The 60,743-nt window shown below is 40.3% G+C and overlaps 2 protein-coding genes across 5 annotated transcripts; one reads left to right on the plus strand and one right to left on the minus strand.

Annotated features, from left to right (window-relative positions):
- Positions 1-1,024: 1,024 nt before the first annotated feature.
- On the plus strand, positions 1,025-13,694 carry LOC145436122 (uncharacterized). 3 transcript variants are annotated; one of them, XM_080313405.1, is made up of 7 exons: positions 1,025-6,116; positions 6,653-6,780; positions 8,185-8,302; positions 9,046-9,367; positions 10,733-10,849; positions 11,060-11,166; positions 13,452-13,694. In XM_080313405.1, the coding sequence occupies exon 1, from the start codon at positions 1,117-1,119 to the stop codon at positions 3,139-3,141; it is 2,025 nt and encodes a 674-aa protein (XP_080169531.1). In that variant the 5' UTR covers positions 1,025-1,116; the 3' UTR covers positions 3,142-6,116; positions 6,653-6,780; positions 8,185-8,302; positions 9,046-9,367; positions 10,733-10,849; positions 11,060-11,166; positions 13,452-13,694. The 3 variants fall into 3 exon arrangements, with proteins under 3 accessions (XP_080169531.1, XP_080169530.1, XP_080169532.1); XM_080313404.1 differs by having other exon boundaries at positions 9,046-9,140; XM_080313406.1 differs by lacking the exons at positions 10,733-10,849; positions 11,060-11,166 and having other exon boundaries at positions 9,046-9,140.
- A 4,724-nt stretch (positions 13,695-18,418) lies between these two features.
- LOC145436116 (uncharacterized) lies at positions 18,419-52,413 on the minus strand. Of its 2 annotated transcripts, XM_080313395.1 has the most exons (14): positions 51,879-52,413; positions 45,806-45,987; positions 39,537-39,646; positions 37,909-38,006; positions 36,485-36,614; positions 34,902-34,983; positions 34,170-34,252; positions 34,038-34,089; positions 32,784-33,209; positions 24,176-24,442; positions 21,829-22,234; positions 20,680-20,808; positions 19,607-19,826; positions 18,419-18,918 (listed from the first exon to the last, which is right to left on the minus strand). In XM_080313395.1, exons 1-14 carry the CDS (start codon positions 52,352-52,354, stop codon positions 18,706-18,708), a joined length of 2,874 nt encoding a protein of 957 aa, XP_080169521.1. In that variant the 5' UTR covers positions 52,355-52,413; the 3' UTR covers positions 18,419-18,705. The 2 variants fall into 2 exon arrangements, with proteins under 2 accessions (XP_080169521.1, XP_080169522.1); XM_080313396.1 differs by lacking the exons at positions 45,806-45,987; positions 51,879-52,413 and adding an exon at positions 41,738-41,778.
- Positions 52,414-60,743: the final 8,330 nt, after the last annotated feature.

The raw sequence follows: 60,743 nt of genomic DNA on the forward strand, positions 1-60,743 counted from the left end.
TTCCTACTTCAAGTAGATTTTGACTACTCACACTTGCTCCTCAGGGGGTTATGATTTTAGACTTCTTCTAGTTCTAGTTGACAGTTTTTAGATTTCAGGTCAAAATTAGTCATAGAATACTTGCTTTGTTACGTAAGTGTAAATGGACACTTCTATTTCTGCTTGAGTACCGAAGGTGACTATCTTTGACCACTAGGGCTGTTCAAAAATAACTTTTTTCCCGGATTCCAGCCCTTCGCTGATTAAATTGTCAGGTTACCCTAAAACGCGGAACACCAAATTTGGTTCAATTCCAACAAGTATAAGACTCCGCAGATCCAATTGAAAATTTTAAGTTATTGGGGAAAATTAAAAAAAAAATTACGTGGTCGCTCGTGAAGGGCCGGGCCTTCGATTTGATGTGAAGAAGAGCCTAAAATCCGCTTCCGATGTCACTTTTGTTTGTAATCGCAACATATATGACACGAAAATTGAGAAACCGTTTTTTCATTGAACATATCACGCCCAGTCTAAACATTTTTATCGAGCTGCTTATCTTGAAGTTCTTCTGGAATAGTGGATAAGTATACCACATAAAATAGATTACGTGGTGAGATTACAATCCATATGGGACAGATTAGGAAACAATTTCGGTATTTTCTGTTTCAAACGACTGTTCACTAATTTTCAGAGACTGGAAACTGCAAATCCAAAATGTTTTGCAAACATAACGAAGTTACCCAGGTTTTCTACAAACCCCAATAAAACATTTCTAAACAGCAATATGTTGTATCAGTAGACGTTCCTGATAACAACTAAAATGAGTTTGCACAGAATGATGTTTCATCGTAGACGGCGAAACTGCCTCTTGATTTTCTACGAAGTAGGTTCTCTATCATGTTGCAAATATAGAGGTTTCGCGGATTATGCGAAAATGCCTCGCGGACCCCCGGTTGTGAGCCACTGTACTAGATCACAGGTCTCTAAGCTTTAATTACTGTTCTCAGGTCATTTGCAGAACAAGTTAGACGGTACATTACCAATAGCAACGCGATTGGGGAGATACGCCGGACATCAATCATAAGTGAAAGAAACCAATCTGCAACTGAATGAAATTTACGTCAGACCACTGACGACATGAATCCAAGCCAACATATATCGGACAGGGATCCACATATATGTCGTACTGGACATCGCGGCTGTGTCTTCATATTAAGCAACCAAATGGAAAATAACTTGAGAATTCATGAGCAATATGCGGAAGAAATGCGTGAACTGTGGAGAGATGAAATCGGCTGTCGTCTCTTCCAGGACAGGATTCATCTAAATTTGAGTAAAGATGAAATGAAACAGGCGTTCGAAGAACTTTTGACTATGGAGGACTCGTCTCAGTTTGATTACTTAGTAGTCGTTATCAATGCGAAGGGTAGTTTACTAAACGAGCAAAATCAAATGTGGGCAAATCGGATTATAGGGATCTCTTATCGCCCTATGAAGTTGGTGTATGAACGGATCGATCAGGGAATAGCATATTTTCAACATATAATGGCCAGTGACAGAAAATGGTATTCGAAATCGAAAATGCTGGCTTGGATATTATTAAGCCCTATTAACTGGCTGTGTGAGGGGTACAAATGGGCAATGGCATGGTATCGACAGATAATGGGCATTTACATAAATTTGTACGCTTGGATTCTTCATCGCCCTATTAATTGGCTGTATGGGCTGTTCAATTGGTCAATGACATCTGTTCCACATATATTGGGCAGTGAGAGACAATGGTATTCGGAATCGGAAATGGTTGCATCGTTCTTCAATTATAATGACAAATGGAAGGGAAAACCGAAATTATTCATTTTGAATTACTGTCGCTTCGCACAAACGAGCGACGTCGATGGCATGAATATTACCAGCCAACTGATTTCTGAAGGAAGAAATCAAACATGCCCTTTCAGCCGTGGGACAAATAGGTATACAAGCCAAAGAATGCCTCCGGTCAGTAATTTGACGCTGGTGTATGGTTCATCGTCCTGTTTACTTACAGAGATAAAAGAAGTCTTCTCTGAACAGTGGAAATCGAAATCTCTATTGCAAATGCTTACGACGGTGAATGTGAGAATAAAGAATCGTGGGTGCTGGAGTGTCTTTGAATCAAGTCAAGAATCAACATTTATGTTTGCCGCAGATCGCACACCCGATGCAGCTGATCACGAAGTCAACACGTCAGCGGCTAATGCTGATGATACCATTGAACGGTTAGTGAATGAGGCAGCCCTAGGGATACAAAGTTATCCGACTGATCACATTCCTGCGCCAATTAGAAATATTTTCGCCCGGAAACACCAACATCCGACGAGATACGTGTCTAAATCATCACCGACACTTTCAAAAGGATGCGCGTTGTTAATTAGCAGTGCTCAGAAAAAGGACAATATGGTACACCAAGATAATGTAAGAATGATGGAAAATCTATGGGTGAGGAACGGTCTTTGCGAACTTTTCGATGGTAAATCGTATCTCAATCAAAGTGGTGCCGAATTGCAAGATCTATGCGAAAGGTTTTCGACATTGCCAAACATGTGTTACGATTACGCTGTTATCTCCATAAGCTCTCATGTTGCTCTCAAAACAGTTCAATCGGAATCCGAAGGAGCCCTATCTGATCCAATGGAACGTTCATACATACTTAGATACGAGGAAGGTTTTCTAAGCGTGCATGAGCTTCTCAACCTTTTTAATCGACCCGAGTCAACATGGAACAACAAAGCTAAGATCTTCATTCTGGATTATTGTCGCAGACATATTGAAGACAAGGGACGAGCAAAAGCGACTGGATATACAGACCCGTCCGCACAACAGCTGAGTCATTTGAAGTACCAATATAATACAAACGAGTTGCCTCCCAGCATATCAACTGTCGTCGACGATAGCATCATTGTATATGCGACGCATTCACCGTGCATGACTTACCCTTACGGGATTATCACTGCTATTAGTGAAGTGTTTGGAAGAAATTTTGCGCGAAAATCTATTTTGGAAATGCTCACCATGGTGAATGCCCAAATGAAGCAGAAAGGGGGGTTGATGAGCCTAAGCCTGTTCAAGTCGACGTTGACTGACGATTACCATCTCCATCCGTTCTCAGATATTCATGAACAATGAACAATCATTATTCGATGCTATGAAATCATGTTTTCTGCGTCTGCGAGCAAGGATATTCGTAATCATCTGCTACGTGTAGGCCTATATGACTATTGACAGCATATATTGCAATCTAAATATCTTTAAAAGTGACTTCATGCATTAGATGACGAAGCCCAGATACACTACGATAAGCGAAATTATCAAGTAAATAGAACTAAAATAGTACGACAATAACTTCTTATATATGACATATATAGCGGCCGATTAAGCGTCCGGCTTCTTGACCGGTAGGTCGTGGGTTCGATTCCCGGCCGGGTCAGACCACAGACCTGATTAGTAACACTGGTATCCATGGCTTCCCTGCTTGGCGCTCATGCATTCTTGGGATAGCATGGAGGGGTGGTGCATGACTTAGAAAGCCGTAAAGGCTATATCTGCACTTCCTTGCCCAGCGGCATATGCACATCATGCACTCATGGTATGCATATGCGCAGATCGTGTGTATGTGTATCATGAGTCGGTGTATATGCCGCAAAAACATCAAGGACAAAAATAAACTACGTTCTTTCCTTTCCTTAGCCTAAATAACTATTTATTATACTATCAATACCTTGAATATATATATTGCGGTACAGTGACGTGCGGTGAGGTTCATGTCTGGTGAGGCACGTACCCCCCCCCCCACACACACACACACACGCACGGACGTAGAGTAGGATACCTGATAAAGAGACCCAAAATGTGAATAACAACAGCAGCGGGTATAGAGAGCATTTTCTTTGCACACTGATAGCCGTAGCAATTCCATATTCTACAATACATGTAGGACTGGTCGCTATTGTGCTATATGGGCAACTTTAGACGGATAATAGTTACTATCTCTTCAAATACCGGTATAAATTTTTCGAAGGTCATGAAAGTAGCCTCCTCATTTACAAATATTTTTCAGTAAAAAAACACTAGATTTGCCGGATTTCGAAAGAAAATACACAGGACACTAGGTCAAGTCAGAATACACTAGATCTATCGTAAAAACACTAGAAATGGCACCACTGACCACAGACAACGACAACGCAGGCTACGTAAGTATAGCTATCACATACTACAATTATGGGTTATAGGTATTACAGTTGAACACAGCGTAGGCCACAATTTAACGGAAAATACATAACAGCTACATAAGTAAGGGAATGTATTTGCTCCGCATTACGTAGGGCAGTGGTTCCCAACCGGGGAGGAATTCCCCCCTTGGGGGGAATTTTGTAATTTTTAGGGAGGAATTCCACTTTAAAATTGTAACGGATTTCCCAAAATGTTCATGTCCGAACTGTCATGTTGGCAACCAGTTATATCAGAGCGTACACTGTAAACGAAAATGGTGTGTTTTCGCAATTCACACCCTAGCGTAGGGTGTGTTTTGAGTCATCACACTTATTGGGTACTAAATTTGTCATTTACACCTAAGCTATTGGTGGAAATAAGCTAAATACACCCCTACACACACATACCATAAAATATACACCCGAAGCATTGGCATTTGGGGTGAATTGTTAGAGATTACACCTTTTGTCAGACAAATATGAAGTTTAGGATTCAATCCGCGCTAACCGCTTCCACAAGCTTCCACAAAACTGTTGAAGTTTTAAGTCTGTGTCGGTCAGAAGCCTGGTTAAGCCTGTTGTGTCTAACTGTAGGTCGTGTAGGACATATTCTCTTTGGGTTTTAATTATCCACCGAAAATGCGTGTTTTCGCCCACTTTATTGTTGTCCGTGTCTTTAAGGCTTCTTGGGTAGGCTTAGACAATGTTGCATTGTTCAGTTTTTATGGATTTAACCCGGTTCGATCAAGTAAATTCGCCTACGCATATAGCTTCAGCTTCAGTGACAAATAAGCATTCGTTGTATTAGTTCGTGGTGTGCTACATCGACATGAATAGCTTCTTGGAGGTACAGAACTTCAATATACAATTAAATAGTATATTCATATTGAAATGAACCCGAAAATATTCGGGTTCATTTCAATATGAATATACTATTTAATCGACATGAATGAATAATAGCTAAGTCCACAATATCATATTGTAATTCACATTTATCGTGCACTGCGGTACTCGTACTTTGGCTGAAATTTCACCCTGGCTACTGTAGTGTGACCGATGTATCTCAAGTGTGTGGCAAAAATACGACACATTATGAAGTTGCCACGATATTGGTTTAGAATTTCTTTCACGCCACGTCAAATGCACAGTTGTACGAATGTACGTAGGCTATATCTATGTACAAAATATATCGGGCCTATGCCGCACGGCATTAGTGTATAACCACAGTATAATGCAGGTTACGGGTATTTAAAGCTGGGAATACTAGAAGGAGTCAAATTTTAGCCACAAACTTACGTGAGCAGTACGCAATATGGGCGTAGCAAGAATTCAAATTAAAATGGGACACGAGGTTACGTCACGGAACAATCATTGAAGTGGGCGAAAGAGGGACTAAATTGGGGCAAAGTTTCCTGGTTATTTTCATATCTATATTGTTGTGTTATTCACCATTTGGTAGCTTTATGGATTGCACACTAAGCCTAACCGACAACGACAATTCGCTTACAGCTTTCGGATCGTATCAATGGTTCGATCTATGAAGATGAATCTAGTACTGCAAGACTTTTTTAAGCTTATTATGATGTAATCTGCAGCTTCACATCTATCAAATCCACATTTCTGATAAATCAATTATAGTATACATACAAATATTCCGGAGATCCTTAACTTCAATATAGTTATTGCATCAGTTAGTCAATTGTGACATCATAATCGAACATACAAACCGTCATCACCAGAACAGCTGCTGCTATGTTTCGCTACAGCTATGTAAAATGTTTCGTTATATGCCGTATTTCCGCGCTTACGAGACCAGACTGGCTATCGACTGACCGTATTAGTTGTCGTGAATCTGTGAAGAAAGCCTCATTCGAGATTGAAAATATCTGAATGGTGAGTTACATTTCGTATCGGTACTATAGTAGTAGAGAACATTTGTTCCGTTGCGTTTCCGGTACAGATCCGATTCCTGTTACTCAGTGTTGCAGCTGTACTGGACAGAATTATATGTAGCAAGCTGGAATTTTAAACGTACCGGTAGTGACGATACATTGAATTCACATACATTGTTGTATCACCAGTACCGATACCAATATCCAAGACACAGTAGCTCAATGGCTCTGATGGAGATACTGTTGACAGGTGCAGCATCAGCTTTGATTATAAACTACGGTAATTTGGGCTTGATCAACATCGTTTGTAAGTGCATTGAAAAAAAATCGATTGTCGTTATATAGGCCTAGGTAAGTATTATGATTACCAAAGCACATCACGACCTGTTTAAGTGTAAAGGTAGCCTACCACTGACTATGCAGAGTTATGTTATCAGCCTATCACCCTGTCATTTTCACTGAGCTATATAGGCCTACACATTATATGTTATGTTATGTTATGGCAGGAAGGTAAACATATTATCTATTCTACTTCAGACTTGCATGGGCATAGATCGCAAATTTGGGGCTCTTGAAGAATGAAATCATCGATTTCTGCTCATGAGAAAACAAGTGTAACATACAAACAGCAAAGGGCTGAAGAATATGAAGCAATGGTATCTGAGGTGAGCAATGGACATTTGATGAAAGCTTTCGATCCCCGTAAATTGGGGCCAGTAAATGTTAATGATATTGTGACATGGGTGAAAATATGACGATGCTATATTGCTATCACTATGAATATGAGAGACTTGACTAGGAACAGGCTTGCCTTAGTATTGAACATATTTTGCCGGCCCCCCCTCAGACTATCTGCTAAGAGTATGTGACCCATCAACTAGACTACTTCTTTTGAAACTACTTCTCTGAGTTCTGTTCATATATTTATTTTAATTTGAAGCAGCTTGACATGGATTTGACATAGCCACTTCTATATGCTTGTCATTGAGTAGAAATTTACATCTATTGCTTGAGTAGCAATGCGCACTACTGCGGTCAACTGGGTGTGCAACAATGCACGGATTAGCTGGGTCTTCAACGTTTTGACCAATATGAAGAGGCAAACATAGCCTTGCCAAAGTTGATCAAACTATAGAAATTAAACATGGAACGGCAACGACCGATTTTGCAGCTTCGTTCCGCTTCGCAGAGGCTGGAGAGGAGAGTGGTTTTGCGTAAGCGACTGTAGGATTTCTGGCAATCCAAAAGCTATCTTCCCGAGTCCAGAAATTATTGAATCTGGTCTTGATCGAAAGCTACTGTTGCACCGATTCCGAAAATATAAATTTAAATAGTGATCAGGCACTGATCCACCTAGAATCTGTCCTCCAAGTCTGAAATATCGGCATTGTTCAGAACAATCGGCTAACCGCAACACAATGACCCGTTGCGACTCTCCGATTGTTCGAACAATGCCGATATTTCGACTTTGAGGACGGATTCTAGGTGGATCAGTGCCTGATCATTATTTTAATTTATATTTTCGGAATCAGTGCAACAGTGGCTTTCGATCAAGACCAGATTCAACAATTTCTGCGCTCGGGAAGATAGCTTTTGGATTGCCAGAAATCCTACAGTCGCTTACGCAAAACCACTCTCCACTCCAGCCTCGGCGGAGCGGAACGAAGCTGCAAAATCGGTCGTTGCCGTTCCATGTTTAATTTCTATAATCAAACTGTCCTTTTGATCAATATAAACAAATCATAATATATGCACTTCTTGATTCATGATATGACATACACAAATGACATGACATGCACAAATCTGCTTTTTGTTAGATTCGAGGACTGATTGCTATTAGTAGCAGACTCTTACTCTGTGAATGTGAAATCAAATATGTTGTAGGTGAGTAATATACTATGCGTAGGAGAGTTGCAAAATTGTATTTTAACTTGCTTATTAACAAGCGTTAAAGCAAGTCAAGGCTACAACATCAGTACACATTTTGGATGTCTTGGGCGTTTCGAATCCAACCCAAATTATCAACTGAATGTTTACCGTATGCCTCATGGTTATTTTTTCAATTTTAGGATGCTGCTTTACAAGCAAAATATCGGGGAATTTCAACCAAATCGACGTCGCATTTAACGGTAGAAGCGTATGATGCGAAACAGTAAAGGATCGTTATCAAACAGCTTATATTCCAAGGTAATCATTATCATCCAGATAATTTGCTAATTTATAAGTATAAGACAAGTCAACGTTTTCAAATCAAGACACAGTTAGACATGTATCTGTGGCGGGGTTGTAACCAAGTCACGAGGCTCCGAGTCAAAAGTCAATCTCACTAATATAGTTTTGACTCGAGTCAGGTCGAGTCATTTTTCTTCGACCACTGAGTCATGGTATTATGACTCGAATCCGAGTCCAAGTCATTGTGTTGACTGATCAGCTTCCAGTTGAAATCTTGTTCAATCCACTTTTTATAACTCTGTTTGGTGATATCGAATGGTTCGCATTTATAAATATACGAATTTCCCTCACTGGTCGAAATTTTAAGTACCAGTACCAATAGGCGTAATCTAAATAGTGAGGTTACTTTACTGCTCTCCGAAATTTCAATGAAATGTAGGTCTTGGCCGTCTGAATCTTGAGTCATATGACTAGGTTCGAGTCATGCGCAATGACTCAAGTCCAAGTCGAGTCAATACACTGATTGACTCGAGTCGAGTCATTTCCATATTTTGAGAAAATGACTCAAGTCAAGTCGAGTCATCAGAAAATCGTGACTCGAGTCAATTCATGACTCGAGTCAGTACAATCCTGATCTGTGGTCCCTTTGAATCCATTCTGAAAGTCAATATTGCCTGAGGAGGAAACGTTTCAAACGTGTTTTGAATCAATATTAAATTCATATCAAAGTCCTATATCTGATATTCTCTAAATTTTAGAGACCGCATGCAGCAAGAGCCAGATTACATTAGAGGAATTAACCAATCTTGGGACTATGCTGCGAAAACTGAAAGAATTGTTATCAAGCCAGCAGGTATTACAACTTTGTTAACGACACCTGATGTCAACTTTCGTAGTCGCATGTATGAAGTAAACCAAAGCAGAGATGGTCAAAGTTACTAGCGTTGCTACTCAAGTCGATGTAGAAATGCTGCCGTCAATTTATACTCGATTACAAGTAGATACAACAGTTCCCAATACAAGTCAAAACTATGTCAAGTGGAATCAGAATACAAAATGTCGGAAGAATAGTTAAGTATGGTAAGCAGTTTTTCGGAAGTTTCTGTTTTGAAAATTGCGATATGAATGTTCGCGATTATTGTAAAGTTACTAATAGCATATGACACTACTAACAGAAAGAATCTTCAAAAATATATTCAGTTATCCTGATATAGGGGGTGTTGCCAGACTTGGACAACTCTCTATTCTAGCGAGATAGTGTAATGGTTGTGCGTCCGGCTTCTCGATCGGTAGGTCGCGTGTTCAATCCCCGGCCGGGTCAGACCAAAGACTCAAAAACTGGTATTCGCGGCTATCCTGCTAGGCGCTCAGCAATCACGGATAGCATTGAGGAGAAAAAAAAACGGGGGTGCAGATTAGATGACCTTACTATAAAGGCCGTATCGCATGTCCGTCGTCAAAAAGCATCTCGATGGTGCAGGCGAAAAAGAATACCATATCTCTCTCTCTCTAAATATACTAATTGAGGCCATTGTAATTTGTGAAATGCTTCTATGCTCTAATTCTAATTCTAATTGAATTTATGAAATCTTGCTATGGTCTAATTTTAATTTTAATCCAACGTCTCATTTTCCTGATAATGCTACAGTAGTACTGTATAGTGCGAAACGTGCCCAGCTTGCTGTACAGCAGGGGTGTTCAAAAATGACTTTTTATTCTCAAATTCTTGTGGCTACTTCATGAAATTGTTAGGTTACCTAATTGAAGCTTGCACACTAAATTTGGTTTGGTTCCAACCAGCAGCCGCATTGCTACAGGAGACGAAAGTTTTTTTTTATTTATTATATAAAAATGAGTCAAAAAAAGTTAAAATTTTCTGTGCACCCATGCAATTGTTAGGTTGTCTATAAACAATGCCCACCAAATTTGCCTCAATTCAAACCATCCGAAGCGGAGTTATTGATGTCGAAAACTTTGGATTTGAATAAAATAGTATTTACGGTGGGCAGAACTGTAATAAATGATTTAAAAAATCGGTCACCGTAAATACTATTTTACTGAAATCCAAAATTTTTCGACGCCAATAACTCCGCTTCCACTGGTTGAAATTGAGCCCAATCGGTTGAGCATTGTTTCTATAGAAAACCTAACAATATAATGGGTCAACAGAAGATTTTAAATTTTTTTTACTCATTTTCATATAGGCCTGATAAGTAAAAAACTTTGTTCTCCTGTAGCAATGCGGCTACTGGTTGGAATCAAACCAAGTTTGGTGTGCAGGCTTCCATTAGGTAACCTAACAATTTTATCAAGTAGCCAGTACGATTTGAGAAAAAGTCATTTTTGAAGACCCCTAGCGCACATATCAGATGACTTGGGAGTTTGGAATCCAATCCAAATTGTCAACTAAATGTTTATACTTCGTGGTTATTTTTTCAATTTTAGGATGTTATGATACACGATCATGTCAGGGCATATCAACCAAGTCGACGTCGCATTGAACCGTAAAACCGTATGCTTCGAAACAGTGATGGACCTTTATCAAACAGCACATATTGCAAGGTAATCATTAGCTTCCAGCTAATATGCTAATTTCTATGTATGAGGCAAGTCAAGGTTTCTATAATCAGACTAGTATCTGTGGTCGCTTTGAATCCACTCTGGAAGTTAATATTGCCCAACCAGGAAACGTTTCGTGTTTTGTATTAATACCAAGTAGTCAGATTTAAATCAAGTCCATGCATGTCTTTCTCTGATTTTCTTCAAATTTAGGATGCTGCTTAAAGACTGCATGCTGCAAGAGCAAGATTCTATCACAGGAACTAACGGAGTTTGAGAGTATGATGCGAAAACTGAAAGACTCGTTATCAAGCCAGCAGGTATGACAACTTTGTTAGCGACACCTGATGTCAACTTTCGTAGTCGCATATATGAGGTAAACCAAAGCAGAGATGGTCAAAGTTACCAGCGTTGCTACTCAAGTCGATGTAGAAATACCGTCGTCAATTTATACTCGATTACAAGTAGATGCAACAGTCCCCAGTACAAGTCAAATCTACGTCAAGTAGAAGTAGAATACGAAATGTCGGAAAAATAGACAAGTATGGTAAGCAGTTTTTCGGAGGTTTCTACTTGGAAAATTACGATATGAATCTTTGCGACTAATATAAAATTACTAATGGCATATGACACTACTAATAGAAAGAATCTTCAAAATATATTCAGTTATTTCTGATACAAGCGGTGTTGCCGAACTTGGACAACTATAGATATTCTAGTTGGCTAATTATACTAAATGAAGCTATTCTAATTTGTGAAATGTTTCTAAGCTCTAATTCCAATTCTAATCGAATGTATGAAATCTTTCTATAGCCTAGTTTCATTTCTAATCTAATGTCTGGTTTTCCTGGAAATGCTACAGCAGAACTGTATAGTGCGAAACAGCCAAGCTTGCTGTACAATAAGGGTGTTAAAATGATTTTATTCTCAAATTCTACTGGCTACTTGATAAAATTATTAGATTAGCGAATCGACGGCTACACACCAAATATGGTTCAATTCCAACCAGAAGCCGCATTGCTGCAGAAGGAAGTTTTTTATTTATTATTTAAAAATGAGTGAAAAAAATTCAAAATTTTCTGTTTACCCAGGAAATTGTTAGGTTGTCTATAGAAACGATGCCCACCAAATTTGGTTCAATTCAAACCAGCCGAAGCGGAGTTATTGATGTCGAAAAATTTGGAATTGAATAAAATAGTATTTACGGTAGCCACAATTGTAATAAATGATTATAGACTCGGTCCCCGTAAATGCTATTTTATTCAAATCTAACCGCATCCAGTGGTTGGAATTGAGCCAAATCGGTTGAGCATTGTTTCTATAGACAACCTAACCATTTAATTGGGTGAACAGAAAATTTCAAGTCTTTTTTTATTCATTTTCATATAATAAACAAAAAACTTTCTTCTCCTGTAGCAATGCGGCTACTGGTTGGAATCGAACCAAATTTGGTGTGCAGGCGTCAATTAGGTAACCTAACAATTTTATCATGTAGCCGGTAGAATTTGAACAAGTAATTTTTGAACACACCTATTCTACAGTAGGGTTGTTCAAGAAAAAACTTTTTTCCAAATCTCACTCGCTTACTGACTAAATTATCAGGTTGTCTAAGAAAACGTTGCACACCAAATATGACTCAATTCCGACCAGTAAAGGCAGTGCAATCTTGAATGGAAAGTAGAAGCAGAGCTATTTGAGTTTTTCGTTGATAATCCCCAATCCAATGAGGATTCCAACTAGTAGAAGCAGAGCTATTTGAGTTTTTCGTTGATAATCCCTAATTCAATGGGAATTATCAACGAAAAACTCAAATAGCTCTGCTTCTACTAGTTGGAATATAGTCAAATTTGTTTTGCATCGTCTTTGAAGACAACCCAACAATTTCATGAGGTTGACAGAAAAATTTGAAATTTTTTTCATTTTTTTCCTAATAAATTAAAAATTTCAATTCAAGATTGCACGGGCAGCACGGCCTTTACTGGTTGGAATAGAGTCAAATTTGGTGTGCATCGTCTTCTTAGACAACCTGATAATTTAAACACTAAGCGAGTGAGATTTGGAAAAAAAAGTTTTTATTGAACAACCCTACTGTACAGTGTACAGACATTTGCTATTCTCATGCTCATAAGATGAACTATGATTTGATATTAACGGAGTTAGATTCAACTTTTCGCGATTCAGTAATGCTAATTCTAATCTAATATGTTAGCTAGAATTATAATTTTAATCTAATTTCAAACTGTGTAGCTATAATTTTAATTCTACTTTAATTCGAAAAAAAAAATCTAATTTGGAAAAAGGGAACGTTTTCTAGTTGTCCAAGTCTGCCTGGTACATGCGGTTTATCCATAAATTTCCATCTTGTCGATGCCTAATTGCCCACAAATCAGTGATCGTGTGTGAATATGTTTCCTATAGCAGTAAGTTCACCGTATCGGGCCACATTCTGTACTGCAATGCCTTAGCGAGTGAAACATCTGATTTTTTGTAAGTACTCTGTGAAAATATATATACTTGGTAACGGCTTCTATTTTTGTGGACTTCGTTAAGTTATCATAGCATATGTGCCTGTTAATTGGGTTGTGAGTATGCATTTTGATTTCAGGATGATGCCACAAGTTCTTGCTGAAGATAGTGACTCAACCTTCGCTGTACAAAGAGTGTTTTGTGGAAACCTGGAGGAGGCGGCTTCCCAATATTACAAGGGCAATATTCTTCGAGCAGTATTTTCAGTGAATTTTTTTCTCCGTCGCTGGGATCTCTGTTTTTGTTATTTCACGAACTATTTTTCCATTTTATGTTAATATGGTTCAATTTATATCGAATATATGCATTGCAGTCAAGAATGTTTATTTGCGATAGTGTGTCATTTGGCAGAAGATACAGGATTTCAATTAGGGTGTATATATTGAAATTCCACCCCTATCAATTCTAATGGCTAGGGTGAAATATGCGATATACACCGCAAGGAATGGGGTGGATTCTGGTCATATACACCCGCAGGGTTACGTAAGTTCTGTTTTCGTGTACCACCTTTTGGGGTGAGTATACCCACTCTTTTTGCTAAGAGTGTATGCTCCATATAGCTGTTTTTTTGCTGAAAGTATGTTCAAATGCTATTTGAAATCTCTTTCTCCCATACAATTTCGCCCTTGTTTTTTTTTTAACTAGTTCAGATTTGCTGCAGTTCGCAAGACAATTTTGCAGGCCAGCGATGGCCCCTCAAACAAATATATTCTAAGCGAGTAAATGTCGTGCCGAATCTATCACAACAAAGCCTCTAACGAGAGTATTTATCTTATATTTTCATGTCAACATTTTCATAAAGAGACAAAATATTCCAACGTCATCGATTCAAGTCAAAGAGATCGCTAGCCTTGCTTTATTTTTAGTGAACAGCTACTCGATCGAAAAAATGCATGTTAAACTTGGTGCAATATTGCCGAAACCAAATGAGTGCCCTAAATTTCAATGAGCTCAAGCAGGAAATCTGATCACGTTTATGTTATATATCAGGGTATATATCAGGGCTGTAACCAAGTCACGAGGCTCCGAGTCACAAGTCAATTTCACTTTCATAGTTTTGACTCGAGTCAAGTCGAGTCATTTTCAATTCACCATTGAGTCAAGTCCGACGATCCAAGTCACCGAGCATAGGGTCGAGTCCGAGTTATGGTATTATGACTCGAGTCCGAGTCCAATTCCTTGTGTTGACTGCTCAGTTTCCAGTTAAAGTCTTGTTAAACTCACTTTTTATAACTCTGTTTGGTGATATTGAATTATTTTGATATATAATATACTAATTTTCCTCACTTTGAGCAGTTTATTGTCGCATTCTCAAGTACCAGGACCAATAGACGAAATTCCAATAGGAAGGCCACTTTACTGTTCTTCGAAATTACAATGAAATGTCGGTCTTGGCCGTCTTATAGTCACGAGTCATATGGCTTGGTTCGAGTCATGTACAATGACTCCAAGTCGAGTCAATAAACAGATTGTCTCTAGTCGAGTCGAGTCGTTTCCCTATATCCTTCTATATATGAAAATACCAATATTATTGGCCAAATGCATACGCACACTTGAGAAAAAAATCGCGAGACCAGCAAATTTATGCATACTGATTTTTCACAGCAGTTATATTAGCGATTGGTGCATGATAAGCCGAAAACACAAATGGAAGTATGGGGGTCTGTTGAGTCAAGCCTTCCAGAATTTGTTTGATTGGGACCAAGACCATTGTTTTTGGAGGTCTACAAAGTGTTGTTACAGCCCTGCTAGAAACATACACTCCGTACCCCCCGTCTTATTCTTCGGTCAACAGGGGATTGCGCGGTAAAAAATGACCTTTTTTTAATCATCGGGCAGATTTCTCCTAAGGGGGGAATTTTGGCTCAAATTTCGGCCAAGGGAGGCACGAGATGAAAAAGGTTGGGAACCACTGACGTAGGGTATTGGCCGTCGCTAATACTATATAATTCCTACAGAACTGTTGTATTCCGAAATCGATAGCGCGTTTCACTGTGCTGCGATTGTCCAATTGTTAGCGAATAGTGCATGAGGCAGATTCGTTTGTGTCTCACCTATTGTTTCTCTGCGATGGCATTTTCTGTAATAAAGCCGCATGTCACCTTCCCTGGTAATTTGGTGGGGTTCTGGTGCTCTGACACTGGTAATATTTGGATTTTCGGAATCAGTGTGACGCTAGCATTTGATTGATACCAGTTGTTATGAATTTCGAGCTATTTATGATGAATTGCATTGTCGCAGGTGAGGCACGACCCACCCGTGCCTCACCTGTGCCTCAACTCTCCTTTCGCGCTGTATTTTGAATAATAATTATGCAAATTGATGATGTCGGGTGAAAAAATGTTCAAATTTAGTTATTTATGAACATCGTTGTAAAATATCAATAATCATCGATTCATGGAGGGTTTTCACAATTTTCACTTACTCACCTGCCTCATTGGACCGCACGTCACTGTTGCGGTAACTTATTCTTGAATTTCTGTGTCGTTTCAAACCAATGCTATGCCATTTGTGTGCAATGCGCAATGCGAATCGTCACAACAGCTCATAACTACATTGAATGACTTGCATTCAAAACATAGAGCAGGGGTTCTCAACACGCGGCCCGAGGGCGTAAGCGGCCCGCAGCATCTTTCATCACAAATGTAACTACTACTGATATGGTGTTGTAACATATTAATTAAACTACTTAGCTCTTTTATCGCAACGTCTCTGTTTTGTTTATTGGTGACTTATTCTTTGAGTGTTGCCATCACGACTCACCAAGACTGGCTTGTATAGATCGCGACAAGGAAAGGAAAATTACCGACGAAAACTGAGTTTTTAGCTCTGCGTGGAACAATGAATTTGCTTTCGCAGGGATATGCAGTTTAAAACGACACCACCGACTGTTCCACCTGGAGTATCAAAAATAAATATTCACCTGGTCCACCTGATCTCAGAAAAAAAAATTTGCTAGTGTCAAGCCCAGCGATCCATATTTCGGGGCGTTAACGTTGCAGAGGCATTGTTCAAAATTGCTTGGAATATCGCTAAAGCCAAGAAGTGAGTTAGACAAGGTGTGTTTTTGAGAAAAACTGTGTGAATTCGCTGTTTCCGGAATTTAGCAACAAGAACAACATTACCTGGCAAATGTGGGGAAGCGAGCTGCGCAGTTGGTAATGCACCAGTGTCACGACACCGATGGCGGTGGTTCGAATCCCGGTTCGGACCTGCTTCTATGTGTCGGAAGTTTATCTGGGCTCCTCATCGCTGACCTCACTGTGTCGTACGAAAAGCCCAGATGAAGCAAGTAATGTTGACCTTACGGAGATCGGCTGCAACAGACTCCGACGAGGACATAACAGGCTACTATGGCCTAACATTGGACGAGTCCAGCGACTCGCTCACAGATATGATCTTGCACATCTAACAACCTGGATGGATTGTCTCAGAGTGGACACATTTGCTGAGGAAATTCATGGCAAACATGGAAGGGAACAGTTGTTCTGCAATGAGGGTCTTTTATCGAGGACCAGCCAAAAACATCAACTTGACAAAGCTGACTTGCGCCACTGGAAGATGACTAATTCACACAGAAAACAATAACTGCAAACTTACGAACGCTGTTCAGTAATGCTTCAGAGTGCATAAAAATGTATTAAACGTCCGTGTACAACTGGTAAATGCCTACAAATATATAATGGTACTGTTCTGCGGCCCACAGCCTGTTTTGCTGTTAAAACGCGGCCCGTTATACATGGGAAGCTGGGAACCCCTGCTATACAGTGTCATGAGTCATAATATTGAGTGTTGTAATACACGAGCCATAACACACGCTATAACCTTACCCTTACCCTAACCCGAACCCAAGCTAACACTATTTCACTATATTTATTAGCTCGTTTTTCTATTAACCCGCTGATTTGAATTGACCGATGTATTCCATTCGTGGCTATTATGACACTGACTGGTTTGACATTTATTCAACAGTCAATCGGAGATGGAAAGATTCGAAAATGCCGGATGCATATTCACGACCAACGCTAATTTTCTGATGACACTACAAATAACTGTTGTTTTGAAAAATAGAACCAGTAATCGTGATACTGGAGCTATTTCATCCCGTTCCAAGGATAATTCCATGCGTAAAAGCGATCCTAACATATCCTCAATAGGGCTCTTCAAAAATGACTTTTTTTCTCAAATCGTACTGGCTACTTGATAAAATTGTTAGGTTACCTAATTTAAGCCTACACACAAAATTTGGTTCAATTCCAGCCAGTAACCGCTTTGCTACAGGAGAAGAAAGTTTCTATTTATTATATAAAAATAAATAATAAAAAAATTGAAAATTTTCTGTTCACCCCATGAAAGTGTTAGGCTGTCTATAGAGACGATGCTCGCCAAATTTGGTTCAATTCCAACCAGTGGAAGCGGAGTTATTGCCGTCGAAAAATTTGGATTTGAATAAAATAGTATTTACGGTGACCGATTCTTTGTTTATTTATTATAGTTGTGCTCACCGTAAATACTATTTTATTCAAATCACAATTTTTTGACGGCAATAACTCCGCTTCCACTGGTTGGAATTGAACTAAATTTGGTGAGCATCGTTTCTATAGACCACCTAACACTTTCATGGGGTGAACAGAAAATTTTCAATTTTTTTGTTATTTATTTTTATATAATAAATAGAAACTTTGTTCTCCTGTAGCAAAGCGGTTACTGGCTGTAATTGAACCAACTTTTGTGTGTAGGCTTAAATTAGGTAACCTGACAATATTATCAAGTAGCCAGTACGATTTGAGAAAAAAAGTCATTTTTGAAGAGCCCCAATCCTCAAACTACTCCCTAGTTTACATAATCTAATGTGTAAAAGATAGTTTCTCTAGAGTAGAAGTGGAGTTAGTCTTAAATCATTGCCCCTTGAGTGAGCAGTGTAGAAGTATGTCGATGCTGGCCTCCTCTAATTCTATCGCAACACGATGCAGTTCTGCATTCCAAGGCTTCTGTGTGATCTATCATCGTCTTGTCTGACACAAAATAGCAACTACTGTAACCATCCTATTTTGTAAACATATATTTACGTTTGTCGACAAAGTACAAAGAAACAGAAAAATAATAGGACGATGAAATAAAGACACAAACAGTGAAGAAAACATTTCAGTCGTTTCAAATCATTACGACCGTGCAGCGAAGGGATCCATACGCGAAATGGCAAGTAGCGAGGCCTGTCAATATTGACAGTAAGGGCGATCGTTTTCGAATGGTCAGCTATCGGTTTTATGGAACGGCATGAACTACCGTGGGCAATATCACGATTCAGGAATAGTCAGGTATCCTAAGAAAGGTTATTTCCGCCTTGACGAACCCCGTTTTATAATAAACTTGAAAGTGTCCTGCGATTCGAGGAAGTTCTTGTAAATGTCCGACCGCAGAAATCTGCCGAACGGGTCGGACTTCATGAGCGCGTATATGCTCTCTTGCGCTTCGTCGAAGGTGTGCCGGTCGGGGCTCTTGAGTTTGTCTTCGATTCGCTCTCGTATGCTGCAGTTCAAGTTGACCTAGAACGCGACAGGTACATTGAAACGCGGGTTTACATCGGACGGCGAAACGATAAACCCACATTTAATCGTGTTAAATAGTGATAAACGACAGAATTGAGTATGTGAAAGTTTAGCATGCTATGCTTAAACATGTGACCCCACAACTAACCCTAAATTAAATCAAACACAACTATAATCCTAAAATTCGCCCTGATGACCAAGGACCTGTCAGGAATTGGAGTGTGCAAAATCGAGATTCGAATCTATCTTCGCGTTTCTCTAGTCTTCGCGTCGAGTCAATTATTCGAGTGCCGTTTAATATGACTTCGCAGCATTAGTAATGACTTCGAATATGTATTTTTGCGACCACACAGACAAATAAAGCCAGTGAAACCTCCTCGAAAATGATTTTTTTTGCACAAGACAATTGTCACTCTTACACAATACAGCAGCTCTATCACAGACTGCCATGTAAAAGGACGTGCGTCGTCTTGAGCCCAAGATTTTGACGGCAAACGATGTTACAAAAATCCTACTTATGGAAAGCGTTAAATCTAGCTAAGCAAACACATCTATTTTGACTCTGACTTGAATCATAGAAATTGGTAATTGTTTCTGATTAAGTACTCGAATCGTTGTGCCCAGGTCTAGTTACTAGATTGTGGCCAATACCATTCCAAATCACTCGGAAAGCGGTAATACTGACCTCGCGCGCGGCGGACCTCGACAGATATTGCGAAAATATGGCGACGGCCGACTTCATCAACTTAGAGTCTTTCACGGACTTGAACGCCTCGCATTCCAGCCAAAAGTCCAAGTTCTCGTCGCTGTACTCTTTCTTGAGAAAGTCATGGAACGCCGCGACTGCTCCTTTGCTTTTTAGGAGCTCTTTCAATGTCAGATCGTCGGATTTACTCTGCTCGACCCTGAATGACATTGGAAGAGTCAAAATGACGCGTGTATTCCGAGGGAATGTGTTTGGATGATCAAAATTCCATATTAATTTCCAAGAGAGACCGTATTCAGTTTGATGTACGGATCATCAGCTTGGACGGATCTTTAGGCACAACTATCATCCGCTAGGATTTGCTACTGAGATGCTGTTTGTAGGGTTCGCAGATCTCAGACAGTATAGTGACAAATGCGTGTTACAATTTTGACAGCCTTGACGATTACCATAGGACATAGGGGTCCAAGTAGTCAGAGCCGCTAGTCAGGTACAAGTAACGCCGTGGTGGCCTACTCAATCACAAGTATAATTTGCGTTTTCCAAAGACATGTCAAAACTACTTCAAGGGGATGTACAAAGTAACGGGTCTAGTATCCTCGAGAATATATCCATCAGTTGCCATGATACATGATCTATTTCACGTCGTTCGTATGACGATTTCGCATACTAAGGTGATACAAATTAATCCCATACCTACTTTCTACTTTTCAAAATCCAAATTGAAAACAATTAGTAGATTTGCAAAACTGTGTAAGTATAAGCGAAAGCAACCTGAAAATCACAAGCTTATAATCAAGTGGTGCAAGAATGAAAACCTGCTCGAGTGCTCCTAAGATTACAAGTACGTCGTTATACTATCGACCTTTACCAAAATCACAATGAGTACAAAAATCTGGGGTATCTGAATTCAGACACTCCATCTCCATGCAATAGGATTTCTAAAATACCCCGCAATGGTGTATATATACATTTGTCACCGGAACATCAATTCATTTTACCATGAAAAATTCGCATAGGTACCAATACTGGATTCATGAACAGTAACTCACGTTGACATTTTCTTGGACTGCCGGAATGACTTTTTCGCGAAAGTCTTTTTGGCATTTGCCGAGAACACGCTGCTCTTTGGTAGAATGCGGGTTGACGATTCTGTGTCTTTGTTTGCTACTTGTGGTTCTCTGCAGAAACAAAGCAACATGGATAAGTGGAAGTCGCTTTCGAATAATACACGTAATTCAAATATTGATAACATGCTGTTGATGCGGAAGTAAAGCCAGGATGTATAAATGAAGCTATTCGACGGCGAATATAGCTTAACGTTGCTAATAAGATCACGGCGTGCCCTTCCATATTTCGGATATCCACTCTTCACTATAGCCTGTATACTTATATACTTATATGTACTTTTTCTAAATTGCGGACATTCAACGTTATACTTGATTGCTGACACTGAACTCATCCTCTGCGTATGAAATACGCGGTTTTCTACATTTAGCCTTCGCGATCTGGCAGGTCCTAAAACATGTTACTCAAGAAACCTTCTATGCGCTTTTTGTAACCCGTGGTCATCCACATACACTACATATTTACTAACGTGGATTTTGCATTTTCCAGTATATATAGCGCTGATACTTGAGAACGATGGTCATGACTATTCACTTCCTACACTATATCGTTTGGTTGAACTGCCACAGCGTATTCCAGCAATCTTAGCATACTTATTTTTAAATATAGAGGACGGATTGTGGCGTCGTAACGCATTTGCGGTGATGATTTCTCTGAAAACTTGTTTGCAACGCCTTGCCGTTCGTAATACTATGCCTATGCCTAGCATGAAAAACCTGGCTTCACTCTTCGACTTAATCGAGATCAGTGTTACAGGCATGACACGGCAAGCAAATGCGTGTAGGTAATGCAAATTATGTTGTGACAAGTACGAGTGACCGAAAGATTGTTAGCGTCAAATGCATTGCAAGTTATGCAAACGTGACGTTACATTGTTCATAAGCGGAAACGGAAGAGAGTTCACAGACACTGCATACTATGACAGCAAGTTTTGGTGTGAAATCACAGTTCAACAATGTTTTATATATTCAATATTCGGACATTGTACAAGCGAATCGAATTAAAGAGAAAACTAGACAAATTTTGGGCAAGGAATAAGGAAATCCGTAAAACGAGAGAATGAATCATCATACTTGTTTTCTTTTTCTCTCGTTTTGGTGTCACTCTCGTTCGAGCCGTGAATTTTCGCCATTTTTAAACTTTCTCCTGTCAAACCGAAGATTTCGGCGGTCCGCGTTTCCGCCTCGGCCGTATCGAGTTTGACGAAAATACCGGAGTCCGTGTTGCTGTTCCGTTTACGGTTCGGAGTCAAGTTCATGTTGATGTCTTGAGATAGGGATGAAGATATGACATCGTCGTTCGATGACTTGGTGCGCCGGACTGGGCTTTTGATCGTCTCTCTGGTGTGATTTTCGGTCGATTCCTGCACTCTTGCCGCCATTATATCGCCTCTCATTTCATCGATAGAAGCGTAAACACGTTCTTTCGTGGGTGCTGGCTTCGCTTTAGGATTTGACAAACCAACATCGTCGTTGCTGTCTAAAGATGAAAGCGTAATGCTGTTAGTTGCGATATGTGTCGAAATTTTCCGAGTCAAATTAACGTGTTCAGTCTGTTCACTGTTCATGGGCGAATGGCTCAAACTTCGGCCAGGAAAGGATGTGTGACTACACACGTTGACGACACGTTGTGCGTTGGTCGTGCGTTATAATGCTTTGAGTGGCGACAAAACGTGAGATGCGTTATTCCAATATCGATGACTTATCGCCCTTCTATGAATACCACTACTCATCGCGCATGCACACAACCTATCCGAGAAGGAATTATGCATAACGCTATACCTACCAGAAAGTGACGATCGGCATGCTATATAGTTGCACCATCGCAAATACATAACGGAAAATCTTCCAAATAATATTGGAATACATACTACATACCAACATTGCTATAACCTATACGTTCGTTTCGTTTCAAGCAGTCTTGCCGTTTACCCATTCAATTCTACAAAAGGCAGCCATGCTCACAAACAATATAACTATCACGTCATTTAGGTCGACAATTTCGACAGGCAAGTATATACAATTTATTACGCTATTTATTACATTTGTGACCTCCGCTTGCGAACCAGTGACTGTATGGAATAGATGATGATGACATTAGCGGAATTCCCGTTCGGCATCGTATGCGCAATCGCGCATATTTAGGTAGATGAAGGAGTTTAAGCCAATATCGATATAGAGTGGCTACAGTCACAAATTTCAATCTCAAATAACTTTCTTCCTTGCAACAAGTATCATTGTTTTGAATGGAAGAAATAACTTCCTCTACCATCAGACTGCAATGGATGGTGTATGTTTTCTATGGATATTTATACACCGATACTTTTGAGGTAGTAACGGAAGATGTGTGTCTTATTTCAACGCACTTTGTTTTAAAATATCGGCACCGCGCGGCTGTACTTTGATAATGTGACGCCCTTCTACAATACCGAGCAGCACAAAGAAAACATCCGATTTCAAACAACAATGTGACTGCGTCACTCATTTCCGTTTCAAAGTCATGAATGCAGCATAGGCTATACAGCGCAAGGTTTGCGGAGTTATTTTTGTGCTATGAGCACCGCTTTTTAATATATATCCTGTATACACAATAACCCGTCTCTTGCAATACATGGCAACCACAGCCTCCATTTCATCACGTAGCCGGAGAAATATTCACAAATCAAAACTATTTTCCTGTTAGCCTGTTAGCCTGCACCAGTGGTTCTCAACCAATCGGCCTCGACCTTGGTGGCTCGTGAAGCTGTATCAGGTGGATTGCGAATCATTTCCAACTGTTACGGTTTTCTATTTAATATGTTATAGAAGGGTGCTTTGGGTTTTTATGGGCTGTCGGCAATCTTCTTATTGACGTGATTAGAATTTGATAGGTATTAATGAAAACAAGGTTGGGATACTGACGAGCTTACATATGGCGGTTGTTCGATAATAGGTTTACCTCAATCTCAGGTATTTCCGGATATGTTCCCAGCGGGAAAATCAAGCCAATCAAGCCCAGACTTGAACTTATGATATCTAATTATGCAAGCTCAACATTCGCATCAATAATACATTGCATGAGTGTTCATTGTTTCTTGTGTCATTGATTCATTTTTCATTAATCTGGTCATATCTCAGTGTGGTCACATAATAGAACTTGTATTGTTAGTGGTTCGAGAACTGAACATGGTTGAAAAGCACTGGTCCATAGCACTGTACACTCCTGTAAAGAAGTAAAGTCCCGACATTGAATGAAGTACTAAAGCCACGGTTCGACAAGTGTGAGACCGTGGCTCACATTAAACAATTTCAGCATTCCAAAATCGAAGCGATAATGACGTCACACCCGAACTGAAAATGTAATCCGGTCATGTCCGTGGCGATTGTCCATGTCAATCTACTTAACTAATGTCAACCGTAAAGATGAATAAAATATCCTTACCGGTGTTTGCTTTTCCGATGTGCGTTGCCCTGAGAAAAGTCGGGCTCCTGGCCATTGGCTTCTTCTTGACTCTGCCGCTTTTGGACATTGTCAGGTGTTCGAATTGGGAATCGTCATTGAATAGATTCTCGTTGATGTCACCGTGCACTTGTATCGCTGGTCGCATCGCGGCTTTTACTAGTCCGTCGTCGTTCGATACCGATACGTAATCTGCGATGCCTGACTCCGATGAGTTGCCTTCTACGTTATTCGCGCTATTAGGGTTATCTGTAAGAAACGATGTTGGGACTTGGTAACAAATTAGGAAGTAGAAATGGTTTCCACTATAGAGTGGGTAACAGATTTGGTAAACCGCAATATCTAGTACACAATTTCGCCTTTACACTGATTGCAATGGGTCAAAAGCGAGTCAAATACTCAATTCATATGAAGATATATCCCTGAGGTGTTGTGGTGTACCATACCAAGAAAACTCTACAAACGCATGGTACTCGGACCTCTCTCTATGATGGGAATTTGGCAAATAGATGTATCTTCGACCCAGGCATTTACAGTGCAACAGTTAAATCCTGCACATGTAACAATAAGCACGAACCACGGGAATATACAGGCAGTTCGATTATATACTCAGCCTGGCCGCTCGAATAAAAGTTTTTTTTTGAGTGCGTATATTGTAGTATCGGATTTCATTAGAGAATACCTAAATTGTTCTATTGTGCTGTAGAGAGGAAGTTATAGGTATTGGTTTCAAATATCGCGGGAAGAAAGAATACGTTTTTTTCGCCCAGGATATCGGCAACTCGGTGTCCTATATCCCTGTTCTCTATTAAAGATTCACCGGGGTGCCCAAGGTGATACCATATACACATTCGAGGTTAGGTGTAAAGATTACGTATGTGCGTCCTATAAAGAGATTTTTACATTATTTCAATCAATAATCAAATTTAGGTCAGAGCTACAAAAGTCAATTCATATTAGATCGAGCTTAGTGGGAATCTCAATCGCCAAAACGTATCAAGACATACCATTTTATGCATATATATTACTTTTATTTTATTGGTAAATCAAGTAAGTCTGCTTTGTGACGGCGTCGAGTCGACACACCACAAGAAAATCGAAATTAATAATAGCGACAGGTATTGAGAGCATCATAAAAATACCTTATTCGACCAACAGCGAGGACAACAGTCGAATCGTTCAACAGGAAAATCGACTTCACTATGAACTTACACAAAAGTATAAATTTTAATAGTGCGGCACAATGCAGAAGATTCACTGTACTTGTTTACATCTCAAATATACTGACAGCGTCTACGTCTACTCCCCTGAACCTCGAAAGAGGAACTCGCTAAATTCGTGCATGCGCTGACAGAAACTAAACTCCATTGTTAAACAGCGTCGGCTGTTCGACTTAACAGCTCCCTGAGTCACGCCGATCGAAAGTCGGATCACTAATGCATCTACGCTGCATGCATATCATATCCTATAGTTACAGTCATCGGTAACATATCGGACATTCACAGCAACGCATTTCTCGAGACCCTACAATAAGAATTACGCATAAGCATTTCTAGACAGTTATTTTCGAATTGAATAGGGCGCTGATATTGAGGTTAGCGACCATGTCCCACAGTCCATATTCAGCGGATCACAGAGGTCTTGTTACTAATTATCTTATGTTACACATTGTATAAGCTACACATTTATATAGGTATGAATTCCGAGTTTGCACTTTACGTGAATTATACAGGGACACGGACAAAGCCCAATTGATTTTACGGGGCGTACCTATATAGATTTCCATGAATTTATTGCTACTATTTACGAGCAGCGCAGTACACGGCCACAGAATATACTGCGAAGTCTCGCTCACTGTCTTGAATCGCACAGTTGAAAGAAATGGTTACGCGGGATATTACGAAAACATCAGAAAATCAACTCCTAATTCTTCGGCAGCGAGCGAATATGGCCATCCCGTAGGTAAAACACATGGAGAGGATCTATCTGAGTATAATTTCACGGGTCCGTGAAACTTGATCACCAAATTATCATACCCGTGACCTAATATCACAATAACGCTAATAATAACTCAACAACAAAATTCCCTCGCTAATGCTTTTCACCGCATCAAGTCCCATTCTGAATTATAGATCTCACATCTACTGCAAATATAACGCCGAAGTCTAAGTAAACAGTCTGATAACTTGGACGCATATCACGTAGCATCGCACCCGAGTTAACTGAGTCACAGTTTCCGTGACGTCACGCGCTAATTGTTTATACATAAGCACGTATGATTTTACCCAACCGGTTAGGGATAACACTCGACAGCGCTAGAAACATAGCGCCTTGTGTCACATAAACAGCACGACCGACGGTATAGTTGCGGCTGTATCGGTATGCGATGGATCGGATTATACATTCCTATATTGCAAACCCAAATCCACTCTAATTGCCTTGAAAATTTTCGTGAATCGACATTTTTGAGATAATGCTATGGATTTGTATTTTGTTGAAATAACAATACTCACACACGCAAAAATATTGCAGGGCTCATGGTATTCGGATTAACGCACAGAATATTCCAGCATATTCGTGTCAATACGACATTACAAATTTGGCAAATGTGAATTGGGAATGTATTTTTCCGCATAATTATCCAATCGCTATCCTAAGCAGGTATTGTCGGTATAAATACCATCCTAAAAGTCCACCTCAACTGCTCAACGCTTACACGGCGCACATCCCAAGTTCTCGGTAATGTACTGGCAGATTCTGCGTGCAGCGCTATTTAAACGCGAAAACGAGGCCATAAAACGCTCCAAAGGACACGGCGTTGAAGGATCGCCGACTTTTGGCCGATTCAATCAAGTCTTAGGCGACAGAAATATTGACTGTGAAAGCTGAAACGATCAAAGATGTCTCAAGACACTTGCCAGTACTACTGTCGTTGAAGACGCTGTGGATAACACTAATTCGCTGCGTAAATACAAGATGAATGTACTGCTACTGCAATACTGCGAGTCTGCGACTTCCACCGTCTCCCGCCAGTGCTAAATTTATACTAGGCCGCCAGCCAGTCAGGACAGATCGGACCACCGGTCAAACTTGAATTACGGTTCGTAGCATACATCTCATGTCAGAACGGCAGCATTAGCGTGGAATTCCTTCTTGCGAGATAACTATCGTGTCATCTATTTATGACTTTGGTACATCCTCAAAATCTGACTAGCACACTTCGTCAACCGCACGCGTCTCTGATAACCCGACGCCAGACGATGAGATAACGCGCTTCTTTAAATACTTCACGATTTGATTATAAATAGAACTCTAATCCACAATATCTTCCAGGGCTTATCGTAGCATCAATCTTAGTTGCAAAAATTCAGCACGCGAATGCAATGCAACTATGAGTTGCTAGTTGGGCTAAATATACATCCATAGATCTGAAACGATATTATGGCGAGAATATGTAGAGAGGCCATATAATACAAGCGGAATTGTTACGTCACAGCCACTTAACTTAAGCAATCGCATAACATTGAACGAGGATCGCTAAATTATCATTGCTATACTATCACAACAGCTGTTGGCGTGGCATTGGCAAGTACACTATACTAGTGTACGGTCGATGCCAAAATCTCTGCGTTCACCGGATATTACGTTGAATACCGCACTGGAAAACGTGGGGCATGCGCGTTTACATGCGCGGTACCGGCAAGCATCCGTCGATTTCGCGAGACCAGTAGATTGATGAGAGGATATGACGGGTCGCGTCTTAATGAGTAGGGTTCGTTTACACACCGTATTTTTACACGTAATAAGGCGTAAGCATGAAATATTGAATGTCTGTAGCGCATCGCATTAGTGATCAAATACCCATAGTCTGATAACTCAGTTTATTGCGAAGTCGTAAATATGAACTAGAATACACATACACATTGACGTTGCGCCTAGTAAAGTGCCCTTTCCTTGACAGTTTTTTTTGGACATATTTCCTGACATTGAATACATACGAGATCGTCGACTGAATACTGCCTATTTATATACGATACAGAACGCCATTGTGTGAATATTAGTTGAATGGATAGGAAAATCAGTCCACTAGTACCTTTATATCTACCATAAGCGCTTGGTAAATGTGAAGTTGAAGTATAGCGGCGGTCCATTATTAGCCGCCTGCTAAGGCTTAAATTATAGCTCCTCGGCCTAAATAGCTTTTAATCACTCAATTATGAATTTGGAACTGACATGGCAAACTTATTCAGTTCAAGGACAAATTATGAAGATAAGCGAGCCACAGCGTAACGCGAACCAAGGCATATACCCAACAGTCACTCACAATATATTTTTATACAGCGTTCGAAACCTAGTACACAGACGCATAGGGGGTCTTATCTTTTTTAGTATAGTGCGATAATGAATTACTCTAAGCAGAAAATCAATCCCACCAATCACAGTATCTTGCGTTATTGATAAGCAATAAGTAAATATTGTGAAGTGAGAACATATTTTCCGATTTGCAGTACTGCACAGACTATATCTTGTTTACATCTACTTGGTGAATATTTTATGTGTCTTGGCAAGTTCATTTGATTTCGTCAATGGATTTTGCGTAATGTAATGGGTTCTGTGCGTTTCTAATGCACGTATGCAAATGACCTTCACGCATGACTAATAAATAATATACAATGCTCATCACTAACCAAAACCGATACTACATATCCTGTACAATAGCTTGAACAATAGCAAAATAGCCGGCACACCTCGGCGTTACACACACGCAAATCTAACTCATGTCTCTCTTCGGTATGATTTGTAATTTGCATTTCCTTTACCGCCAACAATCGAAAACTATAAAGCAAGGATCGTGCAATAAACTTAGTCGAATCTATGCCTGTAGTTACACAACAAACGCTAATCTTGCCATCCTATCCACAGATAATAGTGCATTTATCTTTCGTCACCTCCCATCGAAAATTCGAGGTCAGTCATAAGCATAAGTTGCACCAACCCCACATGATATATTTCATATTGCATATTGCATTGTGCGTATGCAAATCGATCACATAAAATCCCATCCATCTACGTTTTACAACACCACGCACCTACGAAACTCTTGAAAGATATTCAATGCCAAAGGTACACGCAATAAATTGCGTGGTGAAGCGACCTACGCTTTTTATGGACTTTCGGTGTTTAATGCTAGCGCCTCTACCCGCAAACACAACAAAATTCCTTTGTGGGTGTAAGCAAAAGAGCAGCCAGTCCGTCTCGCTCGAAAGTCGCCAAGCATCTTCGACAACTTTGCGTCCGGGAAACGTAAATGAACCTTCATTAGCTACGTCGCGACTACGCGACTTCTAGGCAAATTCCTAACGGCATTACGGACTGACAATACTTTATTCAATAATATATAACGCGGCAGCGGCTCGATATAATTGAGACCGCGAGCCTTTTTATAGTATGTATCGATACGCGACTGGGCAAAATCAAGTACCTAAGTGACTTCGATTCCGAATCCGGTATTATACGCTTCGCGTGGAGATTTCGATAATCACTAATTATGATATTAAAAGATAGTGGCGACCACAAAGGAAATAATGACAGTTCTATACCACAAAGATTAGTAATTTAATCTTATATATACTAGGACTCATAGAAACATAATTTCCGTTTAATGCGCGTACAGCGTAGCTTTGCCCTGTATATTTTGAATGTTGTGATACAACCAAAAACGGTTTCATGGCGTCAGCGTCGGCAAAACGCATTGAAACTAGGGTTGCATTTAAAACAAACGGTGTTTTAAAGCACCTTGTTTAAATCATGTTTTAAACAGTGTTTTAAAGAAATGCCTTTAACAAATGTTTTTTTCAAACGTTGTACAATCATGTACTTTAGAAAAACAAGTAGCACGAGCCTACGGACGATTTGCACCTAATATAGTCGACGTATACGATATGGAGTGGCTGGAACCCAGGGAACCGTCGTCGGTTCGGCAGTTATACCAAGTAGATATCGATAATTGGTACGGCATGGGTGTTTGGATGATGATGACCGCCGACCGTAAAAATGCTGTATAACGATGTAGTCCTGGTTAAAGATATTTTTGGGTCGTTTATGACACTGAGCGGAAGCCCTTTTCGTTGAAGGAGCCATATGTACCCAATATTTTCAATTATCGATGCCAATCCACTGTGGCGTCACAATTTAAGATTCGTGACGTCATGGTTAAAATAACTATGTTTCAAACAAGGGCCATGTTTCAAACATGTTTGTTCTAAATTGATTTTTGTTTTAAATGCAACCCTAATTAAAACACCATTTGTTGTTGATAATGTAATTCGAAAAAACAGGCATGGGAGTTTATTACTCGCGAAAATCGCCTTTCACTAGTCGATTCGAATCATTCAAATTTTTACTCGGTGAGGATTCTGGCAGTCGCGAGTACGAAAACGCTGTATAAGCGCGACGAATAAAATTCTAGCGCGGACAATTCCGATTTGATTATAGGTAATCGACGCCGATTACCGGATTAACTCAGACACGGCTATTTAGGCGAAACCGATCTGGAATTCAACTCATATGGGCGTTTGACCTAAAAGTAATCCATGGTAAGGCTCCATTCTCCCACATATAACTGATTGAAGAGGTGTTTAATTGCGCTGATTTCTTAAACATGAGCCGGTGAAACCATAGGAATTTTGTTTTGTCACTATATGAACTGGTCGACTCACTATAAGTCTCAAATTTGCTATATGCAAATAACGATGAGTCTAGGTGCGGTAGTATTGTAGTAATGTTTCATTGTTGTAATTTATTGAGTGTCAGTGGAATGGAAACTTCGCAGGCGAGCTTCCGGCGTGATTTACGATCGGTACCGCGTCGATTCATATCGCCGTTAAATTCTAAAAATATCGCGTAGGTCCGAAATGTAGTTACGGAAATAGTAACTAATTTTCGCCGATTAAACGCGTTAACATTACCATATTTGGAAATTTGACTAGAACCCGAGACTAACTGTCATATCTAGTTTGATAACGTTGTGACATATCACTATGTTAACAACCTAAATTCTGGGTAACAGTTGCCAGTCAGACGGCGTTTGCCAAAACTATTTCGTAAACAAGGCACTGGCGCCGATACGTTTTTATACCAATCTCTACATGACACTTCATTGCATCCCTCCGACGCGTTCTAGTGAATTACCAAAACCAAAACAATTACGTAACACTGCCCGGGTCACCGTGCTCACGGAAGCGAAATAAAAATTTTAGAACCCAATAGAAATGAGTTTTTTCTGCTCAGTGTCAAGAAAGCGACGTCATATAAATTATATCCTTGTTTGACCTCGAGTACAATGGCCTGATGGATATGCAACATTGCAAAGAGCTAAAATTACCCTTCAATGTGACGTGACGATACGGAAATTGCAGCGCACAAAAAGACGCCACATATAGTAACAATGGCACGAATTATATAACAAGACTTGGTAAAGCTCTGGGTCGTGCTGCTGAACAAAGAATTTCATTTCCGCAATCCTATCTCCAATGGGAATCATACAGACGGAATATTCATGATGGTGATTATTTGAATGCAAATTCACCTAGCGATAATGGGCGTGAAGGTAAATGGCGACATGGGGACTCTTCGGCCAAGAATTTTTTGTGTCGGAGTTGCTTATAGAGTAGTCAGCGTTGCTACTCAAGCACAAGCAGAAGAAACACCATCAATTTCTATTCAATGACAAGTACAAGTAGGTATTTCCATTCGTGTCATAACTGTTTCAAGTATGTTAAGCACTAGCGCAATTTGTTTCAAAAATTACATTTGGTCGAGGAGTATAGTACACTTTTATCAGCTAATCGGAAGTGACGACATTCCCAATTGCTAAATGCATCTTGGCAGCCAATTTAAAAGACTGATGACGCTACAGTTAGGCGTGATCTTCGAGATATATATTCAGCAGTCAGTTTGATACCTATTTCACGCGGTTCTTATGACGATTTCACTCATAAAAACGCCACAGACTTATTCCAAAACCAATTACTACTTTTTTTAAATCGAAGATGTAAAAGAGTGGGTAGCTCGGTCCAGCAAAGTCTACAAACAGACACAACGAACCCATAGGTAAGCAGTGCAATTAGACAAAACTTACATTAGCACTCCCGAAAAGTACTGTCGAAATTTGCATTCATCGCACTAGCTTAGTCGGCAGTGGCTACTGTCGATACCACATGATGCGTCTGCGTGACTGACGCGAAGTGCTTGATACTCTACAAATAGATGCCATTTGCAGGAATAATACGACATTATCGTGATGCAGGGGCTATTACGTCCAGCTACGACAGTTTTACACATAAAATTGATGTAAACATGCACCCAAAAATTCTTCCTACTTTATAATATTGATAGTGGAAAAAGCAAGTACTCTAAAACAATACCTCTTGAGTGAGCATAAAATATAGAAAGCACTATAGTGAATGCATGCAAATATTATTTGATTAGTTCGAGATAAGTGGAAGTAGCCTACAGCGTTAATGGTCACCTCAGGTTGCAAACCACTACTACAATCAAACATACGCGAATTGCTACAAAGACCACATACCTTCACTCTCTGTAGACTCCGTGTCCCCACAACTGTTGGCGTGCCGCGACCGCTCCAACGCGAACTTCGCACATTCTGGCTCATCCGTGAAAAGCACTCTACGTTCGGTTTCGTTGCTTCTAACACGTAACTGCTGGCTGGTTTTGGTAACGATCCTGGCAGACTTGACCCTGTACGACTTCACCACCCTCGCGTCGGTTACGAATTTCGGAGATTGGCGTACGCCGTCTCTTCTCGCCCGCCACCGGGGCCGGATGGGAGACCTTCCGATGTATTGACTGCGATGTTTGCGCGCGCTTCCGGGTCTACTGGTCTCAGATTGGTAACCCCGCGTGGTCGGGCTGTTTCGAGACGCTGTGGGATTGTTGGCGTGTTCGGTGGCGGCACTGGTAGCTGCGGTGTCGCGCGAAGAGTCGCGATTGTGTTCTGAAATTATGGCAGATATGGATAATCGTGTTGGTCGCTAAACTGTAGCGTCTGAGAAACAGCCACAGGTTTTTTATCTCCAAGTTGTTATACGCTTTCGGAGTGTTGAAGTATATTTTGCCTAATTGTACTCAAGTTTCTTAATTTCCGGTGTTTCCCGAACTTCTTCTTAACAAACTCCCCATTCGTCAATAATCCAGGTATCAGACGCTCCCTGCCCCAAACATCGACAGAAAATTGTTTTGTTTATTAGCAACACCGACGACGCTACCTTTAATTTCTTTTTGGGGTTAATAACGAAATAGGCAGCACACAGCACCTTATTTACAGGTCAGAAGTCGGTAGAATGACAGACACTATCAAGGAATAAAATTGTACAAGCCAATTTTCCTCAAAACGTCGTATTACTTCATTTTGGTGAATGAAGTTCCTAAAAATTCGGCATACTCGTTCTACATATGTTTATAAATATATGTAAAATAAGCCCCGTTCGATATAATTGATTGGTTAGAATTCACAGTACTATAACCAATTAGCATCTTCGGTGACGATTTCAAATTGAATACGTCTTGTACAACAGCGAAAAACGTGACCACATATGCATATGTCTTTTCTTAATGCACAAATATAGATAATATTAAAAGGGTTTCTCACACAGGATTTCAATAATTCATAACGCCTCCTTTTGTTCTCAGCACGTTATCTAAGTTGGTGTTGTATTGTATTTACAGTCTGTCGACAACTCACATCGACAACAACATCGACGACGTGGATTGCATTGTATAAACAAACTCATAACGCGAAATAAATTTAAATTCGTCCACTCACGTGAATTCAATTGGAAGCGCACCTTGCGAGGCCTGTCAACGCCTTGATAGTTCTGAAAACAACGGTTATATAACGCATCGGGAAGACGTAGCCAAACCACACGGTAGCGGTTAAATGGAAGCATTGGCTCACCTTGTAGTATTCTTCAAAGGCGGTCAATTCCGGCCTTTGAACACGTGCTTCCTTTAATTTCCTCGTGCTCCTTTCTATTCTCGCTGTTGACGGAACGCAATGCTGATAACGTTGTTACGTAATCACTTTTACGAGTGAACTGGCTGACAGCGACCTAACGCACGTGCGCGCCTTTACGAAATATGGATAATAGGAACGGGCACAGCAATTTAAGTTCTCAATGTGGAATCATGTATGAACGGATCGAGTTGAGGCGATTATCTCGATTGACGAATCTACACGTTCCTTTCATTAAAGAGTTTATTTTTCAGGGAGTACTATATTGCCTATACCTTCTTCCCCTCATGGCGGAAAACTCGGAAAACTAGATCATTCTAATTGTTTAATTATACTGATAAGAGTAAAATGCCGGGAACGTATCTCTATTCTAATTTTTCGAATGTATCTATGCTCTAATACTAATTCTAATCAAATTTGTGGTTTTCCTGCAAATGCTGCACCAGAACTGTGTAGTACGACACGAGCCCAGCTTGGCGTACAGACATTTGCCATTCTCGTGAAATGTACGTTGCGTTTCTTTTTAATGCAGAATTACTTAAATTTCCGCGATTTTGCGAATTCAGTTATTCTAATACCAATAAAATCGGTAAAAACTGTGTGACTGGACACCTACTTACACCGACGTATTATCAATGACTAATTTTTATATCTATTCAATGGACATTAACGTACCATGACCGTTGTTCGTGCGGGCCAGTTGGTGCTTGCGTCTTCCCAAGGTATGGCCCAGAAGCTGATACCATCCTTCCACCGCCTGCACAAAAGAAACGGAGTCAGCATGATGATATCCCGCATGGACATGGACACATTTGATAAAGCAGAATCACATTGGTATTTGGAGTCAGCTTACAAGATAAAACGCCGCACAAATGTGAATATTGTTGTGACCAAGTTCGAAATTAAATATGTAAACAGGAGAGTGCGCGAGTACACGGAGTGAAGAATAGTACACGGAGTGAAGAATAGGAGTAGCTACCACATGTCCGCCAGTGTATAGTAAGATCAAAGGGTGAAAAGGAGTGAGAAAAGCCTAGAGATATATATCCCACGGCGTAGTGGATTCCGGTAATACGAATTATATATTATTGCGGGCGCATTCTTAGGGTGATTCATGAAAGCGGAACCCGATCGATCCTTGGGATGTGTCTAAATATGAAAAGATGTATTTGTCTCGTTTATACCAATTGAAATCAGCGTGGAATGTTACACCAGGAAGTGCGGTTTACCTGATTTGCAATAAACTCCATCGCGGAAATCGGAGGAAACACATGGCTTTGGCTTACGGTGTTGTATATCTATTTATGTTCAATAAATCATTCACAGGCAGCTCAGCTACGCACGAGCCAGTGTCATTTTACACGGAATACAGAGCTAACACCCCATGTTCAGTACGTGTGTCGCCGAGTGAACGTGTGTCACATACGTGTGTTCAATAATGCATACGTAAATTGCGCCAAAATCTGCAGTATATCTGACACATATCGAACGCTCTATCAAATCAAATATGCTGAAAACTCGTATGCTGCTGGCGTATGACGTTGCAAACCTATCAGCGAGGCAGTCTACTGTATGCAGCAAATACCAGTCACGCTACGGTGACGCAAACGGGCCGCCGCAAGTAATTTCGTGACGCGTGCCGTTTTCAATGTTTATTCAGTACGGGTTTAATCAGTCGTCTATTATATCGTACGAATACCTACCGCACGCATGTCACTTGAAACTTAGTTTCAATGTTGCAATCACTCACAATTACGGTGAGGCGATGATAAACCATCCACTAGTTAGACTAAAACTTCAAAAAAGACCGTTTACACGCTTATGTCCACAATAGGATATATTTCGCGCTAACACCAATCCGACAGATATGGTTCAAAGCGTAAGATATGATCGATTCGGCAGTAGTAACATCATCGGTATTAATTTGCTAATACATAGGTCTCCGTTTAGTCTCGCTATGTAAGCTATTTGTACAATGCGAAATAAAAATGTTAGTTCCAGTTCTTGTTCAAGAGGTTCAACGCCGTAAGGTCAAGAATTGTTCATGCCAGAAAATAATATTTGAATAGTATGTTGATATTGAAATGAACCCGAATATAATCTGACGATAATTAATATTATTGATTCAATTGTTTACTGAAGTTCTGTACCTCCAAGAAGCGCTTTAAAATTGTATTTAGTTCTATCATTATACATGACTTTAGCGAGACAGAATCGTAATCGGAAATTATAATTACCGATCGGAAAAGTGTACATACCCCATTGCGCTGCATTAATTTGTTGGCACTGAAGCTCATGCATCCCGCGAATGTGGAGTTCTCGCGGCCGTCGACAGTTTGCCAGACCGATATCAGCAGGCGGCGACTCGTTATTTGCTCTGGTATGTCACTGCGAAATTCGACCCAATATTTGAAAACATGCAGGTAGCCAAAATACATTTCAAGACAGCAGTGTTTGCGGCCACGGTTTATTGGTATGGCTAGTACATACAACCGTTTGAGTAATAGAGTTCGAGTCGAGTTTCAAATGTAATGACTTGCGTCGAGTTATACTTCATCAACGACAAATGTAGTTTCAATACCGTTATACGTCGGATAAAGTGTAAAATAAGTTTATTGTGATTTCAGAAAGATACATATTTGGAACTTATAAATCAACATGACTGTTGTGACGTCATTGCTGGTGGTACTTGAATACTCGAACGGACTGGAAACTTCATATCCAACTTGGAATTTAATCACCAACGCTCTCGATTTCGCCCACACTGTGAGTAAGTGGTTCGCAAACGGGGTGGGGGCGTGAAAGCATCTGAAGGAGGGCGCGAAACCGCAGTTAACTGAATCTTTTTTCGCGCTTCGCGCGATTTGCCAGCATCCAATGTTTATTGTTATGTGTACCCTCAGAATTACATATTTCACGATTCTCTCATCAACAGCCATAACCTCCCATGCCATCAAACTATGCGTTGGGATTGCTAGCATTCTGGTCGCTCTCTCTAATATTTTGTGATATCACGATAAGGGGGGGGGGGGAATTTTCACTATCATGAAGGGGGCATGTCTAAAAGTGAGACCCACTGCTATAAGTCATTAGCAAATAGGGATTTATCAGTGAGTCGAGACATGAGATCAAAATGAGCAAGCATTTGGATTAGAATTAGAAAATGCCGGACTTTAACCGAAATTGCCCGGCATCGAATCGCATTTTAAAGATTTTTGCAAAGCTGGATTCGGATTTGGGCGGATACACGTGAATTCTAATGATTTTCCATCTTGTGGCGATTTCAATATCAACTTTATAAATTACTGGATTTCGAATGGATAGAGAAATTGGGTCAATATAAAATAATGAAATATTTATTTGGATTTTGAGCTGCAAGTCGGAACAACGTCTCGATTTTTGAAATTAATTAATTCATCTATTTGCAACACATGAAGTAGATGCCAGATATATATATAAAATTTAAACCAAATCGAACAAAAATGAGTAAAAGTGTCCTTGCAACTTCTAATTGAACATTGGAATTAACCAGCGGGTTTTTACGTATCGGACACGCAGAAATATATTTTCTACCACACAAACACGCATAAATTCCTATCGTAATTCAGTCACGCAATGTGCGACTCGAAAGAGACGCACCGTTCGACTCAGATGAATATGTTATATATCACAGCATACTTACAATGTGTAAGATTCGTTGAAGATAGCTGGGTCAGAAGTCACTGGAACTGCCTTCGATCGGAATCGTTCTCTCTTAGGAAAATCCGGACACAGCGATACCTGCGTAGTGTAGAAATAAATATCAGCGATAAACTATGTACAATAACGAAAGAGAGGATACACCAAATCCATCTCAAATTTACTCATATTAACATCGCAGGTCTTTATTATTGACTTATCCATCTAGGGTTTCGCCATATGAACAAAGGTAGAGGACGTCAATGCCACCTTATAGGCAGTGATCAACAATATGTACACCGGTTGTATACGATGAATTACTAGACATCAGATATGCATATCATGCATTTAGTTTGTCAGTATATCGGCTAAATATTGCAAACTGTAGTTACATGGCAAAATGGATAAGCCGACTGCGTTGTAGCGAACGAGTTTTCGTTAAGAACTGGCAACCAGCATACAGTATTTCCACGCAGGAACTATATTCCGCCAGAAATTCAAGCCCGCAACTCTACCGGAAAGAATCACAAATTGATCATCTCTGACGCAAAAAGCCCCGACGCGCGTAAACCCGGTAGAAATAATCCCTACCAAGTACATGATATCCTGTTGGCGGGAGATGGTTATTCATCCCAAATGAGGCATCGTTAATGCGCCATATGTTGTAATAGAGGGGTTCGATGACATCAAACGTCGGCGCTGCGTAATCAAGCCGGCAATCGATTAATAGGTGTCGAGTGCCGTTTGTTGATTCGATAAAGAGCGTTAAAGTATCAGGTAGTCTCGCGAGCACACTTGTCTTGAGTGCTGGCTTATCTTATCAAAATAATAACAACACTGAATATACTACAGTATATTTGTATTGTCGATTCAAAATTTAACCTAAACTGATAAGTCTTTTTACCGACAGTGACTTATATTCTTTTACGATATGAACTTTTGTTCACAGCCCGTAAAGTGAAATCTTGTAGTGCTTCATCATTGATGTTTAACGAAGATGGGTAGCATGATACCATATCCTATTGAAATGCATTCAGAGTTGCACCAAATACCACATATTACCATATCTATATTAGAGGAGAAACACTTTTGTCTCGAATATTTCAGTTTGCTTGGGTATCGAACTGATAAGCGCTACCTCAGTAGAAGGGACCGTGGACATATGAGCATCGAGGATGTGACAACGTATCCTGCAATACTTCAAAATGTGACACTTTTTATCATGTGGGTTAAAAATAGAGATGACGTTAGGATTAATGTACGGGGTTATAAAATCACATGCTCAACAGTCGTTGTTTTATTATTCCGCATGCTCAAAAGTCCACTAATCGTTGAAATCCATCTGATCAATTCTTCTTATATTACGGCGGAAATGAATGAACTCTCCATTTTTGTCTGTTGGGAGATTGATGGCTGGTACGAATTCCTAACGCAATCCGGTCACCAAATTGTGACGCCCCGCAGCGACTATATGGTTTAATTAAAAGGCATTTTTCAACGCTGTATTTTTGAGATCAACATCTACTCCAGTCCTTTTAGACATCGAAAATTGACTTCGAAACATGAATCCACCAACGTCGGGTGCAAACCCAAACATTTATGTCATTCTACAGGATCAAAAAGTCCACATACCTTAACGTGAACATGGCTGTCCCCGTCTCTGCGTTCTAGCAATCCTCTGAGCTGCACCAATCGAATCGAAAGTCCCCGTTCCTGCGTCGCTATCTTCAATTTAAGTTGCCCTGAAGACATCAACCCCGTTGATTGCGAGCGAGTCATATTGCTAATGACTTTCCAGTATCAATACGCCCTTATATATACACTATACAGCCAAATTGGTCTCGACGTCAAGTTTACCCGCCAGTTAATGGAGTAAAAGGGGGATCCAGGCCGATTTTAAGAACCTCGAATCACTTTCGTCGACTTCATTGTTTTTTACAGAGTAACATTGCCGACTAATTGGCACCGTTGCATAGAAGGTTGATTGAATTCAGTAAGTCGTCTGGCGGTGTCTGTCGAGCGCGTCCGAGATGGGGCGTGAAACTTCGAAAATGCGATTATGTGACTTGACGGTGATAAGACGTAAACATAACGATGAAGTGAGACTCATAATATGCGGACGTGCGTTGATAATCTGACGTCACAGACCTGGGCTAATAATTTTACAAATGGCTGATTGGGTCTAGTGGTATTCAGAGGTGGTCATAGCAGTTAGCATTTGTACACAAGTTGAGGTAGAAACGAAGGCATTAATTTCGGAACAATAACAAATACGGTAGAAAAAGACGACCCCTGGACCAAATCAAATTTGTTAAACTACTGACTTGAGTACTTTTCCGACCCTTCATATTCTACGTCCACTTGAAGTAGTTTCGGAATGTCTTGTGGATTACTATTTTCTCTTGTAATTGAGGTGAATCAGCGGTGCTACTTCTACCTGTACTTGAGTAGCTACACGGACTGGACCACATATGACAAAAATCGCTATGATCCTATCCGATAGTGAGCGCCACCACGCGGACAATATATATCTTCACAGGACGTGCTGTGTGAAGTGCATGTTTTTCCCGCGCATATTAGGGTCAATAAGACACGCATTTCATTTACGGTGCTCATTGCGACTATTGGAATGATCAATGTGCGAACATATTGCAATTAGCGCCTGTGAATATTTAATTACTTGTGATTGATAGCCTTCGGCAAAAGCATCTTCTCATAAAACATATGTTCCTTCCCCAAGTGGACAGTGCGTACTGCTCAAGTCTGGTATACTGCGTTGGATACTCACAATGGCATCATAAACTAGATAATGTAAGTGATTGAATCAGATAGGGAGATATTACGCCATTACGCGTATTCGCAACGGATATCTGAATGTGATACCGCATCAGTATTTTACCGCATATCAATAATTTTGATGTCATATTTTAGAGAACTTTAACAAAGCGGCAACTTGCATCAATATGCGATGTCGAAAGACCTAAACTATGGGATTCGAAGGTTGTTTCCGGACCGAACTCCGGATTTGAAAATGTAGAGTTTACATAGTTTAGTAGGGAGTAACAAATGGACATTATCATATCGCCAATTGCTGAAGAATATGACCTGGACGCGAAATCCCCATGCATTGATATATACTCGATCAACAACCAAATGAAGCGCCACATATTATGTCGATTGATGGTCGGTGGTCACCGATGATACGAAAAAATCCCTATAATGGGGCGAATAATTATAATACAAGTGTGCTTGTTAGAACTCTAATCAAATAAGGTCCAGGAATTTGACCGATTAATGTCGCTTCATGGCAATGGGAGAACCATAATAATTTTTAAATACTGCCTTATCGACGTTAAGATTTTCGTGTTCGGCGTATGATAGATTACAGTACGAAAAAACACACTCTAAGCGCCGCCGCAATTGGTACATGGACGAAAAGGTTCGTAGCGAATATACAGTTAAGTGACGCGATTTTACTAACATGAAGAATTACATTCGTTCGTATTTCATACGCGGTTGTCCATTGTAGTGATATGCACATGTTATTGGTGAATATATAAATGCAATATTATATGTTGTTAAACCGATAAATCTTTATCGATGTAAAATATCTGCTTCGATAAATTCTCACGTAAACTGATCGTAAATTCCTGCCAGTTGATATCAAATTCTGTTATCAACTGTAAGATAGCTAGTAGGCCCACTAATAATTGCTACTTTCTGCTATCAGGATACTACCAAACGATGCATTTGATAACGTTATATAAAGTCAGTAAATCTTACGAACCCGCATGCGCAACTTAACCGTAGGAAACCTCAATACACTTACTTACCAAACATATTTTAACCCGTAAAAGCCTAGCTACGACTTATGGTTGGCTGAAACATAAACAAACATGTATACGTCTGTGAATGATATAATAGCAGCTATATAAAACAATGTATCGGATACGATGATATACGACAGATACGGGAAACTAAAAACGAAGCAATCTATACTCAGTTGAACTAAGCCATCTTTCCCACATTCAAATTGCTTGGCTACACTGTATAATACTACATGCGATTTCGAATCTTCGCGCCATCGCTGCTACTTCTGTGAAACCAATAAATTCTTTTATCGACTACTGAGAGGTTTGCTAATGGTTGTAAACCGCCCATTCAATGATCCGTAAGGGCCATCGAGCATATTTCTCCACCGAAAGTACTCGAAACGCTCAGACAAGGACTGCATAATGGCAACGGGAAGGTAAACGTCCTCTGGGTTTCTAGATACGATCCGCTTGCCAGGTGTGCAACCTCTCAAGCGTTGTATCAAGCAGTTCAATATCATGGATACTGTTTACATATGGATTACATCTCTATGATGTCATAGAACGCTTACAGTGTGCTATAAATCGAGGCTGCTGTAGAGTGAATGTTAATTCGTCAAATTTGCACACTATCAGGACTTGCGCTGAGTGCTTTATGACCCTAATTTCCAAACACTAATAATGCATGTCCTAAATTGGACATTAGATATTAGACATAATGTGATGTGCTCTGCGGTGAATTAGAATATGCCTAATGGTGCGTTTTTAGACAGACAAATTTGGTACAAAGCACTTACGCTGTTTACAAATTTCAATAGAATAAGATTCAGGAGAGTCAACACGAAATTGGTCACGGAATGACGTCATAATTCCCGCACAATTACCTCACAATTGCTGTTACCAGGAATTCAAAATATAATCCTATTATTTAGTTCATCAGATATAGTACGGCTGTACATTTCCAGTCATATGACACCACAACAGTGGAATTATTCAAGGCAAACTATGTGGTTAATTTCGTAACATATACGAATGTCATGGTCTACGTTCATCGTGGACGCAGTGAGGAGCAAAGCCTCACTAGCCTTAAGAAAATTTGAATATAGACAACGAAACGCTGAAATGAAATCTCTCGCTGCTATCTCACATGGGACTGACACAAGGATAGCGATCGTGGAGCTAGCCGAATGCACCATGTTTGTGTAAAACAAAAAGTCTGCGTGAAGATAGCTGGTGTGAATTCCATGATTGAACGTAAGCAGAATCTCATGTTCGGAGGCATATTCAGAGGCCGTGCAATCAATTCCCTATTCTCAACCACAAAGTTTCTCACAGAGGTCACGCATAGACCAGAGTGCACTCAAAGGTCATTTCGCTCGAGAGCTCATAGACGGAAAATAGTAGGTCAACAAACAGCTTTCGAAGTAGCGACTACTGCACTGCCTTACAAAGTCAGATTCATCAGAAGATGTAAGTCATTACCAATAGACAGCCCTTGTGACCGCCGAAACAGCTATCAGCTTAAATCTAACATACACATATTCGAATAAGTAGCCTACATACACTGCATAATTACCCCGCCATCATCTTTATTACCGGTGTTATTGATTCCTACTGTCTGCATTGACGGACGGTATGTATATATATATACTATATAAATATATAGATTGATTCTGCCGATATAACTTTACAACGTAAATTCAAGGGACACTACGTCTTGTTACTCTGAACCATCCATACTACAACGCAGCATAAAATCAATAAGTGACCTTGACTTCTTTGTCGTAAGCACGCGACTTTTGTTTAGCTCGCGACCCCATTTCGTAAGTTACTAGCACAACTACCATTGCCATCTGCAAGTTATTGTTTGCTAATACAAAGGCGTAATCTCCGCTTGGAAATCAAGTTCTGGCATTAGGAAACCATCAAGCCGAGACAAACGCCGCTCTCATGAATGATCGCTGAAGATTGAGGGAGCTTGAACGGCAAACGACGCAAAATCATCTGCGAGCTTGAGGTATTGAGAGTACATCGCAGCGGGGCTGCTGAATTAATTTCGTTCGAAAGCCAGATAATACCATCAAGTTGAGAGTTACGAACGAGGAAAGTTGGCAATAAGTCGGGTTTATGACCCAAATACTGGATTTAAGACATGTCCAGCCACGATACTTCAAGACTATCCATATTGCCGCACCAACAGTAGCAAGCGAGAAGATCCCACAATATTGAAGATAAGTTACTTCATTGTAACATCCTAAAGTCATTTTGTAGGATTTGACACAGCGATACGAGTACTGCAATCTGATTCTAATGTCAATAATGATTCTAGTTGTGTGGTGAGTTTAAAATTTTTTCGTGCAACCAAGTTTTTGTTCTGTCAACGTGAAATAAAGCTTCGATACTTTCTAACACCGTGGTAACGTCGATTGGTCGTGTCAAACTATCCAAGTCATTCAGTACAAGCTACGAATTTTGATGGAAACGTCATTCATGTGACCAACCCGAAGCATATAGTCGGTCACAAAGAGCCATGAAATTATCAATGTCATTAGGTTGAAATTCCACAACCTTATATATCGGTAACTTCCACTATTTCACCTGTGACCGCATAAAGTATAGAATATTTGAACTTTGCAAATCATTCATATTGTCATGCATACGGACACGTGCTACTAGAAATATGATAGAATCAGTCTCGCACTCGATTTCGCACAGATCCAGTTATCAGGGCGGCAAATATTATCAGCGCAAAATTGAAAAGTTGTGAGTGGAGTGGGCGTGTCCCACCTGCGATACTGGCCCCTGGAATTTTGGGTACTCAATCATGGCATAAAATAATTCACGATAATGCAAACACGCCGTTATCAGACAGCTTTACTTGGGATGTTGTAATGGATTGAGGACAACAACTATATCATAATATCAATATACATGATTCGCAAGCGTGACATGTTGTGTGTGCAATAACTAACTGCACCCGAAATTCTGGTACACGTCACGCGGGATGGAAATTATCTACTCATTGCTGCAGATAATGGCTAAGGACTACGATCACAATTCAAGATTACCCTGTGACTTCGACGGTTAACTTCGGTCGGTTGTCAAGCGATATGTTGTAATAAGCATATTTTACCAAATTTTCTAAGTCAACTTCATCGAACATTCAAAAGTCGGACACAAAACACAGACGCGAACGCACACAACGACATGACCAGAGGGCAACCTGATGGCCCAAATATTCTATATCTCGGGGATTATGACGTCATAACCACTTGACCAACACTAGGTAATTGTCAAAAGCTTTGCCCCATAAAGGCGCACTTTCCTCCAAAAAACTATTTCGGTTTCTTGCTTCTCGTTACGTCATAACATGTGACGTCACGTTATTGTAGATGATATGTTGCCGTATCAAAATTTCCATTGTCGCTACGCCACTAGACGCACTGACGCCAATACTCCTAATGGGTATTTTCAATTCCTAAATGTGCCTGTTCTGTTCTAGCGGAATATTATCAACCACAAGATATGACAACAGTTGAAACATTTACCTGACTTGTTCCCAAATAGAGACTACAGTATGCATTTTCGAAGTAACATGAATTCAAACCTCCCCACAAATCAATCGCAAACTGATACTCGATTATAACTCAATTCCACCACCCCATCCAATCTGACATAGTTATAACAATTCCACAAGGATGTAGGACCGCGCCAGACCGAAGTCTGTGTTATGAATATTACTCACACTTTCACGAGGTAAATCATCCTCAAACATAGAAAACAAGCGCTGACACGTCTGTCTCGAAATGTCAAGGAACCACTACACATCAGTGTACTTATCTATTTTAATTATACTCACCCTGCGATAACACAAGAAGGTCTGTATCACAATTAGAATATACATTCTATATCATATCTCAATGGAACTCTGTGATATAATGTCATAAAAGTGACGCACGTACCGCCTTGTATAGTTGCTGCTAATTAACTATCACCAATCTCACACGCCAACTAAACCACAACGATTATTTCCCATACAGATAAATACCGGATCATCAATGCAATAAAAGCTACGTCCTTTCAACTTACCGCGATATGATTTCTCGTCCGACGCGCTACAGGTGCGCTGGTGTAGAGCCGGCACGTAGAGCGTTGTGTAAATATGATCTTTGGGTTGGCGTTTTGAACGCGAGGACACGACAGGGGCGGTTCTGGTACTCATAGGAGAGTCGGCGGCGGTGGTTGCCCCTTCCCAGTCCGTATGCGCGACACTTTGAATGGAAATCATACATGTTAATTGCAATATGATGCAAACAGTAAAAACGAAAAGGCATATTTGTTACCATAGTAAGGATGAAAATTCGCTACGTGTAAACCGTTCGTACTACAGGCCCCAATTTTAAAATGCCAATTTAAACGTGAGCTGTAGTGGGGAACTTTTGTATATATATTAAATACATAGTACCAGGCTGTAATGGTCATGTTATTCAGGCCAAAGTGACACTGACTTAGAAATCACGAAACTGAACAAGAACTCAGGACACCGACAAGGTGAAGCGTTTGGTCATAGATCGGTAGGTCGTGGTTTCAATCCCTGCCCGGGTCCGACCAAACACCGGATTATCAACATTGGTATCCATGACTTCCCCGCTTGGCCCTCGTCATTTCGGGGATAGCATGTGGGTGCTGAAAGACTTAAAACGCCATACAAGGCTATATATCTGCATTCGGGATTGTGCGAACCCGTGAAAGGTTCAGGTTCGTGTGGACCCTTTTGAAAGGTTCTGTGTGAACGGTAGCGTGAACCTACGACGCCACGAGACGTCATATTTGCTAACTCTGACCCTGCAGTTCAGTGAAGGGATATACAAGATAACTAGGGACGACTCAGGTAACATAATGCAACAATGCTGAATTGCTGAAGTACATACTGACTTTTTAAACGTCACCACATGTATCTACTGGAGCAATCGAATGCTATAATAACTTCATAAAATCAATATCTTCCGTGACTTTGCCAACAATTTCAACGGCAAGGGAATATAAGCCTATGCCTTAGCGGCAGAGGCCAGACCGCACAATGTAGTCAAGGTATGACTTGTTACGTTGATACTGAACAGAGTGTAAAACGGGTTTATATACTTGCTACCGATATTACCCCATAAACCAGTTTTACAGCAGCAAACACCCCAATCGCATGAATTTTGTTTGTGATACAGTAGACATATTTAATCATGATGGACCCCGTACGCCTTCTAGATTTTTTACATTACGCAACGATATATTCAATTTCATTGACTGGTTGAATAAGCATCAGTCGCTGACTACGTTCATATAGTGATCGTTCGTGATGTTCAGTGCTTGCGGGTCGGCTAGCTCACAGCAAAGAGTTACTAAATAGTGACGAACGGAAAGCTGATTATTTCAAGCAGACTTTTATATCAGAGCAAGTTTTTACAGTAAAGGTTTTGAGATTGTCAATGTGCAATTGTACATGCTCGTTTAGTGTCGATTTTTAATGCTGCCAGCGCCATGAATAGAGTGTTCTGAAGTTGAAACGCAAAGAATTTCAACCAAAAATGTTATAATAACTCGGAAAATGTAATTTATGAAAGTGGTTCTCAGTGCAGAACCTATCAAGGTTAGTTTGTCTACGTGAAACTCTGAATTTGTGAGGTTCACACAGAAAACGCAAACGTGAACCTCACGTTCACATCATCCCTAATCTGCACCTTCCTTGTCCAGTGGCTCATTCAATCATGGTATGCTATGCACAGATCGCGCGTATGTATGGCATGAGACGCTTTATATGCCGCAAAAAATACCTAGGACCAAAATATTTAACGACCTTTCAAGTCACGTACCTAGCAACCACTGTGACCACAACAGCATAAAACTCAAAACTGCCTATAGTAATTGTGCACCCAAAGAGCCGAAAAGGGTGGTACACGAAAACATACCCTAATTCAGAATTATATCGCAGTCATAATTGGTACGTTCTTACGTGCATGCATAATTTGGATTAAAATATTTATACCGCGCTATAAGTCTGAGGTAGGTTCCGGTTTCGTGTGCCTTGGGTGCACTGCATATTCACACCCGTATATCAGTGGTGGTACAGGATACACGGATGGAAATACACTGTTTTCGCAAGGAGTGTGTCCGAAAATTCATATTACAAATTCCTGGATATAGACAATACATCGATGTTGTCACCATACGTCAGGTTGAAAAGGTGATGCTATCTCGGCGTTCTGAATAATTGACTGAATGATCCCAACTACGCAATGCATACTAGGCAAGCGACGTCGCGAATCACTGTGCAAATTGAGTAAATTGGACTGCCGTCGACTGGTTATTAATAACAATGCGTACAGCCGGTTACCGCCAACAAAACTAATTACTCTATTTACCTTCTCGAGGACACATTCCTACTGTAAAAACATTTAACTGCCATCAAATGCTAAGCCGCACGAGTGTTTACATATTTTGTCGGTGAGCGCATTGATAGGCTTATTACACGTTTCAAAGGCGAAAATCCGACATGCTAACGTTGCGACGCCAAGACAGCCTCCGAGACAACAAAAGACGAGATAGAGTTGAAAATCATGGATCCGCGTATGCGGCGTCTTGGGCCGTGCTATATGTCAGCAATGCATATCTCGTGTAAAATGATCAATCGGGGCGTACGATACGTTATGTTATGGACGAAACACCATGAAATTTTCATCTTAAATATGATTCGCTGCCCGTAACATGCATGCTATATTGCTGGGATTATGTGGCTTTGTCGAGGAATATATTCACTATATGTAGTATCATACCATTTTATGTTGCAAAACCACATCCGTTTTATAGCGTTTGTATAGCGATGTGCTACTCGGTGGCCAGGTCACGAATTAATGCTAGATATTCGATCACCATCGAAAATTATCGGCTACTATGGAATGAATATTCGGCACAGTCATGAAATATTTAGGTCTGTCCCAATAAGATCATGAATATAAGTGTAGCAACTTAATTATGTTAATGATAAGTCCGCAATATTGTTTTGAGTATTCTAATTCATATTCCTTCTATACTCCCATATCCACGAGTATAAATCCTGGCAGCAGTCTATTAACAACTGTCAATAAAGCAGCTTAGCGCATTCATTTCATTACCATTTCTTCCATACTAATATAACATCCTACTCAATCCATTACTGGAGATCATCTGTGTAGTAAGTATCTAAAAAAGGGATTTATTCATAAAGTTCCCCGGCGTTGTAGCAATTGAACCCGCTACTACGTTAAAACGAATGGTTCACATCGTCACATCACCCAAAAAGGCAGGATGCTGATGTTATATTAAATATGAACGCTGTTTATCTTGACTAATTTATTCAGACATCGTTGGGAATTACACGTCCTCTGCTTCACCATCCATATGCCACGACCGTACGAATGAATCCGCTAATAGACGATGTCAATGGATTTATTGTCCGCATGCGTCTATTTATAAAATGCCCGTATAATAATTTATGTTAGCTTACACGTGACGAGATCCTTCACCGTCATATAGTCATAACATGCGCCGGATCACTTGTCACAGTGGTCGGCCTATTTCTATCTCAATACGCTGCTTCGGGGTGGAATAATTGCGACAAGATATTCAAACTAATCGTAGAGACGGATGCGCTGCTTAAATTTCGACATGATACGAGATTAATTACGAATCTTGAATCCCAAATACGAAACAGGATTTGGATTTGGCAATATCAAGTGCGCTGCTTATCTCTCACAGAAACCCTATGCAGCACCCAGGATCAGTTTAATTAACTAATTCATGCTCTGAAAATTATGATCATATTCAGCTCTCAGATACCTTAGGTTTAGACCAGGGCCGGGCAACTTTTATTGTCGGCGGGCCGGATAGGGGGAAATGAAGTACTTGGCGGGCCGGATTCGTGAATCGGTGCATTAAACGCGTCTTTATCCATCTATACAAGGATTAATCACATTTCATGCAAATTTTAAGTTTGAAGCGTAGAAACCAAAACAGTATTCAATGAATCTATTAATGTGATGTTTATCAATAGCTGATGAAGTCAATATGACATCTGTTGTCGATCAGAGTTGTGAGCAGGTTCTTTGAATTCTGGCTGTCGCACACAACTAAAGAGTAACTAAAAATCACTATTATTTGTGCCCAAAGAAAATATAATTTGACGTAGTGAGCAAGTAGTGGCGAATTGCGACAGGCTGTGAACGCGGGCCGTGCGTTGCGCGCCCCTGGTATATTGTATTGTATACGAACGAGGGTTGGGATTTTTTCCGAATTTACCATCATATCAATTCATTAGGGTTGAATACATGCGTTAACGCCGGTAATGAAAGGCTTTTCGTGTTGACGAACTTACGCGTAAGCTCCATTCCCGCACTCTACTGTCACACACGCATACGCTAAAGCAGTGGTTCCCAACCTTTTTCATCTCGTGACTCCCTTGGCCGAAATTTGAGCCAAAATTCCCCCCCCCCCCTTAGGAGAAAGCTGCCCGATGATTAAAAAAGGTCATTTTTACCGCGCAATCAGCTGTTGACCGAAGAATAAAACCGGAGGTACGGAGTGTCTGTTTCTAGCAGGGCTGTAACAATACTTCGTAGACCTCCAAAAACAATGGTCTTGGTCCCAATCAAACAAATTCTGGAAGGCTTGACTCAACAGACCCCCATACTTCCATTTCCGTTTTCGGCTTATCATGCACCAATCGCTAATATAACTGCTGTGAAAAATCAGTATGCATAAATTTGCTGGTCTCGCGATTTTTTTCTCAAGTGTGCGTATGCATTTGGCCAATAATATTGGTATTTTCATATATAGCAGGATTGACCACACTCGACTCGGACTTGACTTGAGTCATTTTCTCAAAATAGGGAACCGACTCGACTCGACTAGAGACAATCTGTGTATTGACTCGACTTGGAGTCATTGTACATGACTCGAACCAAGCCATATGACTGGTGACTATAAGACGGCCAAGACCGACATTTCATTGTAATTTCGAAGAACAGTAAAGTGGCCTTCCTATTGGAATTTTGTATATTGGTCCTGGTACTTGAGGATGCGACGATAAACTGCTCAAAGTGAGGAAAATTAGTATATTATAAATCAAAATCATTCAATATCACCAAACTGAGTTATAAAAAGTGAGTTTAACAAGACTTTAACTGGAAACTGAGCAGTCAACACAAGGAATTGTACTCGGACTCGAGTCATAATACCATAACTCGGACTCGACCCTATGCTCGGTGACTTGGACCGTCGGACTTGACTCAATGGTGAATTGAAAATGACTCGAGTCAAAACTATGAAAGTGAAATTGACTTGTGACTCGGAGCCTCGTGACTTGGTTACAGCCCTGATATATACCCTGATATATCACATACACGTGATCAGATTTCCTGCTTGAGCTCATTGAAATTTAGGACACTCATTAGGTTTCGGCAACATTGCATCAAGATTAACTTGCATTTTTTCGATCGAGTAGCTGTTCACTAAAAATAAAGCAAGGCTAGCGATCTCTTCGACTTGAATCGATGACGTTGGAATATTTTGTCACTTTATGAAAATGTTGACATGAAAATATAAGATAAATACTTTCGTTAGAGGCCTTGTTGTGATAGATTCGGCACATTTGCTCGCTTAGAATATAGACGAACTTAGGGAGAAAGAGATTTCAAATAGCATTTGAACATACTTTCAGCAAAAAAACAGCTATAAGGATCATACGCTCTGATATAACTGGTTGCCAACATGACAGTTCGGACATGAACATTTTGGGAAATCCGTTACAATTCTAAAGTGGAATTCCTCCCTAAAAATTGCAAAATTCCCCCCAAGGGGGGAATTCCTCCCCCGTTGGGAACCACTGCGCTAAAGAATAACTTACAGTCACTATCATTTGACGTAATAAGCAAATTGTGGGGATTGCGCCAGACTGCCGAGAGCCACGTTATCATGCGCGATCGGAAACTCTCTGCGAGCCGGATTCATCCCGCGGGCCGTATATTGCCCTCCCATTGTTCAACTGATTCAGGGTTATAGTGTAACGATGATTTAAAAATAATAAATCCTCTCATCTATGTTGAATAACTATCTTCAAATCGTTAATCTCGCTCACCGGAATAGATTCCTAGAATGCTGCTCTTTCGTGTACCTCCGCTTAGTGTGCATTCGATGATTGAAAGGCGAGCCGGGCGATGACGCATCCGATGTCGACGTGTACTTAGCATTGTAGAGCTGCCTGCAGAAATCCAGGGACTTCTCGCGGTCGCGAAAAGCGAACGGCAACTTCGCCACTGCCGGGTCGATGTGATTTCTCTTTCGATTGGAGTGCGTACGGCTATCTTTAGCTTGATTATTGAACGGAACGAAGACGGCCTGGCTGGCATCTTCTTGTACTTTGTCCGACTCTGTCGTTTTACCAAACCACACGCCTCGCACCAGCTTTTCCTTTTGGCTGCTGTTAGCCTTGCCTCGACGCAGGCTGCTGAAGTCATCTTTAGCGGCTACGTCTGCCTGTTTCGCCGGCTTGAAACGTATCCCATTGCGGTCGCGAAAGGGTATTCTCATTTTCAGTTCGCGGACTCTCTTCATAACTTTATTCGCAACACTAGCAATATCGCGGTTATAGCGTATACTTCCTGCAGAGAAAAAGGGCACGACGGCACCGTTACATTGAACGCTCTCTACGAAATAACAGTTGTGAAAATTATCAGCTGGTGGCGCAATCGTGTGTGTGATGCGCAAGTTACCAAGATTTCTTACCATTCCAATACTAACTACTATTGCATTCCATATTACACTAGCTGTATAGTTAAGTGCGTAACGTTGGGGTAGCCTATATTATACAATACACAACATATTTATAATTTCGATTGATATGCCGGGGTCACGGTACGGACATACTGTAATTAAAAACGTGGATTTTCCAAATTTTCACCATATCGCGAGGTCTAAATCAAGCCTGCCGCAATTTTCGATACGACTTCAAACCTTGCCATCCTACTCAGGAAGGCTAAATCCGCTGACTGCTCCATTTATCAAAAGGTTAAGGGGCATGTGGTTTACCTGCACCAAGCCAGAAACGCACAAACAAGGTAGTGCGCGTAAAAAGGACCTATCTCATGTTCATGACCCTGGCCCCATTTGTATGGGTGCAGTTAAGTCATTCCCCTTGGTTGGTATGAGCGTAAAGGACAATCAAGCGCCTCTAAAATGATTTGGACCATGCATCGTGATGCAAATCTAATACATGTCACATATATTACCCATATAAATATACATCAGCGATAGGCCTATTTGAAGCGTAGAGCACATTTCTAGACTGAAGTTGCAGACCTACTTGCGCAATGGACAATCTAAACCAGCTGTACTGAACTGATGGTAAGAACACCGGATTATATAAGTCGAGAGCGATAAGGATTCGCATTCATTGTTCAATGCAAAGTTCACCTTAACTTGAACTCGTCTTCCTTTCTTGACAAGGTTACCCATCTTTTACCATCTTACGAATGCAAGCAATATCAATTCAGGTCTGCTTGGCTATGCGGGAGAATCAAATTGGAATGTTATCAAAATGATCCGTATTTTGAGTCATATAAAGAGAATCCAACACCGAACGAGTAGGGAACCGCAGCCGGCCTGCAAGGCTGAGTTGTACGGTTTTGTAAGCTGGTATGCATTCGTCATGTTTTGTGCTAACCAAAGAAAAAGCAATCTAGAGTAACTCCTTAAGATCTACAGTTCATATATTCTTCGTCACTTATCGCGGTAAGCGCAACAACTCCCATGAAAACATATATCTTTACCATGTTTACATGGCAGATGACTGACAACTGGACGCGTCCTATTGTACCTAAAAGTCATTATTACGTCAAATCCTTTTCACGGTTAGGAGAAGGTCGCAATGTTTGAAAACCGTAATGAACCTTTTCTCAAATGAATGACTACAACGGGCTATGATACCTCCAACATCGCAGATCAACTTGCTACCAATGCCCCGGCTGAGTGAATTGCGTATGCTACTGTTATTCCATAATTACAATGGTTGAAATTACTTATTTCTTCAGATGCATCACTCCGAATGCCAGCAACATATGATACGTTAGCTCTAATATCCACGCCTATATATACGCCAAAACATTTGTCCTGCTGTGACCCAAGTGTAACTATAGGAGGCTGGCGGAGCCCCAGACCCGGTCGTGCGAGCTAGTTTCGAGCTTCCGACGTGTTCCAAACCGGAACTAGCCACAGTAATCCATCACATCCGCCACATAATGCGATGGAATGACCTCCAATTATTTTATAAACCTGAGGGTTTGTTTGACTTGACACCTATTAAACCCAATACTGAGTGCAGATATGAGAATATAACTGCTATAGTGCGAATATTTTGTCCGCCATTACGGAAAACACCAGCTGAGAGTGTTTCAATTCGATTACAGTTCATTGCAGAGTACTGCCATAGGTGCGAATTCTATGACTCCGCTATCTTTTATGTACCCATCATTGCAGATTACAATTACTATACCTATTTATGGGAGCTCTGTTAATTTTATGTTCGGTCTACCTAACATCGATAGAAATCCATAATTGATCACTCGAATATCAAAAGTTACGTATATGCGTTGGATTTTCATATGTAATAGCTGAATCGGAAAATGATAATTTCAGAAGTTGATCCGCTCGTTTATCTGTAATATGCCCTATAGAAAACACAACAGTTATATACAAAGCAAAACAAAATGTATTTTGGTCAGAAGGTCACATTATTTCAAGCAGTTGCCGCCATTGTTAGATCTTGCTCTTATGCAATTATTATTTCTAATCATAAGGATTCGAAAATTGCGATCATAAAGCTACCTTACAGCGGACGACTGTCTATGATATTCATTTTAGTCCTTTCTTTATCGTATATCTGCCGCCGTTCCAAAGCACTCAGTGGGAAAACAGTACGAATTTTCAGTCAATTCCATCGAGGTCTTGGCGCGACCGAGATCGCGGCGATGTGGTATGACAATCCTATACACTATCACCATTAGATTCTCTGCAATTTATGCATAATCCTTCCCTTCTCGGTAACTGAATCTGTCTCTAGTCGGAGCTGTATTCGAACAGCCCAGCATTTGAAAACACGGAGGTAACCAGTCCTATATGCAACGCATTCTATACTGGTTGTGCGGCTTTTCTTTGTATTCGTAATTCACGCCGATCAATCCCGTGTATCAATTCATCATGTTTGTTATTTAGCTGTATTTACCGCAGTGGGTGCAACCTATTTACCAGCTACTGTACTGCGGTCGTGTGTATCTTGCAATACCATTCTCAAATTAGCAGACCGTAGATTTGTACAAAGACTAGGCGGGTTCTAATGCGGTAGAAACATATTGCTTCATTGTCTCGCGTATCGAAACCCCATCTGCCGCTAACATAAAAATAAATTGACGGCTTTGGTGTTTGCAAAGGCATATTGGTGTCTAATATTTATCGCCCGATACAGACGTCTGGTGAGGCTTTGATATTGCAATTAGTAACGTCGACGACAATCAAGGTGTACGCGCTCGTGTGCTGTGACAAGTTTCCGACAGATCGGTCCGTACTTCTGCGAAATGCCGATGTTACGCGATGTCGGCTACAAGGGACGCGTGCCCACAATTTGCATATATCTACGTTGAGCGATTGGAATTTGTCGGACATAAAATAAGTAGAATGTGCGATGGTCACAGTCATCGTTTCAGCTCGTACTTATTTGTGTGTTGCGATAAAAGGTAAACGTAAAACAAACCTACATATGTACGTGAGCTCGAACAGATATATGGAATCTGAGGAATCCATGGGGCGGTCATTTCTGTGCGATGAACAACAGTGTTCAACAACACTACTACATAAATTACGCAAGGACTTTAAATCTGATATCGCTAATCGGAAAAGATTGACATATGATGACCATAAAGTAGACACTGATCCATAGTACTAGTGTGAAGTGTAGGAAACGATTTCGAAACCAAGTCAATCTGCATAATTTTAATTCAAAGTAGAAAATAATCGTTTGAGACGGTAATAACTAAATATATTGTTATTGACTGAAGATGAGATAATTTGAAACGTAATTGCATAAATGTTCATAACGATTCACGATTCGTCTCAGATTCGATGCTTCGAGTAACACTCATTACCGGACTTGAAGAGTTCAGATATGTGCTTATTATTCGACTTGGAAGTGAATTATGTGTTATTCTGTTATATAAACTTTTTCAAAATACATTTTCCAACTCGTGTGCGACATATCGTTCTGGGATAATCCCGCAGGTCGATCACTACTGCGCGGAAATAGCGTTGTCGTGACTTCGCGTATATGTTCCGAAAGATATCATACGGAAGAATGAGGATTAATGCTCCCATGACATGAAGTAAATATCAAAACGCCAATTCTCATTATAACATAAATATGAGTGAAAATGTCCTTAGACTCCTTATAATCTTGGTACTGGAACACATCAACTCTTACTACTCAAATCGAATCATGAAAATAGATACTCGATTGTGATTTTGAGTATTAAAATCGTTATGACATTATCCTTGACATTATAACTGCAACAATGTTAGCGTACAGCTATAAGTATATCGCCAATATCGTAATTCTAAATCGCAAAACGAAGTGGAAAGTGTCACGGAGATCGATGATTTCCGAAGACGCAATAAAAGTGTACCACTAACGTATAAATCCCATCGAATAATGCTGCATACAGTTGAGCTATGTTCTGTCTTGCCAGAAAAACAATATCAAGCCAAAATCAGTAAATCGCGGGTTCGATAGACGCTATGCAGTTTTAAGATGTACAGCACGTCCATACACTTTGGACTGTGTAGCTCACAGTCTGCTCTGATATATGTCTGAAACACCGCAACAATAACTGAATATATAACCGGCACGAACTGCCCAATTACTTAACTGGATTACATAACCTAACGAGCGAAATATTCCACTGACCGGTTATGAATACGTCTGAACTGATACAATAACTTGAGATATCAACGGTCCTTGCGGGTGATGTATCAACGTCAAATATTCAACTGTTCTGACGAACGCAGTATATGTAAATCAGAGATTTTTTCCTAGCTTGGAGCGACGCACTTGTTTGTTATCCGTGTGAATATTAAGATCGCATTAAAGTCATATCTAGCATTTCCTGGGGGTTCATTCTAACGCCACGGATCATACAAAGCCATTAATTAAGTATCAACCAAACCTTGGGATATCCTACGTTGAGCACAATACCTTTGTTACAACCACTCATTAGCATAAAGGCTGCATGATGTTGGGCGTGTGGCGAATAGTATTATATTCGTGGGATTTATACAGAAGAGGACATTCCTGTATTCAGTGTTTCTTTGAAAGCCTGAGAATACCTGGAAACGTACGGCTCTCTGGGCGTATACACATGGCGTCTGTAACCTGTCTCAAATTGATCCATGCAAACGACTTCGCTACCAATTAGTAATTATCGCATTTATGCCAGTTAAACAAAAGAGAAAGTATTTATTAAAATGCAAACAAAACATAAGTTAACATCACAGTAATATATTTTATGACTTGGCGTGGTAATTCTAGCTATTATTGAGATCAGGAGAGCTATGTTCAATTGTTCCACATATGCAAGAACAAGGTGCAATTGAAGTTACTAGTTATCGGAATCAATGGATTTTTAATCAATCTTTCATCCAGGTCAAGGTAAACAGACACTTGCAATGCTTGTCGCTACAAAGACTATTTCAGTGACCACGCGTGTGCGCACCACACAGTCATTAGTAATTCCCAATTACTTGATTGCATTTAATAAGTAAAGTTAGTAAGTGAATATATACTTCCCGAATGCCGAGGTGCGCGCGGGTTGTAGTCCGGTTACAAGACAAAATTGTTGAGATCGCTTGGAAATAATGATATGCGTATATTGTTCATAACACCGGTTACAATCCATCAATTGCAAGCAATTATGCGCATCGAAAAACATTGGCAAACACAGTAAGCCGCCAGTACCCAAGTATCTCATGGCGAACAGCATTATATCGTCATGAAATACTGCCGACCGCTGATACAGCAGCGGCGTAAAACTATGGTCACTGCTCAAAGACGCGCAAAAGTATAGTGTCAAGGATGCCACCCTATTTTCGTAAGCATCGCAATATTTGCTTTATTTTTACATCTGCTGAGTTTCGTCTCAATGCCTCTTTCCTTGTCATCGGGGAATTCAATGCAACGCTCCGGCATACAGTGAGAACTTGGTGACATTCGGCAAAAGCTAATATTGTCACGCGGTGACAAATTGTTCTGAAAAATTCAAAGGGCAGAAATATGCCGCCACAGTTGTAAGCGATTCGGAGCCTCGTCGCTGCTGCAGCTGTTGCGGCTTGCGATATCATCGGGAGCTATAATCTCTTCTTTCCTACAATACATTCATTGAAAGTCAAGATTAAAAGCCAAATTATAACAGACAGGACCCTTGGCGTGACAGTGCACAAAATCACTCCATGCATAGGGCGTTTACGTCTTGTCTGACAGGGTATCACGCATCGCCTCAACACGTAGTATATTTGGCTTCAGAATGACCTGGCAATCGTCTCAAACCGCAGCGTGAAATTTGTGGTTAAAAATTAAACGTCTGGGGATATAGGAGAGACGGAACTCGTAACTTTGAATGTTAGTTTGGCAATTGGATTCGATTTCTAGAGAATCAACCGCGTAAATCATATATACTTTTAATAAAATCAATTTGGACTTGAAAGATGTTCTCACCGACCCAAATATATTAAATCGATTTGTTGAATTTGTAATGTCGTCCTAACTTCCTTTCCGGAACAGGTTCGAAGCCAGATCAATACTTTTTGTGATATGGCCGTAGTCGGATCGGAAACGGATCAATACTTTTACTAAGAATATGACAGCCTTACCCTCTTCCATCCTCGCATCAATAGTTAAAGTGAAACGTTCATGGAAATGAATAATACATGCTAAGTCCAAGTTGACATAATTACTTCAGATAAGGGTTGGGCTTGATCTTTGAGTTTTTAATTTTCTGTTCGCGTTGCTTAAATCAATTATCAATACCAACCAGTGAGTAGATAATTATTATCGAAGTTTTTCCTGACCGGATTACGGTCATTTCTAAAATCCGATCCAGGAGTCGGACCAGACCTGTAAAAAACAGGATCGGAGAAGGACCAGAAAATTTTGTGATCCGCTCCTCGCTAATATGTATATCAGATGTGGTCAGAGTGAAGTCATAGTTGCCACTCAAGTGGATGTAGAAGCAATGCCCACTCAAATACAAGTATACCAGTAGCGATTTCCAATTTTGGCCCGAGTTTTAGCTAAAATACTGAAAACTGTGATGTAGAAGTAGAATCAGTCTAAAATAATAACCACTCGATGAAGTAGCGCATGTAGTCTACTGTGGTATTTTTAAAAATAAGAAGTACTTCTTTACTGAACGCCTAGGCCTTCGCCTATATTTCTATGTTTCCATCAATCTAACCTGCACCCACGGCAATTTGATGTCGCATGATAAAAGTCAGCTTCAATAGATTATCTAGGGTAGATCGACTCATACGAATTGGATAGAGGGACACATTTCATCAGTAATTCGACCAAGCTTAACCATTGTCGGTGATGTTTTGAACTATGGCAACGGACGAAATCTAAGCATCCAAATGAAGTCAGTTATGCCAATAAATTAAGCTATGAGCGGGTCTTTTGGAACGAAGTCGACTAAAGGGTTGAATTCAAAACGCACCTTCTTATTGCAACAAGCACAAAGTCAACGTTATGCCGAAGTTGATTTGGAGTCGATCCAATCATTCGCCGACACTTCATATCCATAGCCTTGTTTAAACAAGCTTTTGCGTATATTATACGTATGATTTCGACGCCAGTAAATTGGATTCCACCTGAGGTGTATGTCCGCACCTCACACCCATCTGATCGGCGTAAGCGACATTCTAGAACACGAAAATATCAACAGCACAATAATTATATAACGGGACATTCCCGAACGACCATCATACACCTCTATTTTCGGAAATATAGATAGATCTCTGTATTTCACAATCCGATATTGTTCCACACAATCGCCGATATGTCAGTTGACGAAAACAATGAATCATTTTTATAAAAACATTGATATAGTTGCGTGCGATTATCGATATAAAACCCACAAAATTCATCTCCGTTCCGTGCGATATTAGTGTTTTCAAACCAGTCGCACACCGCGAAATTACAGGGCATTATAATTACGCTTTATACACTTATTTCCATTGGAAAATATTGCTGTTGACTATATGCTCGATCCCCTCGCTATACCTATATCTGCTGTGTGATCAGATATGAGTACAGGCACGTATATTAAACAAGCTGACAGCAAAATTGCTGTGTTTGTTACTAGTTGAATGTTGATTGTGGTTAGGTGATAGACCGTTCGTGCTTGATAAAGGAACAATTTATTTTTTCAGGAAACCCCACGGTACGAGAATCTATTTCGTAAGTTGTCTCGAAATCTATTTTTAGACAGTGGAGGGAATGAAATCCTAGACGCTGATAATAATTGTAGTAATTATACCGAGTTTGATTCGGCCGCCTCGGTATATAGGCTTATCCATTTACCAGAACTGGTCATAACGATTCGAGTCAATATATCTCAGACCATGTTTTCTAGTCAGGAAAATATAAGCCAGTGCTTCCCAACCATTTGCAGCTCGCCCCGCAATTTTATTGCAAGTTTTATGGTGAGACCAACAATGAGATATGACCAAACGAAGGAAACACAAAATAATGGGAAAATAAACAATATATACACATTACAGATGCAAGACGAATTTTTAAATTGCATATTATATATTATCAGTACAAGTATAACCTGGATTGGCTTGATTTTCCTAGTCAGAAAATAGCCATAAATACCTAAAATTGGATGTTTACCACTTTTCAGCC

The sequence above is a fragment of the Botryllus schlosseri genome, chromosome 3 (genome assembly GCF_051294905.1).
Source record: "Botryllus schlosseri isolate E-star chromosome 3, Bs_hap1, whole genome shotgun sequence".
In the NCBI taxonomy this organism is placed as follows: Eukaryota; Metazoa; Chordata; class Ascidiacea; order Stolidobranchia; family Styelidae; genus Botryllus; species Botryllus schlosseri.

Excerpts from the sequence above, each read along its gene's own strand:
- LOC145436122 (XM_080313405.1), top strand. The coding sequence starts at position 1,117 with ATGAATCCAAGCCAACATATATCGGACAGGGATCCACATATATGTCGT.
- LOC145436116 (XM_080313395.1), bottom strand. The coding sequence starts at position 52,354 with ATGAAGAGAGTCCGCGAACTGAAAATGAGAATACCCTTTCGCGACCGC. Across the intron at positions 34,090-34,169 it reads CCTTTGAAGAATACTACAAG|AACTATCAAGGCGTTGACAG; the intron begins GTGAGCCAATGC and ends CGTTGTTTTCAG. Across the intron at positions 24,443-32,783 it reads GGAGTCTACAGAGAGTGAAG|ATAACCCTAATAGCGCGAAT; the intron begins GTATGTGGTCTT and ends CGTTTCTTACAG.